Source organism: Parasteatoda tepidariorum, chromosome 8 (genome assembly GCF_982258835.1).
Source record: "Parasteatoda tepidariorum strain Cologne lab strain chromosome 8, Ptep-v5.0, whole genome shotgun sequence".
In the NCBI taxonomy this organism is placed as follows: domain Eukaryota; kingdom Metazoa; phylum Arthropoda; class Arachnida; order Araneae; family Theridiidae; genus Parasteatoda; species Parasteatoda tepidariorum.
Window position 1 is genome coordinate 108,913,397 of NC_141762.1, and position 72,089 is coordinate 108,985,485.

The 72,089-nt window shown below is 33.1% G+C and overlaps 1 long non-coding RNA gene across 1 annotated transcript; it reads left to right on the forward strand.

Annotated features, from left to right (window-relative positions):
* Nucleotides 1–32,954: 32,954 nt before the first annotated feature.
* On the forward strand, nucleotides 32,955–36,373 carry LOC147806676 (uncharacterized). Its single transcript, XR_015428571.1, has 2 exons — nucleotides 32,955–33,125; nucleotides 35,687–36,373. It is a non-coding gene; the product is annotated as an uncharacterized LOC147806676 (long non-coding RNA).
* Nucleotides 36,374–72,089: the final 35,716 nt, after the last annotated feature.

The window sequence follows — 72,089 nt, forward strand, 5'->3', positions numbered from 1 at the left end:
AGGATAGATGGATCAAGGGTTAGTATACCTCAGCCTTCGGGATAACGGTGAGATGTTTTCTTGGTTTTCCTCTCACTATAACGCAAATGCGAATTAGTTTCATCAAAAAGACCTCCGCGAAAGCTAGATTGTCCCAATGCTTGATTTACGAGTTCTCTTGTCTTCTGAGCTGGGTTCAAAATTACAAGGCAACGTAGTTGAACATAGATAGTCGTAAACTCAGAATTGCGTCAACTAATAAAAGAAAAATGTTATTAGGAAGACCTGCAATCCACCGCCTGATTTCATTTTAATTAGTACTACTAGGAGTGAAATATTTTTAAAAATCTAATCACATATACTTTATGAGTTAACAAAAAAAAGTATACTTGAGAACATCCCTTTGAATTATCACACAAAGAAAGAAAAAAACACATAAATTATACAAATAAACTATCTTACCAATACGTTCAAGAATTCTTTATAAAAAGTGTTAAAAACAAACAAATATTTGCACACTTTATTGTTTTCTAGTAACAAATTTCTAAATTTGAAAAATAGTCTATTTAATTAAGATAAAGAATAGATCGATCTTCCAAATTTTCCGAAAATCCATAATATCTCTTAATCACCCACAATCTTGTTAGGTCCCTGCAGAAGGGCTTCACCGCCAACTGCGATAATCCCTCCCCCTTGTCGGGAAACTATGACATAGAAAAAAAGAGAGGAATTGAAAGGCCATTATAAAAAGAAACAATACAATTTTTTCAACAATCTGACTGGTTTGGATGTTTTTCATCTTACCTTCAAAAATTAACAAAACCTATTTTGGCCCATTATGTGCCCCCTATAGATAATGGTTTAAAATTCCCTTTGGAACGATTGTTTGGTATAATAATCTCTAATTTTTAGCAGAGTTTGAAAATTATAAGTTAATATTAAAGGGAGTTACGGAGTGAGTCGTGTGTGTAGCTCCGGAGTAGAAATTTATATGTTTTTTGGCAAATATTCCCTCTTTCCCAAAAGAAAAATAGTTATTTTTATTTATAGAAGACTTTATTCATGCTGAAGTTTCGAAAAATAAATTTAAAAAAATAAAATAAATAGAAAAAAAAAATTAAAATTCTAACAGTGCCCAGGACCAAACCCCTCTCCATCGAGTCTACAATCTTCTTTACCCAAGGGGCTAACAACCACACCACGACTCACACGTTGCTTTCAAGAATATATAGCTTAAAGAACTTTTTTCCGGTTAATTAACAAAATCTATTTTGGCCCATTGTGTGCCCCCTAATTAGTGTATAAAAATTCTCTTTGGTACGATTGTTTAGTATATTAATCTCTAATTTCTGGCCGAGTTTGAAAATTATAAGTTAATATTGAAGGGAGTTACGGAATGAGTCGTGTGCATAGCTCCGGAGTCGAAATTTAGCCGTTTTTTGGCTATTATTCACTCTTTCCCAAAAGAAGAATAGTTATTTTGATTTATAGAAGACTTTATTCATGTTGAAGTGTCGAAAAATAAATTTAAAAAAATAAAATAAAATAAATAGAAAAAAAAATTCAAATTTAACCAGTGCCCAGGACCGAACCCCTCACCATCGAGTCTACAATCTTCTTTTCCCATGGCGCTAACAACCACACCACGACTCACACTGCCCTTTCACGAATATATAGCTTAAAGAACTTTTTTCCGGTTAATTAAGTCTACAATCTTCTTTACCCATGGCGCTAACAACCACACCACGACTCACACGGTCCTTTCACGAATATATAGCTTAAAGAACTTTTTTCCGGTTAATTAACAAAATCTATTTTGGCCCTATGGGTGCCCCCTAATTAGTGTATAAAAATTCTCTTTGGTACGATTGTTTAGTATAATAATCTCTAATTTCTGGCCGAGTTTGAAAATTATAAGTTAATATTGAAGGGAGTTACGGAGTGAGTCTTGTGCATAGCTCCCGAGTCGAAATTTAGCCGTTTTTTGGCTATTATTCGCTCTTTCCCAAAAGAAGAATAGTTATTTTGATTTATAGAAGACTTTATTCATGTTGAAGTGTCGAAAAATAAATTTAAAAAAATAAAATAAAATATATAAAAAAAAATTTTCAAATTTAACCAGTGCCCAGGACCGAATCCCTCACCATCGAGTCTACAATCTTCTTTACCCATGGCCCTTACAACCACACCACGACTCACACTGTCCTTTCACGAATATATAGCTTAAAGAACTCTTTTCCGGTTAATTAAGTCTACAATCTTCTTTACCCATGGCGCTAACAACCACACCACGACTCACACGGTCCTTTCACGAATATATAGCTTAAAGAACGTTTTTCCGGTTAATTAACAAAATCTATTTTGGCCCATTGGGTGCCCCCTAATTAGTGTATAAAAATTCTCTTTGGTACGATTGTTTAGTATAATAATCTCTAATTTCTGGCCGAGTTTGAAAATTATAAGTTAATATTGAAGGGAGTTACGGAGTGAGTCGTGTGCATAGCTCCGGAGTCGAAATTTAGCCGTTTTTTGGCTATTTTTTGCTCTTTCCCAAAAGAAGAATAGTTATTTTGATTTATAGAAGACTTTATTCATGTTGAAGTGTCGAAAAATAAATTTAAAAAAATAAAATATAATATATAAAAAATAATAAAATATATAAAAAAATTCAAATTTAACCTGTGCCCAGGACCGAACCCCTCACCATCGAGTCTACAATCTTCTTTACCCATGGCGCTAACAACCACACCACGACTCACCTGGTCCTTTCACGAATATATAGCTTAAAGAACTTTTTTCCGGTTAATTAACAAAATCTATTTTGGCCCATTGTGTGCCCCCTAATTAGTGTATAAAAATTCTCTTTGGTACGATTGTTTAGTATATTAATCTCTAATTTCTGGCCGAGTTTGAAAATTATAAGTTAATATTGAAGGGAGTTACGGAGTGAGTCGTGTGCATAGCTCCGGAGTCGAAATTTAGCCGTTTTTTGGCTATTATTCGCTCTTTCCCAAAAGAAGAATAGTTATTTTGATTTATAGAAGAATTTATTCATGTTGAAGTGTCGAAAAATAAATTTAAAAAAATAAAATAAAATAAATAGAAAAAAAAATTCAAATTTTACCAGTGCCCAGGACCGAACCCCTCACCATCGAGTCTACAATCTTCTTTACCCATGGCGCTAACAACCACACCACGACTCACCTGGGCCTTTCACGAATATATAGCTTAAAGAACTTTTTTCCGGTTAATTAACAAAATCTATTTTGGCCCATTGGGTGCCTCCTAATTAGTGTATAAAAATTCTCTTAGATACGATTGTTTAGTATAATAATCTCCAATTTCTGGCCGAGTTTGAAAATTATAAGTTAATATTGAAGGGAGTTACGGAGTGAGTCGTGTGCATAGCTAAGGAGTCGAAATTTAGCCGTTTTTGGCTATTATTTGCTGTTTCCCAAAAGAAGAATAGTTATTTTGATTTATAGAAGACTTTATTCATGTTGAAGTGTCGAAAAATAAATTTAAAAAAATAAAATAAAATATATAAAAAAAAAAATTTCAAATTTAACAGTGCAAAGGATCGAACCCCTCACCATCGAGTCTACAATCTTCTTTACCCATGGCGCTAACAACCACACCACGACTCACACGGTCCTTTCACGAATATATAGCTTAAAAAACTTTTTTCCGGTTAATTAAAAAAATCTATTTTGGCCCATTGTGTGCCCCCTAATTAGTGTATAAAAATTCTCTTTGGTACGATTGTTTAGTATATTAATCTCTAATTTCTGGCCGAGTTTGAAAATTAGAAGTTAATATTGAAGGGAGTTACGGAGTGAGTCGTGTGCATAGCTCCCGAGTCGAAATTTTGCCGTTTTTTGGCTATTATTCGCTCTTTCCCAAAAGAAGAATAGTTATTTTGATTTATAGAAGACTTTATTCATGTTGAAGTGTCGAAAAATAAATTTAAAAATATAAAATAAAATAAATAGAAAAAAAAATTCAAATTTAACCAGTGCCCAGGACCGAACCCCTCACCATCTAGTCTACAATCTTCTTTACCCATGGCGCTATCAACCACACCACGACACACACGGTCCTTTCACGAATATATAGCTTAAAGAACTTTTTTCCGGTTAATTAACAAAATCTATTTTGGCCCATTGTGTGCCCTCTAATTAGTGTATAAAACTTCTCTTTGGTACGATTGTTTAGTATATTAATCTCTAATTTCTGGCCGAGTTTGAAAATTATAAGTTAATATTGAAGGGAGTTACGGAGTGAGTCGTGTGCATAGTTCCCGAGTCGAAATTTAGCCGTTTTTTGGCTATTATTCGCTCTTTCCCAAAAGAAGAATAGTTATTTTGATTTATAGAAGACTTTATTCATGTTGAAGTGTCGAAAAATAAATTTAAAAAAATAAAATAAAATATATAAAAAAAAAATTTCAAATTTAACCAGTGCCCAGGACCGAATCCCTCACCATCGAGTATACAATCTTCTTTACCCATGGCCCTAACAACCACACCACGACTCACACTGTCCTTTCACGAATATATAGCTTAAAGAACTTTTTTCCGGTTAATTAAGTCTACAATCTTCTTTACCCATGGCGCTAACAACCACACCACGACTCACACGGTCCTTTCACGAATATATAGCTTAAAGAACTTTTTTCCGGTTAATTAACAAAATCTATTTTGGCCCATTGGGTGCCCCCTAATTAGTGTATAAAAATTCTCTTTGGTACGATTGTTTAGTATAATAATCTCTAATTTCTGGCCGAGTTTGAAAATTATAAGTTAATATTGAAGGGAGTTACGGAGTGAGTCGTGTGCATAGCTCCGGAGTCGAAATTTAGCCGTTTTTTGGCTATTATTCGCTCTTTCCCAAAAGAAGAATAGTTATTTTGATTTATAGAAGAATTTATTCATGTTGAAGTGTCGAAAAATAAATTTAAAAAAATAAAATAAAATAAATAGAAAAAAAAATTCAAATTTAACCAGTGCCCAGGACCGAACCCCTCACCATCGAGTCTACAATCTTCTTTACCCATGGCGCTAACAACCACACCACGACTCACCTGGTCCTTTCACGAATATATAGCTTAAAGAACTTTTTTCCGGTTAATTAACAAAATCTATTTTGGCCCATTGGGTGCCTCCTAATTAGTGTATAAAAATTCTCTTAGATACGATTGTTTAGTATAATAATCTCCAATTTCTGGCCGAGTTTGAAAATTATAAGTTAATATTGAAGGGAGTTACGGAGTGAGTCGTGTGCATAGCTCCGGAGTCGAAATTTAGCCGTTTTTTGGCTATTATTCGCTCTTTCCCTAAAGAAGAATAGTTATTTTGATTTATAGAAGCCTTTATTCATGATGAAGTGTCGAAAAATAAATTTAAAAAAATAAAATAAAATAAATAGAAAAAAATCTCAAATTTATCCAGTGCCCAGGACCGAACCCCTCACCATCGAGTCTACAATCTTCTTTACCCATGGCGCTAACAACCACACCACGACTCACACGGTCCTTTAACGAATATATAGCTTAAAGAACTTTTTTCCGGCTAACTAACAAAATCTATTTTGGCCCATTGTGTGTCCCCTAATTAGTGTATAAAAATTCTCTTTGGTAGGATTGTTTAGTATATTAATCTCTAATTTCTGGCCGAGTTTGAAAATTATAAGTTAATATTGAACGAAGTTACGGAGTGAGTCGTGTGCATAGCTCCCGAGTCGAAATTTAGCCGTTTTTTGGCTATTATTCGCTCTTTCCCAAAAGAAGAATAGTTATTTTGATTTATAGAAGACTTTATTCATGTTGAAGTGTCGAAAAATAAATTTAAAAATATAAAATAAAATAAATAGAAAAAAAATTTCAAATTTAACCAGTGCCCAGGACTGAACCCCTCACCATCTAGTCTACAATCGTCTGTACCCATGGCGCTAACAACCACATCACGACTCACACGGTCCTTTCACGAATATATAGCTTAAAGAACTTTTTTCCGGTTAATTAACAAAATCTATTTTGGCCCATTGTGTGCCCCCTAATTAGTGTATAAAAATTCTCTTTGGCACGATTGTTTAGTATATTAATCTCCAATTTCTGGCCGAGTTTGAAAATTATAAGTTAATATTGAAGGGAGTTACGGAGTGAGTCGTGTGCATAGCTCCGGAGTAAAAATTTAGCCGTTTTTTGGCTATTATTCGCTCTTTCCCAAAAGAAGAATAGTTATTTTGATTTATTGAAGCCTTTATTCATGTTGAAGTGTCGAAAAATAAATTTAAAAAAATAAAATAAATTAAATAGAAAAAAAAATCAAATTTAACCAGTGCCCAGGACCGAACCCCTCACCATCGAGTCTACAATCTTCTTTACCCATGCCACTAGCAACCACACCACGACTCACACGGTCCTTTCACGAATATATAGCTTAAAGAATTTTTTTCCGGTTAATTAACAAAATCTATTTTGGCCCATTGTGTGGGCCCCTAATTAGTGTATAAAAATTCTCTTTGGTACGATTGTTTAGTATATTAATCTCTAATTTCTGGCCGAGTTTGAAAATTATAAGTTAATATTGAAGGGAGTTACGGAGTTAGTCGTGTGCATAGCTCCCGAGTCGAAATTTAGCCGTTTTTTGGCGATTATTCGCTCTTTCCCAAAAGAAGAATAGTTATTTTGATTTATAGAAGACTTTATTCATGTTGAAGTGTCGAAAAATAAATTTAAAAATAGAAAATAAAATAAATAGAAAAAAAAATTCAAATTTAACCAGTGCCCAAGACCGGACCCCTCACCATCGAGTCTACAATCTTCTTTACCTATGGCGTTAACAACCACACCACGACTCACACGGTCCTTTCACGAATATATAGCTTAAAGAACTTTTTTCCTTCTAATTAACAAAATCTATTTTGGCCCATTGTGTGCCCCCTAATTAGTGTATAAAAATTCTCTTTGGTACGATTGTTTAGTATATGAATCTCTAATTTCTGGCCGAGTTTGAAAATTATAAGTTAATATTGAAGGGAGTTACGGAGTGAGTCGTGTGCTTAGCTCCGGAGTAAAAATATAGCCGTTTTTTGGCTATTATTCGCTCTTTCCCAAAAGAAGAATAGTTATTTTGATTTATAGAAGACTTTATTCATGATGAAGTGTCGAAAAATAAATTTAAAAAAATAAAATAAAATAAATAGAAAAAAAAACTCACATTTATCCAGTGCCCAGGACCGAACCCCTCACCATCGAGTCTACAATCTTCTTTATCCATGGCGCTAACAACCGCATCACGACTCACACGGTTCTTTCACGAATATATAGCTTAAAGAACTTTTTTCCGGCTAATTAACAAAATCTATTTTGGCCTATTGTGTGCCCCCTAATTAGTGTATAAAAATTCTCTTTGGAACGATTGTTTAGTATATTAATCTCTAATTTTTGGCCGAGTTTGAAAATTATAAAATATTTTGTAAAAGAGTTACTGAGTGAGTCGTGTGCATAGATCCCGAGTCGAAATTTAGCCGTTTTTGGCTATTATTCGCTCTCTCCCAAAAGAAGAATAGTTATTTTGATTTATAGAAGACTTTATTCATGTTGAAGTGTCGAATAATAAATTTAAAAATATAAAATAAAATAAATAGAAAAAAAAATTCAAATTTAACCAGTGCCCAAGACCGAACCCCTCACCATCGAGTCTACAATCTTCTTTACCCATGGCGCTAACAACCACACCACCACTCACACGGTCCTTTCACGAATATATAGCTTAAAGAACTTTTTTCCATTTAATTAACAAAATCTATTTTGGCCCATTGTGTGCCCCGTAATTAGTGTATAAAAATTCTCTTTGGTACGATTGTTTAGTATATTAATCTCTAATTTCTGGCCGAGTTTGAAAATCATAAGTTAATATTGAAGGAAGTTACGGAGTGAGTCGTGTGCATAGCACCCGAGTCGAAATTTAGCCGTTTTTTGGCTATTATTCGCTCTTTCCCAAAAGAAGAATAGTTATTTTGATTTATAGAAGACTTTATTCATGTTGAAGTGTCGAATAATAAATTTAAAAATATAAAATAAAATAAATAGAAAAAAAAATTCAAATTTAACCAGTGCCCAAGACCGAACCCCTCACCATCGAGTCTACAATCTTCTTTACCCATGGCGCTAACATCCACACCACGAATCACACGGTTCTTTCACGAATATATAGCTTAAAGAACTTTTTTCCGACTAATTAACAAAATCTATTTTGGCACATTGTGTGCCCCCTAATTAGTGTATAAAAATTCTCTTTGGTACGATTGTTTAGTATATTAATCTCTAATTTCTGGCCGAGTTTGAAAATTATAAGTTAATATTGAAGGAAGTTACGGAGTGAGTCGTGTGCATAGCTCCCGAGTCGAAATTTAGCCGTTTTTTGGCTATTATTCGCTCTTTCCCAAAAGAAGAATAGTTATTTTGATTTATAGAAGACTTTATTCATGTTGAAGTGTCGAAAAATAAATTTAAAAATATAAAATAAAATAAATAGAAAAAAAAACTCACATTTTTCCAGTGCCCAGGACCGAACCCCTCACCATCGAGTCTGCAATCTTCTTTACCCATGGCGCTAACAACCACACCACGACTCACACGGTCCTTTCACGAATATATAGCTTAAAGAACTTTTTTCCTTTTAATTAACAAAATCTATTCTGGCCCATTGTGTGCCCCCTAATTAGTGTATAAAAATTCTCTTTGGTACGATTGTTTAGTATATTAATCTCTAATTTCTGGCCGAGTTTGAAAATTATAAGTTAATATTGAAGGGAGTTACGGAGTGAGTCGTGTGCATAGCTCCCGAGTCGAAATTTTGCCGTTTTTTGGCTATTATTCGCTCTTTCCCAAAAGAAGAATAGTTATTTTGATTTATAGAAGACTTTATTCATGTTGAAGTGTCGAAAAATAAATTTAAAAATATAAAATAAAATAAATAGAAAAAAAAATTCAAATTTAACCAGTGCCCAAGACCGAACCCCTCACCATCGAGTCTACAATCTTCTTTACCCATGGCGCTAACAACCACACCACGACTCACACGGTCCTTTCACGAATATATAGCTTAAAGAATTTTTTTCCGGTGAATTAACAAAATCTATTTTGGCCCATTGTGTGCCCCCTAATTAGTGTATAAAAATTCTCTTTTGTACGATTGTTGAGTATATTAATCTCTAATTTCTGACCGAGTTTGAAAATTATAAGTTAATATAGAAGGGAGTTACGGAGTGAGTCGTGTGCACAGCTCCGGAGTCGAAATTTAGCCGTTTTTTGCCTATTATTCGCTCTTTCCCAAAAGAAGAATAGTTATTTTGATTTATAGAAGACTTTATTCATGATGAAGTGTCGAAAAATTAATTTAAAAAAATAAAATAAAATAAATAGAAAAAAAAACTCAAATTTTTCCAGTGCCCAGGACCGAACCCCTCACCATCGAGTCTACAATCTTCTTTACCCATGGCGCTAACAACCACACCACGACTCACACGGTCCTTTAACGAATATATAGCTTAAAGAACTTTTTTCCGGCTAATTAACAAAATCTATTTTGGCCCATTGTGTGCCCCCTAATTAGTGTATAAAAATTCTCTTTGGTACGATTGTTTAGTATATTAATCTCTAATTTCTGGCCGAGTTTGAAAATTATAAGTTAATATTGAAGGGAGTTACGGAGTGAGTCGTGTGCATAGCTCCGGAGTCGAAATTTAGCCGTTTTTTGGCTATTATTCGCTCTTTCCCAAAAGAAGAATAGTTATTTTGATTTATAGAAGACTTTATTCATGATGAAGTGTCGAAAAATAAATTTAAAAAAATAAAATAAAATAAATAGAAAAAAAAACTCAAATTTATCCAGTGCCCAGGACCGAACCCCTCACCATCGAGTCTACAATCTTCTTTACCCATGGCGCTAACAACCACACCACGACTCACACGTTCCTTTAACGAATATATAGCTTAAAGAACTTTTTTCCGGCTAATTAACAAAATCTATTTTGGCCCATTGTGTGCCCCCTAATTAGTGTATAAAAATTCTCTTTGGTACGATTGTTTAGTATATTAATCTCTAATTTCTGGCCGTGTTTGAAAATTATAAGTTAATATTGAAGGGAGTTACGGAGTGAGTCGGGTGCATAGCTCCCGAGTCGAAATTTAGCCGTTTTTTGGCTATTATTCGCTCTTTCCCAAAAGAAGAATAGTTATTTTGATTTATAGAAGACTTTATTCATGTTGAAGTGTCGAAAAATAAATTTAAAAATATAAAATAAAATAAATAGAAAAAAAAACTCAAATTTTTCCAGTGCCCAGGACCGAACCCCTCACCATCGAGTCTGCAATCTTCTTTACCCATGGCGCTAACAACCACACCACGACTCACACGGTCCTTTCACGAATATATAGCTTAAAGAACTTTTTTCCTTTTAATTAACAAAATCTATTCTGGCCCATTGTGTGCCCCCTAATTAGTGTATAAAAATTCTCTTTGGTACGATATTTTAGTATATTAATCTCTAATTTCTGGCCGAGTTTGAAAATTATAAGTTAATATTGAAGGGAGTTACGGATTGAGTCGTGTGCATAGCTCCGGAGTCGAAATTTAGCCGTTTTTTGGCTATTATTCGCTCTTTCCCAATAGAAGAAGAGTTATTTTGATTTATAGAAGACTTTATTCATGATGAAGTGTCGAAAAATAAATTTAAAAAAATAAAATAAATCAAACAGAAAAAAAAACTCAAATTTTTCCAGTGCCCAGGACCGAACCCCTCACCATCGAGTCTACTATCTTCTTTACCCATGGCGCTAACAACCACACCACGACTCACACGGTCCTTTAACGAATATATAGCTTAAAGAACTTTTTTCCGGCTAATTAACAAAATCTATTTTGGCCCATTGTGTGCCCCCTAATTAGTGTAAAAAAATTCTCTTTGGTACGATTGTTTAGTATATTAATCACTAATTTCTGGCCGAGTTTGAAAATTATAAGTTAATATTGAAGGGAGTTACGGAGTGAGTCGTGTGCATAGCTCCCGAGTCGAAATTTTGCCGTTTTTTGGCTATTATTCGCTCTTTCCCAAAAGAAGAATAGTTATTTTGATTTATAGAAGACTTTATTCATGTTGAAGTGTCGAAAAATAAATTTAAAAATATAAAATAAAATAAATAGAAAAAAAAATTCAAATTTAACCAGTGCCCAAGACCGAACCCCTCACCATCGAGTCTACAATCTTCTTTACCCATGGCGCTAACAACCACACCACGACTCACACGGTCCTTTCACGAATATATAGCTTAAAGAATTTTTTTCCGGTGAATTAACAAAATCTATTTTGGCCCATTGTGTGCCCCCTAATTAGTGTATAAAAATTCTCTTTTGTACGATTGTTTAGTATATTAATCTCTAATTTCTGACCGAGTTTGAAAATTATAAGTTAATATAGAAGGGAGTTACGGAGTGAGTCGTGTGCACAGCTCCGGAGTCGAAATTTAGCCGTTTTTTGCCTATTATTCGCTCTTTCCCAAAAGAAGAATAGTTATTTTGATTTATAGAAGACTTTATTCATGATGAAGTGTCGAAAAATTAATTTAAAAAAATAAAATAAAATAAATAGAAAAAAAAACTCAAATTTTTCCAGTGCCCAGGACCGAACCCCTCACCATCGAGTCTACAATCTTCTTTACCCATGGCGCTAACAACCACACCACGACTCACACGGTCCTTTAACGAATATATAGCTTAAAGAACTTTTTTCCGGCTAATTAACAAAATCTATTTTGGCCCATTGTGTGCCCCCTAATTAGTGTATAAAAATTCTCTTTGGTACGATTGTTTAGTATATTAATCTCTAATTTCTGGCCGAGTTTGAAAATTATAAGTTAATATTGAAGGGAGTTACGGAGTGAGTCGTGTGCATAGCTCCGGAGTCGAAATTTAGCCGTTTTTTGGCTATTATTCGCTCTTTCCCAAAAGAAGAATAGTTATTTTGATTTATAGAAGACTTTATTCATGATGAAGTGTCGAAAAATAAATTTAAAAAAATAAAATAAAATAAATAGAAAAAAAAACTCAAATTTATCCAGTGCCCAGGACCGAACCCCTCACCATCGAGTCTACAATCTTCTTTACCCATGGCGCTAACAACCACACCACGACTCACACGTTCCTTTAACGAATATATAGCTTAAAGAACTTTTTTCCGGCTAATTAACAAAATCTATTTTGGCCCATTGTGTGCCCCCTAATTAGTGTATAAAAATTCTCTTTGGTACGATTGTTTAGTATATTAATCTCCAATTTCTGGCCGAGTTTGAAAATTATAAGTTAATATTGAAGGGAGTTACGGAGTGAGTCGTGTGCATAGCTCCCGAGTCGAAATTTAGCCGTTTTTTGGCTATTATTCGCTCTTTCCCAAAAGAAGAATAGTTATTTTGATTTATAGAAGACTTTATTCATGTTGAAGTGTCGAATAATAAATTTAAAAATATAAAATAAAATAAATAGAAAAAAAAATTCAAATTTAACCAGTGCCCAAGACCGAACCCCTCACCATCGAGTCTACAATCTTCTTTATCCATGGCGCTAACATCCACACCACGAATCACATGGTTCTTTCACGAATATATAGCTTAAAGAACTTTTTTCCGACTAATTAACAAAATCTATTTTGGCGCATTGTGTGCCCCCTTATTAGTGTATAAAAATTCTCTTTGGTACGATTGTTTAGTATATTAATCTCTAATTTCTGGCCGAGTTTGAAAATTATAAGTTAATATTGAAGGAAGTTACGGAGTGAGTCGTGTGCATAGCTCCCGAGTCGAAATTTAGCCGTTTTTTGGCTATTATTCGCTCTTTCCCAAAAGAAGAATAGTTATTTTGATTTATAGAAGACTTTATTCATGTTGAAGTGTCGAATAATAAATTTAAAAATATAAAATAAAATAAATAGAAAAAAAAATTCAAATTTAACCAGTGCCCAAGACCGAACCCCTCACCATCGAGTCTACAATCTTCTTTACCCATGGCGCTAACATCCACACCACGAATCACACGGTTCTTTCACGAATATATAGCTTAAAGAACTTTTTTCCGACTAATTAACAAAATCTATTTTGGCCCATTGTGTGCCCCCTAATTAGTGTATAAAAATTCTCTTTGGTACGATTGTTTAGTATATTAATCTCTAATTTCTGGCCGTGTTTGAAAATTATAAGTTAATATTGAAGGGAGTTACGGAGTGAGTCGGGTGCATAGCTCCCGAGTCGAAATTTAGCCGTTTTTTGGCTATTATTCGCTCTTTCCCAAAAGAAGAATAGTTATTTTGATTTATAGAAGACTTTATTCATGTTGAAGTGTCATAAAATAAATTTAAAAATATAAAATAAAATAAATAGAAAAAAAATTCAAATTTAACCAGTGCCCAAGACCGAACTCTTCACCATCGAGTCTACAATCTGCTTTACCCATGGCGCTAACAACCGCATCACGACTCACACGGTTCTTTCACGAATATATAGCTTAAAGAACTTTTTTCCGACTAATTAACAAAATCTATTTTGGCCCATTGTGTGCCCCCTAATTAGTGTATAAAAATTCTCTTTGGTACGATTGTTTAGTATATTAATCTCTAATTTCTGGCCGTGTTTGAAAATTATAAGTTAATATTGAAGGGAGTTACGGAGTGAGTCGGGTGCATAGCTCCCGAGTCGAAATTTAGCCGTTTTTTGGCTATTATTCGCTCTTTCCCAAAAGAAGAATAGTTATTTTGATTTATAGAAGACTTTATTCATGTTGAAGTGTCATAAAATAAATTTAAAAATATAAAATAAAATAAATAGAAAAAAAATTCAAATTTAACCAGTGCCCAAGACCGAACTCTTCACCATCGAGTCTACAATCTGCTTTACCCATGGCGCTAACATCCACACCACGAATCACACGGTTCTTTCACGAATATATAGCTTAAAGAACTTTTTTCCGGCTAATTAACAAAATCTATTTTGGCCTATTGTGTGCCCCCTAATTAGTGTATAAAAATTCTCTTTGGAACGATTGTTTAGTATATTAATCTCTAATTTTTGGCCGAGTTTGAAAATTATAAGTTATTATTGAAAAGAGTTACTGAGTGAGTCGTGTGCATAGATCCCGAGTCGAAATTTAGCCGTTTTTTGGCTATTATTCGCTCTCTCCCAAAAGAAGAATTGTTATTTTGATTTATAGAAGACTTTATTCATGTTGAAGTGCCGAATAATAATTTTAAAAATATAAAATAAAATAAATAGAAAAAAAAATTCAAATTTAACCAGTGCCCAAGACCGAACCCCTCACCGTCGAGTCTACAATCTTCTTTACCCATGGCGCTAACAACCACACCACGACTCACACGGTCCTTTCACGAATATATAGCTTAAAGAACTTTTTTCCGGTTAATTAACAAAATCTATTTTGGCCCATTGTGTGCCCCGTAATTAGTGTATAAAAATTCTCTTTGGTACGATTGTTTAGTATATTAATCTCAAATTTCTGAACGAGTTTGAAAATAATAAGTTAATATTGAAGGGAGTTACGGAGTGAGTCGTGTGCATAGCTCCCGAGTCGAAATTTAGCCGTTTTTTGGCTATTATTCGCTCTTTCCCAAAAGAAAAATAGTTATTTTGATTCATAGAAGACTTTATTCATGTTGAAGTGTCGAATAATAAATTTAAAAATATAAAATAAAATAAATAGAAAAAAAAATTCAAATTTAACCAGTGCCCAAGACCGAACCCCTCACCATCGAGTCTACAATCTTCTTTACCCATGGCGCTAACATCCACACCACGAATCACACGGTTCTTTCACGAATATATAGCTCAAAGAACTTTTTTCCGACTAATTAACAAAATCTATTTTGGCCCATTGTGTGCCCCCTAATTAGTGTATAAAAATTCTCTTTGGTACGATTGTTTAGTATATTAATCTCTAATTTCTGGCCGAGTTTGAAAATTATAAGTTAATATTGAAGGAAGTTACGGAGTGATTCGTGTGCATAGCTCCCGAGTCGAAATTTAGTCGTTTTTTGGCTATTATTCGCTCTTTCCCAAAAGAAGAATAGTTATTTTGGTTTATAGAAGACTTTATTCATGTTAAAGTGTCGAAAAATAAATTTAAAAATATAAAATAAAATAAATAGAAAAAAAAATTCAAATTTAACCAGTGCCCAGGACCGAACCCCTCACCATCTAGTCTATAATCGTCTTTACCCATGGCGCTAACAACCACACCACGACTCACACGGTCCTTTCACGAATATATAGCTTAAAGAACTTTTTTCCGGTTAATTAACAAAATCTATTTTGGCCCATTGTGTGCCCCCTAATTAGTGTATAAAAATTCTCTTTGGTACGATTGTTTAGTATATTAATCTCTAATTTCTGGCCGAGTTTGAAAATTATAAGTTAATATTGAAGGGAGTTACTGAGTGAGTCGTGTGCATAGATCCCGAGTCGAAATTTAGCCGTTTTTTGGCTATTATTCGCTCTTTCCCAAAAGAAGAATAGTTATTTTGATTTATAGAAGACTTTATTCATGTTGAAGTGTCGAATAATAAATTTAAAAATATAAAATAAAATAAATAGAAAAAAAAATTCAAATTTAACCAGTGCCCAAGACCGAACCCCTCACCATCGAGTCTACAATCTTCTTTACCCATGCCGCTAACAACCACACCACGACTCACACGGTCCTTTCACGAATATATAGCTTAAAGAACTTTTTTCCGGTTAATTAACAAAATCTATTTTGGCCCATTGTGTGCCCCGTAATTAGTGTATAAAAATTCTCTTTGGTACGATTGTTTAGTATATTAATCTCTAATTTCTGGCAGAGTTTGAAAATTATAAGTTAATATTGAAGGAAGTTACGGAGTGAGTCGTGTGCATAGCTCCCGAGTCGAAATTTAGCCGTTTTTTGGCTATTATTCGCTCTTTCCCAAAAGAAGAATAGTTATTTTGATTTATAGAAGACTTTATTCATGTTGAAGTGTCGAAAAATAAATTTAAAAATATAAAATAAAATAAATAGAAAAAAAAATTCAAATTTAACCAGTGCCCAGGACCGAACCCCTAACCATCTAGTCTACAATCGTCTTTACCCATGGCGCTAACAACCACACCACGACTCACACGGTCCTTTCACGAATATATAGCTTAAAGAACTTTTTTCCGGTTAATTAACAAAATCTATTTTGGCCCATTGTGTGCCCCCTAATTAGTGTATAAAAATTCTCTTTGCTACGATTGTTTAGTATATTAATCTCTAATTTCTGTTCGAGTTTGAAAATTATAAGTTAATATTGAAGGGAGTTACGGAGTGAGTCGTGTGCATAGCTCCTGAGTCGAAATTTAGCCGTTTTTTGGCTATTATTCGCTCTTTCCCAAAAGAAGAATAGTTATTTTGATTTATAGAAGACTTTATTCATGTTGAAGTGTCGAAAAATAAATTTAAAAATATAAAATAAAATAAATAGAAAAAAAAATTCAAATTTAACCTGTGCCCAAGACCGATCCCCTCTCCATCGTGTCTACAATCTTCTTTACCCATGGCGCTAACAACCTCACCACGACACACACGGTCCATTCACGAATATATAGCTTAAAGAACTTTTTTCCGGTTAATTAACAAAATCTATTTTGGCCCATTGTGTGCCCCCTAATTAGTGTATAAAAATTCTCTTTGGTACGATTGTTTAGTATATTAATCTCTAATTTCTGGCCGAGTTTGAAAATTATAAGTTAATATTGAAGGGAGTTGCGGAGTGAGTCGTGTGCATAGCTCCCGAGTCGAAATTTTGCTGTTTTTTGGCTATTATTCGCACTTTCCCAAAAGAAGAATAGTTATTTTGATTCATAGAAGACTTTATTCATGTTGAAGTGTCGAAAAATAAATTTAAAATAATAAAATAAAATAAATAGAAACAAAAAATTAAAACTTATCCAGTGTCCAGGACCGAACCCCTCTCCATCGAGTCTACAATCTTCTATACCCATGGCGCTAACAACCACACCACGTTTCACACGTTGCTTTCACGAATATATAGCTTAAAGAAATTTTTCCCCGCTAATTAACAAAATCTATTTTGGCCCATTGTGTGCCCCCTAATTAGTGTATAAAAATTCTCTTTGGTACGATTGTTTAGTATATTAATCTCTAATTTCTGGCCGAGTTTGAAAATTATAAGTTAATATTGAAGGGAGTTACGGAGTGAGTCGTGTGCATAGCTCCCGAGTCGAAATTTAGCCGTTTTCTGGCTATTATTCGCTCTTTCCCAAAAGAAGAATAGTTATTTTGATTTATAGAAGACTTTATTCATGTTGAAGTGTCATAAAATAAATTAAAAAATATAAAATAAAATAAATAGAAAAAAAATTCAAATTTAACCAGTGCCCAAGACCGAACTCCTCACCATCGAGTCTACAATCTTCTTTACCCATGGCGCTAACAACCACATCACGACTCACACGGTTCTTTCACGAATATATAGCATAAAGAACTTTTTTCCGGCTAATTAACAAAATCTATTTTGGCCTATTGTGTGCCCCCTAATTAGTGTATAAAAATTCTCTTTGGTACGATTGTTTAGTATATTAATCTCTAATTTCTGGCCGTGTTTGAAAATTATAAGTTAATATTGAAGGGAGTTACGGAGTGAGTCGGGTGCATAGCTCCCGAGTCGAAATTTAGCCGTTTTTTGGCTATTATTCGCTCTTTCCCAAAAGAAGAATAGTTATTTTGATTTATAGAAGACTTTATTCATGTTGAAGTGTCATAAAATAAATTTAAAAATATAAAATAAAATAAATAGAAAAAAAATTCAAATTTAACCAGTGCCCAAGACCGAACTCTTCACCATCGAGTCTACAATCTGCTTTACCCATGGCGCTAACATCCACACCACGAATCACACGGTTCTTTCACGAATATATAGCTTAAAGAACTTTTTTCCGGCTAATTAACAAAATCTATTTTGGCCTATTGTGTGCCCCCTAATTAGTGTATAAAAATTCTCTTTGGAACGATTGTTTAGTATATTAATCTCTAATTTTTGGCCGAGTTTGAAAATTATAAGTTATTATTGAAAAGAGTTACTGAGTGAGTCGTGTGCATAGATCCCGAGTCGAAATTTAGCCGTTTTTTGGCTATTATTCGCTCTCTCCCAAAAGAAGAATTGTTATTTTGATTTATAGAAGACTTTATTCATGTTGAAGTGCCGAATAATAATTTTAAAAATATAAAATAAAATAAATAGAAAAAAAAATTCAAATTTAACCAGTGCCCAAGACCGAACCCCTCACCGTCGAGTCTACAATCTTCTTTACCCATGGCGCTAACAACCACACCACGACTCACACGGTCCTTTCACGAATATATAGCTTAAAGAACTTTTTTCCGGTTAATTAACAAAATCTATTTTGGCCCATTGTGTGCCCCGTAATTAGTGTATAAAAATTCTCTTTGGTACGATTGTTTAGTATATTAATCTCAAATTTCTGAACGAGTTTGAAAATAATAAGTTAATATTGAAGGGAGTTACGGAGTGAGTCGTGTGCATAGCTCCCGAGTCGAAATTTAGCCGTTTTTTGGCTATTATTCGCTCTTTCCCAAAAGAAAAATAGTTATTTTGATTCATAGAAGACTTTATTCATGTTGAAGTGTCGAATAATAAATTTAAAAATATAAAATAAAATAAATAGAAAAAAAAATTCAAATTTAACCAGTGCCCAAGACCGAACCCCTCACCATCGAGTCTACAATCTTCTTTACCCATGGCGCTAACATCCACACCACGAATCACACGGTTCTTTCACGAATATATAGCTCAAAGAACTTTTTTCCGACTAATTAACAAAATCTATTTTGGCCCATTGTGTGCCCCCTAATTAGTGTATAAAAATTCTCTTTGGTACGATTGTTTAGTATATTAATCTCTAATTTCTGGCCGAGTTTGAAAATTATAAGTTAATATTGAAGGAAGTTACGGAGTGATTCGTGTGCATAGCTCCCGAGTCGAAATTTAGTCGTTTTTTGGCTATTATTCGCTCTTTCCCAAAAGAAGAATAGTTATTTTGGTTTATAGAAGACTTTATTCATGTTAAAGTGTCGAAAAATAAATTTAAAAATATAAAATAAAATAAATAGAAAAAAAAATTCAAATTTAACCAGTGCCCAGGACCGAACCCCTCACCATCTAGTCTATAATCGTCTTTACCCATGGCGCTAACAACCACACCACGACTCACACGGTCCTTTCACGAATATATAGCTTAAAGAACTTTTTTCCGGTTAATTAACAAAATCTATTTTGGCCCATTGTGTGCCCCCTAATTAGTGTATAAAAATTCTCTTTGGTACGATTGTTTAGTATATTAATTTCTAATTTCTGGCCGAGTTTGAAAATTATAAGTTAATATTGAAGGGAGTTACTGAGTGAGTCGTGTGCATAGATCCCGAGTCGAAATTTAGCCGTTTTTTGGCTATTATTCGCTCTTTCCCAAAAGAAGAATAGTTATTTTGATTTATAGAAGACTTTATTCATGTTGAAGTGTCGAATAATAAATTTAAAAATATAAAATAAAATAAATAGAAAAAAAAATTCAAATTTAACCAGTGCCCAAGACCGAACCCCTCACCATCGAGTCTACAATCTTCTTTACCCATGCCGCTAACAACCACACCACGACTCACACGGTCCTTTCACGAATATATAGCTTAAAGAACTTTTTTCCGGTTAATTAACAAAATCTATTTTGGCCCATTGTGTGCCCCGTAATTAGTGTATAAAAATTCTCTTTGGTACGATTGTTTAGTATATTAATCTCTAATTTCTGGCAGAGTTTGAAAATTATAAGTTAATATTGAAGGAAGTTACGGAGTGAGTCGTGTGCATAGCTCCCGAGTCGAAATTTAGCCGTTTTTTGGCTATTATTCGCTCTTTCCCAAAAGAAGAATAGTTATTTTGATTTATAGAAGACTTTATTCATGTTGAAGTGTCGAAAAATAAATTTAAAAATATAAAATAAAATAAATAGAAAAAAAAATTCAAATTTAACCAGTGCCCAGGACCGAACCCCTAACCATCTAGTCTACAATCGTCTTTACCCATGGCGCTAACAACCACACCACGACTCACACGGTCCTTTCACGAATATATAGCTTAAAGAACTTTTTTCCGGTTAATTAACAAAATCTATTTTGGCCCATTGTGTGCCCCCTAATTAGTGTATAAAAATTCTCTTTGCTACGATTGTTTAGTATATTAATCTCTAATTTCTGTTCGAGTTTGAAAATTATAAGTTAATATTGAAGGGAGTTACGGAGTGAGTCGTGTGCATAGCTCCTGAGTCGAAATTTAGCCGTTTTTTGGCTATTATTCGCTCTTTCCCAAAAGAAGAATAGTTATTTTGATTTATAGAAGACTTTATTCATGTTGAAGTGTCGAAAAATAAATTTAAAAATATAAAATAAAATAAATAGAAAAAAAAATTCAAATTTAACCTGTGCCCAAGACCGATCCCCTCTCCATCGTGTCTACAATCTTCTTTACCCATGGCGCTAACAACCTCACCACGACACACACGGTCCATTCACGAATATATAGCTTAAAGAACTTTTTTCCGGTTAATTAACAAAATCTATTTTGGCCCATTGTGTGCCCCCTAATTAGTGTATAAAAATTCTCTTTGGTACGATTGTTTAGTATATTAATCTCTAATTTCTGGCCGAGTTTGAAAATTATAAGTTAATATTGAAGGGAGTTGCGGAGTGAGTCGTGTGCATAGCTCCCGAGTCGAAATTTTGCTGTTTTTTGGCTATTATTCGCACTTTCCCAAAAGAAGAATAGTTATTTTGATTCATAGAAGACTTTATTCATGTTGAAGTGTCGAAAAATAAATTTAAAATAATAAAATAAAATAAATAGAAACAAAAAATTAAAACTTATCCAGTGTCCAGGACCGAACCCCTCTCCATCGAGTCTACAATCTTCTATACCCATGGCGCTAACAACCACACCACGTTTCACACGTTGCTTTCACGAATATATAGCTTAAAGAAATTTTTCCCCGCTAATTAACAAAATCTATTTTGGCCCATTGTGTGCCCCCTAATTAGTGTATAAAAATTCTCTTTGGTACGATTGTTTAGTATATTAATCTCTAATTTCTGGCCGAGTTTGAAAATTATAAGTTAATATTGAAGGGAGTTACGGAGTGAGTCGTGTGCATAGCTCCCGAGTCGAAATTTAGCCGTTTTCTGGCTATTATTCGCTCTTTCCCAAAAGAAGAATAGTTATTTTGATTTATAGAAGACTTTATTCATGTTGAAGTGTCATAAAATAAATTAAAAAATATAAAATAAAATAAATAGAAAAAAAATTCAAATTTAACCAGTGCCCAAGACCGAACTCCTCACCATCGAGTCTACAATCTTCTTTACCCATGGCGCTAACAACCACATCACGACTCACACGGTTCTTTCACGAATATATAGCATAAAGAACTTTTTTCCGGCTAATTAACAAAATCTATTTTGGCCTATTGTGTGCCCCCTAATTAGTGTATAAAAATTCTCTTCGGAACGATTGTTTAGTATATTAATCTCTAATTTTTGGCCGAGTTTGAAAATTATAAGTTATTATTGAAAAGAGTTACTGAGTGAGTCGTGTGCATAGATCCCGAGTCGAAATTTAGCCGTTTTTTGGCTATTATTCGCTCTTTCCCAAAAGAAGAATAGTTATTTTGATTTATAGAAGACTTTATTCATGTTGAAGTGTCGAATAATAAATTTAAAAATATAAAATAAAATAAATAGAAAAAAAAATTCAAATTTAACCAGTGCCCAAGACCGAACCCCTCACCATCGAGTATACAGTCTTCTTTACCCTATGGCGCTAACAACCACACCACGGCTCACACGGTCCTTTCACGAATATATAGCTTAAAGAACTTTTTTCCGGTTAATTAACAAAATCTATTTTGGCCCATTGTGTGCCCCGTAATTAGTATATAAAAATTCTCTTTGGTACGATTGTTTAGTATATTAATCTCTAATTTCTGGCCGAGTTTGAAAATTATAAGTTAATATTGAAGGGAGTTACAGAGTGAGTCGTGTGCATAGCTCCCGAGTCGAAATTTAGCCGTTTTTAGGCTATTATTCGCTCTTTCCCAAAAGAAGAATAGTTATTTTGATTTATAGAAGACTTTATTCATGTTGAAGTGTCGAAAAATAAATTTAAAAATATAAAATAAAATAAATAGAAAAAAAAATTCAAATTTAGCCAGTGCCCAAGACCGAACCCCTCACCATCGAGTCTACAATCTTCTTTACCCATGGCGCTAACATCCACACCATGAATCACACGGTCCTTTCACGAATATATAGCTTAAAGAACTTTTTTCCGACTAATTAACAAAATCTATTTTGGCCCATTGTGTGCCCCCTAATTAGTGTATAAAAATTCTCTTTGGTACGATTGTTTAGTATATTAATCTCTAATTTCTGGCCGAGTTTGAAAATTATAAGTTAATATTGAAGGAAGTTACGGAGTGAGTCGTGTGCATAGCTCCCGAGTCGAAATTTAGCCGTTTTTTGGCTATTATTCGCTCTTTCCCAAAAGAAGAATAGTTATTTTGATTTATAGAAGACTTTATTCATGTTGAAGTGTCGAAAAATAAATTTAAAAATATAAAATAAAATAAATAGAAAAAAAAATTCAAATTTAACCAGTGCCCAGGACCGAACCCCTCACCATCTAGTCTACAATCGTCTTTACCCATGGCGCTAACAACCACACCACGACTCACACGGTCCTTTCACGAATATATAGCTTAAAGAACATTTTTCCGGTTAATTAACAAAATCTATTTTGGCCCATTGTGTGCCCCCTAATTAGTGTATAAAAATTCTCTTTGCTACGATTGTTTAGTATATTAATCTCTAATTTCTGTTCGAGTTTGAAAATTATAAGTTAATATTGAAGGGAGTTACGGAGTGAGTCGTGTGCATAGCTCCTGAGTCGAAATTTAGCCGTTTTTTGGCTATTATTCGCTCTTTCCCAAAAGAAGAATAGTTATTTTGATTTATAGAAGACTTTATTCATGTTGAAGTGTCGAAAAATAAATTTAAAAATATAAAATAAAATAAATGGAAAAAAAAATTCAAATTTAACCAGTGCCCAAGACCGAACCCCGCACCATCGAGTCTACAATCTTCTTTACCCATGGCGCTAACAACCACACCACGACTCACACGTTTCTTTCACGAATATATAGCTTAAAGAACTTTTTTCCGGCTAATTAACAAAATCTATTTTGGCCCATTGTGTGCCCCCTAATTAGTGTATAAAAATTCTCTTTGGTACGATTGTTTAGTATATTAATCTCTAATTTCGGGCCGAGTTTGAAAATTATAAGTTAATATTGAAGGGAGTTACGGAGTGAGTCGTGTGCCTAGCTCCCGAGTCGAAATTTAGCCGTTTTTTGGCTATTATTCGCTCTTTCCCAAAAGAAGAATAGTTATTTTGATTTATAGAAGACTTTATTCATGTTGAAGTGTCGAAAAATAAATTTAAAAATATAAAATAAAATAAATAGAAAAAAAAATTCAAATTTGACCAGTGCCCAGGCCCGAACCCCTCACCATCTAGTCTACAATCGTCTTTACCCACGGCGCTAACAACCACACCACGACTCACACGGTCCTTTCACGAATATATAGCTTAAAGAACTTTTTTCCGGCTAATTAACAAAATCTATTTTGGCCCATTGTGTGCCCCCTAATTAGTGTATAAAAATTCTCTTTGGTACGATTGTTTAGTATATTAATCTCTAATTTCTGGCCGAGTTTGAAAATTATAAGTTAATATTGAAGGGAGTTACGGAGTGAGTCGTGTGCATAGCCCCCGAGTCGATATTCAGCCGTTTTTTGGCTATTATTCGCTCTTTCCCAAAAGAAGAATAGTTATTTTGATTTATAGAAGACTTTATTCATGTTGAAGTGTCGAAAAATAAATTTAAAAATATAAAATAAAATAAATAGAAAAAAAAAATTCAAATTTAACCAGTGCCCAAGACCGATCCCCTCTCCATCGTGTCCACAATCTTCTTTACCCATGGCGCTACCAACCTCACCACGACACACACGGTCCATTCACGAATATATAACTTAAAGAACTTTTTTCCGGTTAATTAACAAAATCTATTTTGGCCCATTGTGTGCCCCCTAATTAGTGTATAAAAATTCTCTTTGGTACGATTGTTAAGTATATTAATCTCTAATTTCTGGCCGAGTTTGAAAATTATAAGTTAATATTGAAGGGAGTTGCGGAGTGAGTCGTGTGCATAGCTCCCGAGTCGAAATTTTGCTGTTTTTTGGCTATTATTCGCACTTTCCCAAAAGAAGAATAGTTATTTTGATTCATAGAAGACTTTATTCATGTTGAAGTGTCGAAAAATAAATTTAAAATAATAAAATAAAATAAATAGAAACAAAAAATTAAAACTTATCCAGTGTCCAGGACCGAACCCCTCTCCATCGAGTCTACAATCTTCTATACCCATGGCGCTAACAACCACACCACGTTTCACACGTTGCTTTCACGAATATATAGCTTAAAGAAATTTTTCCCCTGTAATTAACAAAATCTATTTTGGCCCATTGTGTGCCCCCTAATTAGTGTATAAAAATTCTCTTTGGTACGATTGTTTAGTATATTAATCTCTAATTTCTGGCCGAGTTTGAAAATTATAAGTTAATATTGAAGGGAGTTACGGAGTGAGTCGTGTGCATAGCTCCCGAGTCGAAATTTAGCCGTTTTCTGGCTATTATTCGCTCTTTCCCAAAAGAAGAATAGTTATTTTGATTTATAGAAGACTTTATTCATGTTGAAGTGTCATAAAATAAATTTAAAAATATAAAATAAAATAAATAGAAAAAAAATTCAAATTTAACCAGTGCCCAAGACCGAACTCCTCACCATCGAGTCTACAATCTTCTTTACCCATGGCGCTAACAACCACATCACGACTCACACGGTTCTTTCACGAATATATAGCATAAAGAACTTTTTTCCGGCTAATTAACAAAATCTATTTTGGCCTATTGTGTGCCCCCTAATTAGTGTATAAAAATTCTCTTCGGAACGATTGTTTAGTATATTAATCTCTAATTTTTGGCCGAGTTTGAAAATTATAAGTTATTATTGAAAAGAGTTACTGAGTGAGTCGTGTGCATAGATCCCGAGTCGAAATTTAGCCGTTTTTTGGCTATTATTCGCTCTTTCCCAAAAGAAGAATAGTTATTTTGATTTATAGAAGACTTTATTCATGTTGAAGTGTCGAATAATAAATTTAAAAATATAAAATAAAATAAATAGAAAAAAAAATTCAAATTTAACCAGTGCCCAAGACCGAACCCCTCACCATCGAGTATACAGTCTTCTTTACCCTATGGCGCTAACAACCACACCACGGCTCACACGGTCCTTTCACGAATATATAGCTTAAAGAACTTTTTTCCGGTTAATTAACAAAATCTATTTTGGCCCATTGTGTGCCCCGTAATTAGTGTATAAAAATTCTCTTTGGTACGATTGTTTAGTATATTAATCTCTAATTTCTGGCCGAGTTTGAAAATTATAAGTTAATATTGAAGGGAGTTACAGAGTGAGTCGTGTGCATAGCTCCCGAGTCGAAATTTAGCCGTTTTTAGGCTATTATTCGCTCTTTCCCAAAAGAAGAATAGTTATTTTGATTTATAGAAGACTTTATTCATGTTGAAGTGTCGAAAAATAAATTTAAAAATATAAAATAAAATAAATAGAAAAAAAAATTCAAATTTAACCCGTGCCCAAGACCGAACCCCTCACCATCGAGTCTACAATCTTCTTTACCCATGGCGCTAACATCCACACCATGAATCACACGGTCCTTTCACGAATATATAGCTTAAAGAACTTTTTTCCGACTAATTAACGAAATCTATTTTGGCCCATTGTGTGCCCCCTAATTAGTGTATAAAAATTCTCTTTGGTACGATTGTTTAGTATATTAATCTCTAATTTCTGGCCGAGTTTGAAAATTATAAGTTAATATTGAAGGAAGTTACGGAGTGAGTCGTGTGCATAGCTCCCGAGTCGAAATTTAGCCGTTTTTTGGCTATTATTCGCTCTTTCCCAAAAGAAGAATAGTTATTTTGATTTATAGAAGACTTTGTTCATGTTGAAGTGTCGAAAAATAAATTTAAAAATATAAAATAAAATAAATAGAAAAAAAAATTCAAATTTAACCAGTGCCCAGGACCGAACCCCTCACCATCTAGTCTACAATCGTCTTTACCCATGGCGCTAACAACCACACCACGACTCACACGGTCCTTTCACGAATATATAGCTTAAAGAACATTTTTCCGGTTAATTAACAAAATCTATTTTGGCCCATTGTGTGCCCCCCAATTAGTGTATAAAAATTCTCTTTGCTACGATTGTTTAGTATATTAATCTCTAATTTCTGTTCGAGTTTGAAAATTATAAGTTAATATTGAAGGGAGTTACGGAGTGAGTCGTGTGCATAGCTCCTGAGTCGAAATTTAGCCGTTTTTTGGCTATTATTCGCTCTTTCCCAAAAGAAGAATAGTTATTTTGATTTATAGAAGACTTTATTCATGTTGAAGTGTCGAAAAATAAATTTAAAAATATAAAATAAAATAAATGGAAAAAAAAATTCAAATTTAAGCAGTGCCCAAGACCGAACCCCGCACCATCGAGTCTACAATCTTCTTTACCCATGGCGCTAACAACCACACCACGACTCACACGTTTCTTTCACGAATATATAGCTTAAAGAACTTTTTTCCGGCTAATTAACAAAATCTATTTTGGCCCATTGTGTGCCCCCTAATTAGTGTATAAAAATTCTCTTTGGTACGATTGTTTAGTATATTAATCTCTAATTTCGGGCCGAGTTTGAAAATTATAAGTTAATATTGAAGGGAGTTACGGAGTGAGTCGTGTGCCTAGCTCCCGAGTCGAAATTTAGCCGTTTTTTGGCTATTATTCGCTCTTTCCCAAAAGAAGAATAGTTATTTTGATTTATAGAAGACTTTATTCATGTTGAAGTGTCGAAAAATAAATTTAAAAATATAAAATAAAATAAATAGAAAAAAAAATTCAAATTTGACCAGTGCCCAGGCCCGAACCCCTCACCATCTAGTCTACAATCGTCTTTACCCATGGCGCTAACAACCACACCACGACTCACACGGTCCTTTCACGAATATATAGCTTAAAGAACTTTTTTCCGGCTAATTAACAAAATCTATTTTGGCCCATTGTGTGCCCCCTAATTAGTGTATAAAAATTCTCTTTGGTACGATTGTTTAGTATATTAATCTCTAATTTCGGGCCGAGTTTGAAAATTATAAGTTAATATTGAAGGGAGTTACGGAGTGAGTCGTGTGCCTAGCTCCCGAGTCGAAATTTAGCCGTTTTTTGGCTATTATTCGCTCTTTCCCAAAAGAAGAATAGTTATTTTGATTTATAGAAGACTTTATTCATGTTGAAGTGTCGAAAAATAAATTTAAAAATATAAAATAAAATAAATAGAAAAAAAAATTCAAATTTGACCAGTGCCCAGGCCCGAACCCATCACCATCTAGTCTACAATCGTCTTTACCCATGGCGCTAACAACCACACCACGACTCACACGGTCCTTTCACGAATATATAGCTTAAAGAACTTTTTTCCGGTTAATTAACAAAATCTATTTTGGCCCATTGTGTGCCCCCTAATTAGTGTATAAAAATTCTCTTTGGTACGATTGTTTAGTATATTAATCTCTAATTTCTGGCCGAGTTTGAAAATTATAAGTTAATATTGAAGGGAGTTACGGAGTGAGTCGTGTGCATAGCTCCCGAGTCGATATTCAGCCGTTTTTTGGCTATTATTCGCTCTTTCCCAAAAGAAGAATAGTTATTTTGATTTATAGAAGACTTTATTCATGTTGAAGTGTCGAAAAATAAATTTAAAAATATAAAATAAAATAAATAGAAAAAAAAAATTCAAATTTAACCAGTGCCCAAGACCGATCCCCTCTCCATCGTGTCCACAATCTTCTTTACCCATGGCGCTACCAACCTCACCACGACACACACGGTCCATTCACGAATATATAACTTAAAGAACTTTTTTCCGGTTAATTAACAAAATCTATTTTGGCCCATTGTGTGCCCCCTAATTAGTGTATAAAAATTCTCTTTGGTACGATTGTTTAGTATATTAATCTCTAATTTCTGGCCGAGTTTGAAAATTATAAGTTAATATTGAAGGGAGTTGCGGAGTGAGTCGTGTGCATAGCTCCCGAGTCGAAATTTTGCTGTTTTTTGGCTATTATTTGCTCTTTCCCAAAAGAAGAATAGTTATTTTGATTCATAGAAGACTTTATTCATGTTGAAGTGTCGAAAACTAAATTTAAAATAATAAAATAAAATAAATAGAAACAAAAAATTAAAACTTATCCAGTGTCCAGGACCGAACCCCTCTCCATCGAGTCTACAATCTTCTTTACCCATGGCGCTAACAACCACATCACGACTCACACGGTTCTTTCACGAATATATAGCATAAAGAACTTTTTTCCGGCTAATTAACAAAATCTATTTTGGCCTATTGTGTGCCCCCTAATTAGTGTATAAAAATTCTCTTTGGAACGATTGTTTAGTATATTAATCTCTAATTTTTGGCCGAGTTTGAAAATTATAAGTTAATATTGAAGGAAGTTACGGAGTGAGTCGTGTGCATAGCTCCTGAGTCGAAATTTAGCCGTTTTTTGGCTATTATTCGCTCTTTCCCAAAAGAAGAATAGTTATTTTGATTTATAGAAGACTTTATTCATGTTGAAGTGTCGAATAATAAATTTAAGAATATAAAATAAAATAAATAGAAAAAAAAATTCAAATTTAACCAGTGCCCAAGACCGAACCCCTCACCATCGAGTATACAGTCTTCTTTACCCTATGGCGCTAACATCCACACCATGAATCACACGGTCCTTTCACGAATATATAGCTTAAAGAACTTTTTTCCGACTAATTAACAAAATCTATTTTGGCCCATTGTGTGCCCCCTAATTAGTGTATAAAAATTCTCTTTGGTACGATTGTTTAGTATATTAATCTCTAATTTCTGGCCGAGTTTGAAAATTATAAGTTAATATTGAAGGAAGTTACGGAGTGAGTCGTGTGCATAGCTCCCGAGTCGAAATTTAGCCGTTTTTTGGCTATTATTCGCTCTTTCCCAAAAGAAGAATAGTTATTTTGATTTATAGAAGACTTTATTCATGTTGAAGTGTCGAAAAATAAATTTAAAAATATAAAATAAAATAAATAGAAAAAAAAATTCAAATTTAACCAGTGCCCAGGACCGAACCCCTCACCATCTAGTCTACAATCGTCTTTACCCATGGCGCTAACAACCACACCACGACTCACACGGTCCTTTCACGAATATATAGCTTAAAGAACATTTTTCCGGTTAATTAACAAAATCTATTTTGGCCCATTGTGTGCCCCCTAATTAGTGTATAAAAATTCTCTTTGCTACGATTGTTTAGTATATTAATCTCTAATTTCTGGCCGAGTTTGAAAATTATAAGTTAATATTGAACGAAGTTACGGAGTGAGTCGTGTGCATAGCTCCCGAGTCGAAATTTAGCCGTTTTTTGGCTATTATTCGCTCTTTCCCAAAAGAAGAATAGTTATTTTGATTTAGGATGTTTCCCATACTCATTCCTCAGGGATGTTTCCCATACCGTCGCCCATAGCCCATTGTGCAACTCTATTGCGACGTAAATTAACAACAACAACAACTTCTACTTTTAAAAATCTTTACCCTATTGCAATTATTTGTAAATTTAAGCGTAACATTTAGCTACTTTTCTTCATACGAAAAGACCGAAGTCAAGCATCACAGGATGCGGTCAGTGTGCGGGTGGGTGACCACTTGGATCAGTCTGCGTAGGGACCGAGGGTGTGCGGTATGGGTTCTACCGTAAAGTGCTCGACTCGTTGTCGGGCTACCGAAGCGGGGGTGAAATCCCCTCCGCATAGGATCAAAATTGTGATGGCATGTTTTCGGATCATCCTCAGGGATGTTTCCCATACCGTCGCCCATAGCCCATTGTGCAACTCTATTGCGACGTAAATTAACAACAACAACAACTTCTACTTTTAAAAATCTTTACCCTATTGCAATTATTTGTAAATTTAAGCGTAACATTTAGCTACTTTTCTTCATACGAAAAGACCGAAGTCAAGCATCACAGGATGCGGTCAGTGTGCGGGTGGGTGACCACTTGGATCAGTCTGCGTAGGGACCGAGGGTGTGCGGTATGGGTTCTACCGTAAAGTGCTCGACTTCGCGTGCAGGTTGTCGGGCTACCGAAGCGGGGGTGAAATCCCCTCCGCATAGGATCAAAATTGTGATGGCATGTTTTCGGATCATCCTCAGGGATGTTTCCCATACCGTCGCCCATAGCCCATTGTGCAACTCTATTGCGACGTAAATTAACAACAACAACAACTTCTACTTTTAAAAATCTTTACCCTATTGCAATTATTTGTAAATTTAAGCGTAACATTTAGCTACTTTTCTTCATACGAAAAGACCGAAGTCAAGCATCACAGGATGCGGTCAGTGTGCGGGTGGGTGACCACTTGGATCAGTCTGCGTAGGGACCGAGGGTGTGCGGTATGGGTTCTACCGTAAAGTGCTCGACTTCGCGTGCAGGTTGTCGGGCTACCGAAGCGGGGGTGAAATCCCCTCCGCATAGGATCAAAATTGTGATGGCATGTTTTCGGATCATCCTCAGGGATGTTTCCCATACCGTCGCCCATAGCCCATTGTGCAACTCTATTGCGACGTAAATTAACAACAACAACAACTTCTACTTTTAAAAATCTTTACCCTATTGCAATTATTTGTAAATTTAAGCGTAACATTTAGCTAATTTTCTTCATACGAAAAGACCGAAGTCAAGCATCACAGGATGCGGTCAGTGTGCGGGTGGGTGACCACTTGGATCAGTCTGCGTAGGGACCGAGGGTGTGCGGTATGGGTTCTACCGTAAAGTGCTCGACTTCGCTTGCAGGTCGTCGGGCTACCGAAGCGGGGGTGAAATCCCCCCTGCAAAGGATCAGAATTGTGATGGTATGTCCTCGGATCATCCTCAGGGATGTTTCCCAGATCGTCGCCAATAGCCCACTGTGCAGCTCTAGTGCGACGTAAATGAACAGCATCAACATAAGAAAAGCTCACTCCAGGAATTACCAGGCGACATGGCATTCCGAGAGCTGAGATTCAATGGAACGGAGGACCAGTTGAACGGCACCATAGACACGGAAATCCATGGAACCTCGAGTAACGCCCGACAAAAGCATCACAAAACTCGTTGAAGGCAAAGAAGGGGGGGGGGAGCTCCGAGTGCGATACCCGCAGGTCGTAGGTACGCAGGTCAGCCAGGAGACGCAGGTCCGACAGCAGGGAGACAAGACCCATCCCACAATCAAGAGAGCAACACTCCAACTGGAAGATCCGAAACCATATGCTTTGTTAATAACAAAACTTTGTAATAAAAATTAGCAGAAGCAAAATGGTGACACAAAATCTATGTGACAACAAACAAAATTATAGTATTTGCTAAATACATAGGCGGAGCCAGGACTGCAAAGAACTTAAAGACATGAATGTCCCAGAAGCTAGTTCTTCTTTAGAGTCTGATGATTGCCCTATGATTGATAGGAGACGCAAGTTCTACTATGGACTCAGGGTCTTCTCAGTTCTCAGTGTTGAGCCAAACTTTACGTTTGTCTCCTAGCGATTAATACATTTCTTTTTTTCTCGTTACAATTGTTCGCAAAATGACCTGCGCCTCCGTCCGCAGGCTGCAGCAAGTTTCGTCCGATTGGTAGAACCTTAGCCTTGTGTCCTAGCCGGTAGGACTTGTAACACCTTAGAACCCTAAGGTATTCCTTGATTTGAGGTTCGTCTCCATTCAATGTTTACGCGCTCTTTCCCCATAATTCTTCTAAATGCTGTATTGTAAGGTTTGTAATCCCTTGTCAAGAAGGACAGATGGAACAATTCAGAGAATAACAACAAGCAGATTGCTGATGTAGTTGTTGTAGTTAATTTACGTCGCACTAGAGCTCCACGATGGACTATTGGCGACGGTCTGGGAAACATATGATCCGACGACATACCATCACAATTTTGATCCTCTGCAGAGGAGATGGCACCCCTGCTTCGGTAGCCCGACGACCTGCACGCGAAGTCGAGCACTTTACGGTTGAACCCATACCACACACCCTTGGTCTCTACGCAGGGTGCTCCAAGCGGTCACCCACCCGCACACTGACCGCATCCTGTGATGCTTGACTTCGGTGATCTGCTGGGAATCGTGTCTTAGCGATCAGTCCACTGCGGGACTTGTCAAGAAGGACAGATAGAACAATTCAGAGAATAACAACAGGCAGAGTTACTGCTGGATTCGAACCCGCCATCTCCAGGCTTCACACAGCGTTCGGCGGGTGATACCGCTCAGCCATGGAGGACCCCCTTGACGGCACAAACTTAATTTTTTTATTAGATTTACATACATTTGCAGTCTTGTGTGCTCAATTTAGGCTTATAAACCTTTGTCAAATACAAGGACAGATAGCACAATACAGAGAATTACAGCACGAAGATACATCCTGGGTAACAGCGGGATTCGAACCCGCTACCTCCACGCTTTGCACTAACTTAATATTTGTGAATTCGGATGTGAGCAAAAACCGGCATATCGAAGCGTTCTCATGAGTAGTTATCGTTCTATAAAAGTGCATCATTTTCTCGTCTCTTTTCCTCTTAACTTCGTTGATATTTAGGACCTCCTAGAATGCGAGAAAATAGATTCGATGAATCGGTTAGTGGCTCCAAACGCCGAGTTAACCCCAATATCCAGTTTTTTTTCTCTTCTCCAATTCTGTTGTCGGACGATGTCGGGAACTTGTATCGTGGTATAGGATATTATTTACTGGTAAGTCTACTTTCGCTTAGTCTCTTGGTTGCTGAGAATAGTCATAAATTTCTTTTAAAAAATGTCATATCTCTTTTATTGTTGAATTTTCGCTTGTGTCTGCTCTTTAAATTTTTGAATTAACTTTTATACAAGAGACATTTTAAAAATCTGTGAAATCTGTCTGTTAAAAATAGACGTTTTTTTAGAATGCTTAAACACTCGAAAATTCACTTATTATATCTTCATAGGTTGAATGTTAATTCATTTTCAAATATTATACACAAACCTGAAGATTTAATTGATGACGTTCGTTTGGTACGTTCCAACTTTTAAGTTTCAATGCTTTCTACTTGTTTGCGTTCATCGCGAAAAAAAGTTTACAATTAACAAATTAGTTTCATCTGTATAAACTATAATAATTTAATATAACTCTAGAATTTCTCAAATCTAAAAAGATGTGTTTATATTACTTTATTAAAATATTTTGAAACTTCGCGATTTTAATCTGAAAATTTAATCTTTTTTTGATAGTATGTTTGAGAATGAACCAGACTAAAAGCAATTTAAAAATCTGGGAAATGAATAAGTTCTGAAATGGTTGTTCGATTTTTTTCTTCTTCAAGTAATCATTCCAGACTAGTAAATTTCCGGGTTTTACTGATTACAGCGCGAGTAAATGTTATCATAATTTCAGGAGGAATTGATTATTTCGAAATAGGTATTGTAGTTTAATTGATTACTTTTAAAACATTGCATAAATTGTATATGTAAATGAATTGATTAGTTTACTATTATTTCGTTTATTAAATGAAAACTTTTAAACTTGTACGAAAATACGTGAATAAAATTATATTGTGATTACTTGTTATCAAAATACGAAACGATTAAGAGTGATTATGATTGAGTAATCAAAATATGATACATGCAATAGTGACATTTAAAATATACTATTACAAGTAATTAAGATTGTAAGCTAGTATATGCTTATTCAGTTTGTATGCATGTTTGCATGTGTTGACATATTTTTCTGTACATAGAATTAACGCTTGTGTATAAATACAAATTATTAATGTAGGTGCTGTATGTATGTAGACGTACATATTTATGTGTAGCATGCGTACAATCGCTCATACATAGATTTATTTTAAACTATTTTTACGTATTCATGTACATTTATGTAAGTAAGTAGGCATATAAGATCTATATATGAATGTACAGATTTCGATGCAGTATGTCTTTACAATTTATATACATTATGTGAATGTATGTCAAACTCTTTGCACATCTAGGTTATGTCTTTTCCTATAACTAGATGTCTTTGTCTATAGAGATGCAAAATATTGTTCGATCTTAAACGTCTTATTTTAGGAATTTAACCATAACAAGTGAATTAACCATAACATTTGAAACTAAAACAAGTATGAATGTTTATTTTTGTGTCATTCCAACTTACTCTAGATTAACATTATTGTTTTATAAGTTCTTGTATTTAGTAGTGCTTAAAAGTAGTTTATGACAGTTTAGTTACTTAAATTTATGTTAAAATTTTGTTCCATAAAACTCAATTTCCAATCTTTTTTTAAAGCAAACGATAATCTTATTTTAAATTCGCTTAAAAATCTTATTTTAAATTCGCTTAAAAATCTCATTTTAAATTCACTTATTTTCAGTTTAAAAATTAAAGGCTTTGTCATGAAAACATTACTCTGAACTATGCATTTTGTTATGCAAAAGTTAATTTCATATAAATACTATAATTCATAAAAATACTTAAAGGATTTTTTATTTAAATATTTTTAAATAGAACAATCAAAACTGAACATTGATTTTTAAATATCGTTAGAGTAATTTAAATTCCCTGAGTTGTTATTAGTGGTTGTAATAATTATAGTTTTGAAATTTAGATAGCTTACATAAGTTGCATACATTGTATTGTAATTATACTTAGCTTTACGTACATTGTAAATCTAGTCACTCATTGGACAAACCTGAACAATTATTCGTTAGATCATGATTGCTGATAAAAGTGACTGTTTATAATAGTACATATTGATTACCGTTTATTGTTTAAAATAAGATTTCAGTCACTTGTAACAATATGCCAGTTATAGCATCTTGTTGTGATTACAATTAATTATAATCACTTTTTATCTGAAATCGTTACTTGTAATTTATAAAATAATTACAACTAGTTTATTACCATGCATGTTTTAATTGCAGTTGTCTTAATCTTAGTCAATTAGAGTATTCCGTGCTCATTTTTGTTGAGCAGTGAAATTATTCAGTTATTCTTGACTAATGAATAAAGGATACTAAATAATGAATGATTTATTCTATATTCAAAATATTTCTGACTAATGAATAAATCTTTATTCCTGAATAAAGAAGATTTTGAATAATTATTAATCATTATTTATTCATTATTCTGAATGACAAATTCCCATCTCTGTTTTAAACTTTATTAATTATTCTTGGTTGATTTTCAGAAGAGTTTCCAAAATTGTAAACAGTGTATACGTATTTCATTTATTTTAAGTTTTCTATACTGAGAACATTATTAACATTATTTATTTCGACAGGATCCCTTCCCTGGAGGAATGACTAAATTTGGAGCAACCTAATCCCGTTCCGGTTAGAACTGATGGTACCGATTCAAAATGGAGCTTTGCTTAAATACAGGTCGTGTTTTACTTATTTATTAAACATTTCTTTTTATATTTAAATGTTTACGCTATATTGAACTATCCAAATGCAAATTGTCTATACAGAAATGCCTTTTTAAAATTTGGTCTATACAGAAGTGCCTTTCTAAAATTTGGTCTATACAGAAATGCCTTTTTAAAATTTGGTCTATACAGAAGTGCCTTTTTAAAATTTGGTCTATACAGAAGTGCCTTTTTAAAATTTGGTCTATACAGAAGTGCCTTTTTAAAATTTGGTCTATACAGAAGTGCCTTTTTAAAATTTGGTCTATACAGAAGTGCCTTTTTAAAATTTGGTCTATACAGAAGTGCCTTTTTAAAATTTGGTCTATACAGAAGTGCCTTTTTAAAATTTGGTCTATACAGAAGTGCCTTTTTAAAATTTGGTCTATACAGAAGTGCCTTTTTAAAATTTGGTCTATACAGAAGTGCCTTTTTAAAATTTGGTCTATACAGAAATGCCTTTTTAAAATTTGGTCTATACAGAAATGCCTTTTTAAAATTTGGTCTATACAGAAATGCCTTTTTAAAATTTGGTCTATACAGAAATGCCTTTTTAAAATTTGGTCTATACAGAAATGCCTTTTTAAAATTTGGTCTATACAGAAATGCCTTTTTAAAATTTGGTCTATACAGAAATGCCTTTTTAAAATTTGGTCTATACAGAAATGCCTTTTTAAAATTTGGTCTATACAGAAATGCCTTTTTAAAATTTGGTCTATACAGAAATGCCTTTTTAAAATTTGGTCTATACAGAAATGCCTTTTTAAAATTTGGTCTATACAGAAATGCCTTTTTAAAATTTGGTCTATACAGAAATGCCTTTTTAAAATTTGGTCTATACAGAAATGCCTTTTTAAAATTTGGTCTATACAGAAATGCCTTTTTAAAATTTGGTCTATACAGAAATGCCTTTTTAAAATTTGGTCTACACAGAAATGCCTTTTTAAAATTTGGTCTACACAGAAATGCCTTTTTAAAATTTGGTCTACACAGAAATGCCTTTTTAAAATTTGGTCTACACAGAAATGCCTTTTTAAAATTTGGTCTACACAGAAATGCCTTTTTAAAATTTGGTCTACACAGAAATGCCTTTTTAAAATTTGGTCTACACAGAAATGCCTTTTTAAAATTTGGTCTACACAGAAATGCCTTTTTAAAATTTGGTCTACACAGAAATGCCTTTTTAAAATTTGGTCTCTACAGAAATGCCTTTTTAAAATTTGGTCTACACAGAAATGCCTTTTTAAAATTTGGTCTCTACAGAAATGCCTTTTTAAAATTTGGTCTCTACAGAAATGCCTTTTTAAAATTTGGTCTCTACAGAAATGCCTTTTTAAAATTTGGTCTACACAGAAATGCCTTTTTAAAATTTGGTCTCTACAGAAATGCCTTTTTAAAATTTGGTCTCTACAGAAATGCCTTTTTAAAATTTGGTCTCTACAGAAATGCCTTTTTAAAATTTGGTCTCTACAGAAATGCCTTTTTAAAATTTGGTCTCTACAGAAATGCCTTTTTAAAATTTGGTCTCTACAGAAATGCCTTTTTAAAATTTGGTCTCTACAGAAATGCCTTTTTAAAATTTGGTCTCTACAGAAATGCCTTTTTAAAATTTGGTCTCTACAGAAATGCCTTTTTAAAATTTGGTCTCTACAGAAATGCCTTTTTAAAATTTGGTCTCTACAGAAATGCCTTTTTAAAATTTGGTCTCTACAGAAATGCCTTTTTAAAATTTGGTCTCTACAGAAATGCCTTTTTAAAATTTGGTCTCTACAGAAATGCCTTTTTAAAATTTGGTCTCTACAGAAATGCCTTTTTAAAATTTGGTCTCTACAGAAATGCCTTTTTAAAATTTGGTCTCTACAGAAATGCCTTTTTAAAATTTGGTCTCTACAGAAATGCCTTTTTAAAATTTGGTCTATACAGAAATGCCTTTTTAAAATTTGGTCTATACAGAAATGCCTTTTTAAAATTTGGTCTATACAGAAATGCCTTTTTAAAATTTGGTCTATACAGAAATGCCTTTTTAAAATTTGGTCTATACAGAAATGCCTTTTTAAAATTTGGTCTATACAGAAATGCCTTTTTAAAATTTGGTCTATACAGAAATGCCTTTTTAAAATTTGGTCTATACAGAAATGCCTTTTTAAAATTTGGTCTATACAGAAATGCCTTTTTAAAATTTGGTCTATACAGAAATGCCTTTTTAAAATTTGGTCTATACAGAAATGCCTTTTTAAAATTTGGTCTATACAGAAATGCCTTTTTAAAATTTGGTCTATACAGAAATGCCTTTTTAAAATTTGGTCTATACAGAAATGCCTTTTTAAAATTTGGTCTATACAGAAATGCCTTTTTAAAATTTGGTCTATACAGAAATGCCTTTTTAAAATTTGGTCTATACAGAAATGCCTTTTTAAAATTTGGTCTATACAGAAATGCCTTTTTAAAATTTGGTCTATACAGAAATGCCTTTTTAAAATTTGGTCTATACAGAAATGCCTTTTTAAAATTTGGTCTATACAGAAATGCCTTTTTAAAATTTGGTCTATACAGAAATGCCTTTTTAAAATTTGGTCTATACAGAAATGCCTTTTTAAAATTTGGTCTATACAGAAATGCCTTTTTAAAATTTGGTCTATACAGAAATGCCTTTTTAAAATTTGGTCTATACAGAAATGCCTTTTTAAAATTTGGTCTATACAGAAATGCCTTTTTAAAATTTGGTCTATACAGAAATGCCTTTTTAAAATTTGGTCTATACAGAAATGCCTTTTTAAAATTTGGTCTATACAGAAATGCCTTTTTAAAATTTGGTCTATACAGAAATGCCTTTTTAAAATTTGGTCTATACAGAAATGCCTTTTTAAAATTTGGTCTATACAGAAATGCCTTTTTAAAATTTGGTCTATACAGAAATGCCTTTTTAAAATTTGGTCTATACAGAAATGCCTTTTTAAAATTTGGTCTATACAGAAATGCCTTTTTAAAATTTGGTCTATACAGAAATGCCTCTTTAAAATTTGGTCTATACAGAAATGCCTCTTTAAAATTTGGTCTATACAGAAATGCCTCTTTAAAATTTGGTCTATACAGAAATGCCTCTTTAAAATTTGGTCTATACAGAAATGCCTCTTTAAAATTTGGTCTATACAGAAATGCCTCTTTAAAATTTGGTCTATACAGAAATGCCTCTTTAAAATTTGGTCTATACAGAAATGCCTCTTTAAAATTTGGTCTATACAGAAATGCCTCTTTAAAATTTGGTCTATACAGAAATGCCTCAATTTCTCGTTCGAATGGATCAAAATTAATAGTTGAAGAACGGGTAATTGGTTAATGCTAAACCAGTGAAATTAATTTTACATTCGATGTAATGCACACACTAAAAATTGCAGGTTGTATTTTTAAGAAGTAGGTTAATCTTTGTTAAGCGCAGAGCTGTACTTTAAGTTTGAACATTATAATCTTGCACTGATATTTTGATTTATGGAATTTTCTGATTGTCGACTTTTGTGGCAATGGATTAAGCTTACTCGACGCTAAAAAGCATTGTAAAAATTTCTCCTAATCTGCACGCATAATCAATTTTATAAAAATAAAAACAAGTTCGTAGTTAACTCTAAAAATTGCTGAACTACTTTTCTTTTAAAACTCTTCGTGTAAGAATGATGCGTGTCTAGACAATACTGTGAAAATAAAGTAAAAATGACATTACAAATAACTTAGTTGCTGTATATCTTTCGAGAGTTACATAATGGAAAGTCTTTGGATAAATCAAAGAAATGTATTAATAATATTTAAACAATGATGGAACAATTTATTGTCTTTTAAAATTACTCAAATTGCTGAAGCAGATTTATTTTACTTAGAAAATATGTGATACTCTTTGAGGTTAGGCGAAATTTAAGTTTAAAAAATTATATTTGCGCAACTGACTTTCATATATTAGTCAATTTTTTCTCCACCATAATGCCGATTTTGATTTATATTGAATAATAAAATTTTATGAAGAGGAAATCTCAAATACTTGATTTGTCTGCTAAGCGAGCGTATAGCTAATTTTGTCTTTTTGATTAGATTCTAATTTTTTTCACTACTGATGTTAGGTCTTTATAATCTAACGTTTTATATGGATTTTTTAAATAGTAATTTTATTAAATAATTTTACAAATTAAGATTAATTTATAACATTTAGCGTATTACTTAAATTATTTTGATTGTTAAACAATTTTCTGTGTGAAAGGTGTCCTGAAAAAATATTTACTGTGAAGAATTGACCTTAAACGTGAACTTCAATAATTATAAATATTTAAATTCTGTGTCCATGTACAAATAAACTAGATGGGTAAGATCCAAATGAACACGTAAATGGGTGTGGAATTGGCGATTTCTATTGGAGGGGTTTTCGAGAGTACATTTACCGATTGTTTTCATTGTTGTGCTAAAAATATCAGAAAATTGAAAAATTAAATGTTTTAGTTTATGTTTCGCGAGCAAAGGAACACCTGACCAATCAAAATGTCCTTTAAGTTCGTGTCTCCGCAATTCGCGTAAATTTTCATTTGATTTAATATCTATATTTTGCTCAATATGAGCTATTTTACTATATGTAAATGTAATTTGTTGTTTGAAATATTATTGACACCCAAAGAAATAGTTTTGTTTTTCTTCACGGTACATGTAGAACGATTCATTTCAATATTGTGTTGGGAATTAATGGATTGTACTAATACATTAGTCCCTGCAGAAATAGAATTGCTAATTTTTACTTCAACTATTGAAGAACTTTGGGGTGGAATTTTGATTTTTCCGAGAGAGTTTACCACAGTGATTTACAGTTTTATTATTAGTTACTTCATTTTGATATTTTATAATCAAGGTTTTGACTCCTAAAAGAGGTAGTCTGATCTTTAAAATTTATGGTGCAATTAAAAGATTTCTAAAAATCAAAACCCCGGATGAAGTCGTAATCTTGGCTAGGACTGCCCTGGGTTATCAAGACTTTGTTTTCTATTGAGAATGTCGTTGAACTTGTGTTAATCTCCTCACCAGATAGCTTTGAGATTTTCATGAATGGCTCAGACTGAGCTGTATCCATACGTTTAGATGAAATTTGTCGCGATGCTTGATGGCTCATTAATGAAATGCTGGCTCCGCTATCCACTAATGCTTGAAAAGTTTTATTTCCGATTGCAATTGATATTATTGGTAACTAATTTAGAAAACTAGTGTTAAAATGTGTGACCCCCGTTACTGTTTGCACCCTATCCGCTTGATTAGGGAACTCGCGGGATTTTAATGATTCCCTTATCGCTTTAAAGATCCTCTACCCCATAGATTTTCAATCTTTTTTACGTTGCCGCTCCCCTAAAGAACAGAAAAAATCTCAACGCCCCCCTTTGTGAAAATCCAGTTATTTAGAGCATGGGGAGGGAGGGCTGCGTGCTGAATTAAAAGAGACAAAATTTTTAAGTCAAGTAATTGCAATCTATTTGTTATAATCAAAATAATTACGGTAATGAAAAAATTGCACCTGAGAAACCTATGCTTAATAAGAGTCATTTATTCTTAAGATAGTTATAAAAACTTATTCTAAAAAGTAGTATCAACGAAACAATCAAGTAACTATGTCAGTGGGATGATTCAGGGCCAGTTACTTAACGTTCGGTTCAATATTTCCAATGAGGTGAAGACGCAAGTCCCCCTCTTTGCACGATTTTGAGTCAATTGTTTGACTAGATACGTCACATCACTGAATCTTGGTTCCACAAGGTAGAAGGAAAGGAAGGCTATTAAATACTACCTTGAAGCCAAAATTCTGAAAGCGATTACTATTTCAAAGCTTCATTACTTAAAAGTTCTACCAATTCTTTCTGAATCTGAACCTCTGCTGTTTCAATATTCACAAGGGTTCGTAACCCATTAAGGGACTTCCAGGGGCGAAACATCTTTAAAATGTCAGAAAATTCAATGTACAAAGACTCAAGGTGATTACAATATTCCTGTGTATCATCAGAGAATTTCACCATTCTTTATTCCGATAAGATTGGAAATTGGATAAACTTATTCCTTCAAAATTCTGCTTCCACAAAGAGTTTTTTTAGAAAGGCAGAAATAGCTGATTTTGTAGTGATCAAATTGAGCTCGACGCCTTGAAATTGCAAATTAGCACCATCAAATTTGACAAATAAATCCGTCATGTTTTCAAGAAACTCAAGCACAGGGTCCAGAACTCAGAAAATATTCCAAAACCTATTGAGACAGGCGTTTTTGGAAAGCTTTCGAATCTCAGTGTGTAGTAGCAAGCGATTAAATTTTTCATCGTTTTTCTTGCACAGCTCTCTGAATAATCAATGGTTGATGAGTATTACTGCGAATTTTCATTACAGCAGAGATCGACATATTGCAATGATTGATGCAAATGGTCTCTGAGATTTTTTCCAACTAAATGCTATCTGTGAATCACGCAGTGGACAACTAAAATATCTGGTACTTGGCCATCAATTATGGGAGGAGTTTTCTTGGTATCTTTGTCTTGGGAGGGGTACCTCCCTCTTCAAAATGGGGTTAAACCTACAATGTCAATCAACCATTGCAGTAGCTCCATCAGTGGCAGCAGACGCAATATTCGAAAGAGGATTGTTTTTCTCTTTAAAATAATCTTTGACAGTATTAAAAATAGATTTACCTTCGGGATCTTCAATCAGGTTTTTTGCAAAAACATCTCTTGAATAATTTTTCATTCCTTCATAAATCGGAAGTACGCCAACAGTAAAATCTCATTACTTGGCATGGTTGACTTCATCAACTTGAAGGGAAAATACGCTGGACATCAAAAGTTTGCATAAGGAAACTTCAATGTCTTCAGCCATCTCATCAATCCGTTGCAACACTGTATCGTTCCGAACTTCAAGTATGTGGCACTGTATTGACGACACTTTTTTTTCAGTAACCGACCTTGTAGGCAGCAGCAAAATACAAACGAGGAAAGAAAATAAACTATATCTTAAAATTAATAGATAGTTTACGCTGATTCGCGCAAGTATCTGGTCAAATAATCAATGAAATTGAATCAAAAGTGAGAAAAAAACTGAAAGGGAGCGAACGAAAACCATCATAAGAAACACGGATCAAATCAAACATTCATATTGAAAGCGCACGCACTTCAATTTTCGCCAAATGGCTTGAATAAGTCAGAAGCAAAAACAACTCACTCTGCGATAGTTCGGATAGGAGAATAGTTGTCACATGAGTTTGTTTTACTGCTGGTGCAAAAGATGCATCGGATAATTTTAATTTATTATATTAATTTAATTATTTTTCATTAATATTAATTTTTGATTTACTTTATTTATTAAATGAATTTTAATTTAATAATTTTATTTAGAAGTTCTAAAAATGAATTTGAATGCTCAACGCCCCCAACCGCCCAAAACATACCTACCGCCCTCCTACTGCCCAAAACAATTTCACTGCCCCTCAGCATATGTTCATCGCCCCCGTTGAGAATCAGTGCTGTACCCTCTGGAGTTGACATTTGCTTATCATAGTTTGCATTTCGACCCCTGAGATCATATGATGGAAATTCGTTTGCTTGACTTGTATTTTCGCTTACATTATGTCTAGTGTCGAATCACTCCTATTTACAAGCATTCGATTGGCGAGTATTTTGATAAATGCCAAAAGGGTTTTTGTTTTCGAATCGTCTTAATGTAAAAAATTGTGTGGAGAAATTTGTTTTTCTACAATGAGTGCAAGATTTGCGATGAACAACATGATTTCTAAATTATTTTTTTCTTTGGGTGGGGTGGGGGTTGAGTTTAAAGTTCATTTGATTACTTGATGCGCCAATCATTTCATTGGATATCATTTCACTTCAGTTATATTACACTAAAAAGATACATTACAAACATTTCTCTTTTTCATTTAAAGACTAAATTAAGGAGAAAATGAAAAGTGATTCGATGAATTTGTTTCTTAAATTCAATTTCTTTGATTTTGTTAACTTTATGCCGCACAATATATATTAAAACCATGAGTACAAACTTCAAAGTGGTACAGAAGTGGATCAAAGATTTAAGTTGAACATTAAAATGTTAAATACTTAAAGATTCGTATAACTTATTAATTTGAGAATTCTTTATTCATAAAACGAAATTGATTTAAAGCTTAGAGAATTAAATAGTGAAACATATCAATTTAACATCCATCATTTTCCACGAATTTGTTTTAAATTTCAAAATCCTTTTCATATGTCCTCTTCATATGTCTCCTTTTCATATCCTTTTCAATATCAATGCAGTTTTTCTTCCTCTTTCAAAAATAAAAGTTAAATCTCAGGTTTCATCGGATTTCGGGATTATTTTGAAATCAGTTGGAAATAAAATTCTAAGGATTACATATTTCTTGACAATAGTTCTTTTAAAGGTTTTTTTCTAAATTCTGAAATCAGAATTAGCTTCGATATAAGATAAATACTTCTAATGTTTTACCAGCTTTATAAGTGCAACTTTTATGCAGAACAAATTCACTTAAATTCGGAATTTTAATATAAAATTTAGCTGCAGTCTGTCGCATCTAATTAAACCTTAAATTTTTAAATGTTTCGAGAAATAAAAGCCTTCTGTATTCTTTATAACCGAAACTGGCCTCTAAGGTAACGCAATCAGTTCTACTCTCCGTTACCATTGTTTCGGCAAATATACTATTCCCACGGCTATATATTTAAATTTCCTGCTGAAAAGTATAGCCGAAGCAAGAAAGCGAAATTTCCAAAAAGACACACTATGAGCATTCAGCGGCACGTTTTCATCAGTTATAAAGAAATTCTCCAAAAACAATTTTAGGAATAAGAGTATCTCGACAATTAGAGGTACAGGCGTGAAATTGAAAGTTCCAGAATGGTTGGGCGTGCCCGAACTGGTAGCGGTAGACGGCCGTTCTGCTCCCTTTTCGAACTCGTCCAATCTTTCTGAAAATTTTCGTATTTCACGTTGATGTAGAATAAGGCAGTAAGGGCTAGAGTTACTTTTAGACTGGGTGGACCTGGACTGCGACGTTAGGTCGCATGTTCGTGACCTGAAGTCTCTGAAGAAATCTAGCTCTTACAGATTAACATGTGTTTTCTTCAAATTAGCTAAGAATTCTATAAATAACATATTTAAATTAATAACATTTTTAAAGGGCTGGAGGGGTCTAGAGTAAGGTCCTGGACTGTGACTTGTTCACAAGTGCGTGCCCTGAAAAAGACCCTAGTGCTTTAAGTGTTTTTGTGCAACTTGAACGTTCATAGTGTTTAGAGCGTTACATTTAGATATCGATACTATTTTTAAAGCTATTAAATTTTAAAGTAATGTATTTCGTTTAAAAAGAGTATCAAAGGTTTGTTTAATCGAAATTGAGGGCTTTTATTCAGTTTTAAATGTTCAAAATATTTATAGTTGAATAGTTTATTTGTATTCCACAAATTAGAATGAGAAAGTTTTAAAAATTATAAAGTATTCAAGATGAAAAGCTGTAGAAATATATATCAAAAGCAGAAATTTTAAATTTAAATTGCAAAAGTTTTATTTTAAGAAATAGTACTTTAACAGAGATAGTACTTTTCAGATACTATTAAGATTGTCTAGGATAATTTGTTCTTAACGGACATTCAGTTATACTGATTGAAGTTTATGAACCTATGTACTTCAATTTCAAGAAAATTAAATTTTTACTGCAGGATAAACTTGTAATATTAATCAAATATGCGTTAATGCTGTAAATAAATGTTTCGGCTCTGTGTAAAACTAAATTCTAGTCAACTTTTAATTAGAAATTGGAATAACTAATACGTATTGACTTCATCTTTTGTAACATAACACATTGAACATGCACATCTCGCAATCAAATGTAAACTGATTCGCCATTACAAAGCCAATGTGACTGATCCACTACACACGCGCACCATAGATTCATTTGATTAGCCACTAGAAAATAGACGAGGAGCCACGCAGTTGGCTGTAGGGTTATTGATATGGGTGAAAAAATATCTGTGGCCAACTAATCGATAGTAACTTTTTTTGTCCCCAATACCGTTAGCCTTTCGTGTTCTGAAACCCTGATGGATGCTACAGCAGGATTAACAAACTAGATTAACCATTACAGCAATTTTGTCCAATAGCCCTTCAATATTGGCCCAAAATTAATCAATAAAATCAATTTCTTTAAACTTTTCCTAAAACTAGAAAGCCGCGGTCACCAGGGGCAGCAACCAGACGATAAGTTAGGGACTGAAATATTTTTAATGCAGTGACCGCCTCCGAATCTCCAAGTAAGAGCTGAAAGAATTAACCAATGAGTGTTGGATCTTTCTATAGGGAGTGGGTCAGTTTTCTAAGTCTTCGTATTTCCCAGCGAAAAACGAAACTACGTCTCGTATTTTTTCCCGACCTCCCATTTTTTAACAATGCTCTTTTAAAAATTTTTTAAGTTTCTGTACTGGTTGGGGGACTTGAAAGACTGTGGAACTCTAGTTCTAATCTCAACAAAATCAGTGGTACCTTAATTTCATTTCCAGCACTAGCTCAAACGACTAATATCAAGCTTAATTACTTTCCTTCATTAAAAAGCTTAATCTAACTAATATCAAGCTTAATTACTTTCCTTCATTAAAAAGCTTAATCTAACTAATATCAAGCTTAATTACTTTCCTTCATTAAAAAGCTTAATCTAACTAATATCAAGCTTAATTACTTTCCTGCATTAATAAGTCACTTTAATGAGTTTACAACTTACCTTGATATAGTCTTAATTCAACATCTTTTAATTTAACTTTTATATTGTGTGTCTACTAGTTCATTCCCTTTGAGCTAGTCTGGACAGTCTTCAGTGGGTCTGTAGGATTGGGCATTGGACGCACAGGGAATACCCTCTTCAGGTTGGTTCCCCTGCCTGGGATTGTTTGTTGCGTAGGATACATCAAAAAGCTGTTAAAGCCGTATTTATCAAAAGCTTGCCGTGACCCGCTTAGAGGGTCGACTATTATGTTTTTACAATTAAATCCTTTAAGAAAAATTGCGACATATTAATACGCATATATGGCAGTACTTTTACTTTCGTTACTTGTACCGCCGGTACAAGTAAAAAGTACATACTTTTACTTGTACTTCGTTACTTTTTAAATTTAGTACTTTTATTTGTACTTTCGTTACTTTTTTAGGGAAAAAGTACAAGTATTTGTAAAGGAAATATTGAATGAAATCGTTACTTTTTTCTAAAACTCGGTAAGCTTTCTAAAAAAAAAAGAAATTAAATTTAAAAATAAATGCTTATGTTTTTTTAATTTATAAAATTAATGTGCAATATATATGCATTCACGGCTAACTTTGTGTTTAAATACTTTCTGTTTCAACTTATACTGCACATTCAATTATTTTTAACTAGCTCAAAGATCACAAAGCTATCTGAAACACCGTGTTTGCTTTGCTTATGTTTGTGCTTTTAAAACGCGTTTCTAAAGAGTAAAATAATTTTAAATCAATGGTAATTTAAATAAATAAGAATAATAAATTAAAATTAAAATCAATAGATGAAATTTCTTTTTCGTGCAAATCCATAAAAAGTTTGATACTAAAATTATATTTGTTTTTAAAATTATATTATACGATTATATTATAAAATTATATTATATTCTTTCGAATTTAAAAATAAATTCCTGTCCATAACTTCCAAAATTAAAAATAATTAAATAAATAACAACAATTTCGCAAAAACATTAAAGAACATAAGAATATTATTCAATAAAATTTTAGGTTACTTTGAATTTTCGATTTCCTAGAAATGTACTTTTAAGTCGTTACTTTTTTTGTTTAGTACTTGTACTTTTACTTGTACTTTTTACTCGTTACTTTTTAAAATAAGAACTTTTTACTTTTTACTCGTTACTTTTTTTAAAAATACTTGTACTTTTACTCGTTACTTATTAAAAGTAACGTTGCCATATATGTTAATACGTAAACATTTAATTGCATATTTAGGTTTGAAACTTGTAACTAAATTTAATAATTTTATAACGTTTGAATAAAATTCATTATAACGAAACGTATGGAACGTAGAATAATAATTGTAAAGAAACATAACTGTGCCAACTGAATTAAACTAAAATTATCGACATAAACATTGCTGAAAGATATTAAATTCTTATTACCTCTTTTTACTATAGACTTTTCATTTTTTGTATTTGTTTCAAATCTTCAAGTGGGCATTGTAAACATTAAATCGGAAATTATTTTCCCTAGATACTATTGTTTGCACAAACAATAACGAAGATGCAACAAAGTGTTTAAAATTATCAATGTTTTCTTGCTAGTCAAAATGTAGAAGCTTTAGATTCTATTCAAAGTTCACGAAAATAATTGCAACCTTCTCTCAAACTGGTTCCTAAAACATTTCTTAAGACAAACTTTGAACATTCAAAATGGTTAAAATAGAAGAAATTATTACAGGAATATCAATCACTCGCAGCAATTTTACATTACGCTGGCTTTTAGGACACTAGAATCTTACAAATCACAATTTTAATTCTGTTAAAGCACTGATATCTATAGTTCCATAACAGATGACGATGCAATTAAGTTTCTTTATCTAATATGAATCGTCCTAATCTTTAATCTTAAATTTAAGATAATCTTTAATTTGCATTTTTACTAAGTTTCTAAAATAGCTAGAGTACAGGAATTAACTACATCACATCTCGCTGGATGACAAAAGTTTCAAAAGGACTACTATAATCAAAATTGTCAGTGTTTGTCACTGAATTATCGTCCATTTTTAGCTTTGACTACATTGCGAACACCTATAGTGTTCAAATTTCAACTGGAGCTCTGTGTCTTAAAAAAAATCTGACCCCTCCTTAAATAAAAGCTTTCTAAGTGAGCATCTGGAAACTCGTACCTTAAATTTTCCTAAAAGTTAATTCAGTTTAATAATCTCTTCGAATCTAAAACTAATGAAAATAATTTTGTTCATCTGCAATTAAAGTTCAGGGAGGCTCACCGGCGAACGCCAGATCTAGAATTCTGCTGTATTTAATTTTCATCATTTTTACAGGATAATTTTGGGGTAAGCGCACTAAGATTAACTCTGCTTCATTTTTGACAATTTATAACCAGAGCCTTGGTGGCTTAGGGGATAGCACGGCCGCCTCCTAATGAGGTGACCCGGGTTCGATCCCAACGATAGCTGGCTGCCGAGATTCGCACCCAGTTTGCACCGACCCAGGACTGACGTAACATATCTTCAGAGATAGACGGATCATGGGTTAGTTCTCCTTCCGTAAGGCTAACCATGGAAGGATTTAATGGTCTTCCTCTCCGTGTAACTCAAATGTTGGTTACTTCCATGAAAGTCCTGCAGGAAGGCAAATTTCTCCCAATACTTGATCCAGATGTTCCCTTGTCTTCCGGATTGGGTTTGAAGTGAAAAGTCAATGGAGCTGAACAATAGTAGCCGTAAATCCGAAAGTGGATCTGCCATTCAATGACTATATTATTTATACCCATTGAAATGAACAATCACTTGCCTCCTTCTATTAGTAATTTAGTGAAATTAAATCAGTTAAATGTAAATGAATGTTTGAGCTTGCAAATTTTATTCCTTATTGGTTCCTTTCAGTAGTGCATGCATCTTTCTTTGTTCTCCGATACAGAAAGAAAATATACTGTGGTTTAGAGTGAAAAGTTTTAATTGCCTAAAATCTTGGTTTAGAAGCTATTAAATGTCTCCTTTAAAAAATAAAAAAACTTAATGAGCTATTAATGAGCTTGATAGCATGGGCCGCTTTAACACCACTTTATATAACATCTGTATTTTTGCTACTGAAAACAAATTTTGGAATATTGAAAATATTTCCTGTCTATTATTTGCAATAGAGTATGATCTGTTTTTTTTTCTTTGCTGCGAAACTTCTACGAAAACAAATTTATTTCTTTAAAAATGTAATTTTAGTTGCTTAATAGGTATAATATCAATTTTCAAACCTGTCAATTGTATATATTTGTATAATATCTGTTAGCTGCTATCCTGTTAAGTAAAATTCTAATTTTTTGATGTGTACTATTTTGTACGCTTTATAAAACTTTTCATTTTAGGAATTGTGATTATGTATTCACAAATGTTCAAATTGTACAGTACAGTTAAGTTTATTGATTTTGTGTATCATAGCTATTATGAATCTCTGTTACTGAACTGACTAGCTGGTGTGATCTACTTTAGATCAAAAGCAGTGGTAAAGGAACATTTTTAGTGTTTCACTGTAGCTTTTTGTAATACACTAAAAATATTTTAAAATGGTTAAAAATGTATGTCATGAGGTATTTCTCTCAATTTTCTTTGAGAAAACTATACATATGTCCAAGTGATGGAATAGCTAATCAAAAAATTTGATTACTTTAATCTCTTGGAATAGCAAAACTATTCAGATTAGCTCTTAGATCTCTCTCTCAGAGATTAGATTAGATCAAAGATCTGAAACAGTTTGCTTCAGATCTTTGAAGTATTAGTTAAGGGTTATGCCTTATAGGAATTTGAACATTTTTGTATTTCTGTGTTATTAACCTGTCAACACGTGTAACTAGTCATCTATGATGAAGTTATAAAATAATTTCAATATTCGTAAATGGTTAAATAGTTTTTTCTGTACTTGATTATAAAGTTGCAAAACAGTGGGGCGATTTTATAATTTGGTACTTGCACTTCGAAAAGATCAAACATTCCCACTCATGTGATGACAGCGCCATCATATCGTCAATAAGTAAAATGGCGTTTCAAAGTTTAGCTAAATTTTCCACATAAGTAAAAATGTTAAGTAACGTCAGCTTAATTGAATACAGCGCTGTATCGCACATTGCACTTGATTGATAATACTTAGATTTATCATTTGTTTATGTATTTTATTGTAACAAGTGACAAATATTTGGAAATTTTATTCACCTGCATTCACATAAGGTTCAGAAACCTGGGCAATGTTAAAATTGCTTGACAATATAATGGTTATTTTTTGGGGGGTTGTTTTGATAATTCTAGGTGCAATCTATATTAATGGTACAAGGAAAAACATACAATGAGCTGTACATGCTCTGTAGAACTATATTCTACTGAGCTATATTCATATAAATATAACTATTTGATTCGTCGATTAAAATAAGTCTAGAATGCTTTTATTTGTTATGTATGAAAACTATAATCGAATAGTCTAGATCTAAAGGTTATTTCTATTCTCCATGAACTGAGCGATTTAATTAACATTGTTTTATTGCAAAGTTATGTTATTTTACTTCTGAAGTTTTGAGCTACGTATAGTATAATTGTTCTTAAAATACGATTAAGCTCACTTTACTGACTGATTTCTGAATAACCACTAATATACACTTACAAGTTTCATTTATTCAATTTTATAGTTTGGAATTTAGTCTTCTCTTCGAAAGAGGACATAAGTGAAATTCGGCAAAATTCATTATTTCATGACTCAGTAGTCCTTTCAGAGTGTGGACATTTAGAATCTTTCATTTTATACTACCCTCTTCCTAGCCACGATGTCCCATATGTTAACTTTTACTTTTTCAGAACCTCCATTAATGCAGTCAATCTGGATCTGCCCCAGGTTCTAGTTTGTTTAAAATGCGAGTCTGGATAGTAGGAAGGATAGGTCAGCAAATTTGCTTTAGTTTACTTTAATGCGGCTCTTCCTCCAATTTTTGCTCCCCTGTACAACTCAGTTTCCCAGTTACCGTTTATTCACAGAGCTCACAAAATCCTTCTCAAAACTTTTCTCTCTAAGACGGTTATTCTTTTTTCATGGGATCATGACAAAGCTCAGGTTTCTGAGCCGCGTGTAAGCGCAGGTCTTTTTTATATTTAAATTTGCTTCTTTTTACTCATTTTTATCATATAGAACTTCTAAATTCATTAAGACAACTATTCGAAACAACGCCTCGTTTTATCGCTATTTTTTTCACTGAAAAAAATCTTATTAATCACATTGGCAGTAAATAGATTAAGATTCTGCCTAGATCTGTTTATTAAATAACGGAAAGGATCATTAATAACGACGTGAAAAGGACAAAATTTATCTTTTAATCATTGAGGGTGTTTAGCATTATGAACGTCTGCAAGGAAATTTCACTCATACGCTTCCGTTGGATATTTACGAAAAGAAATCCTGAATTGTGGCAAATATGTTGCCATTGTAATAGAGAAACGTATTCTGAAACGAAAAATTTTAACGAACTGGTCTGAACAAGTGTGAAGTCCGAATTGGGGCAGAACGGCCGTTTAGCACTCTCCTCTTCGAGCTTCACACTTGTTAGACGTTTCGGAACTTTTCCGTTTTTCAGACTACGGTGCCGTAAGAGCCGGGGTTCCATAAGAACTGGGGGGTCCTGGAGTGTGATGATAGCTCACATATCCGTGACCTGAACTCTCTGAAGTACCCTTGCTCTTACAGCGAAATCTAACGGTTAAATTAGCTACTACATTTTTCTCGCTCTAGTTAAATTGACATTTAAAGGCGGAGGTGGTCTAGAGTAAGGGCTTGGACTGTATCTAAAGGTTGCAGTTCCGTACCCTGAAAAACGACCCAGCGCTTTACTAGCATTGTAACTTAGTACAGACGTTCATATTGAATTCACAAATTTTAATTTTTACGATATTTTCCAGATAGATAAATTCGGGTTAAGATTTGTTAAGGAATAAAATGGGACAGTTTTGAGCATTTTAATTGGTGTCGTTGAAAGTCAATTAAACTTTAATTACAATTAACAATTTTGGATACCAAAAGTTGACTTGAAAATTTAGCTTAATATTAGAATGAAATGCTTGGGTCAAACATTGGGAAATTTTATTCACCTGCGTTCACATAAGGTTCAGAAATCTGGGCAATGTTAAAATTGCTTGACAATATAATGGCTATCTTTGTGAATTGTTTTGATAATTCTAGGTGCAATCTATATAAATGGTACAATGAAAAACATACAATGAGCTGTACATGTTATATGAAACTATATTCTACTGCATAAAATTTTCTGGAGACAGTTGCCGATTTGGCCAATAGTCCTTAGCATTCAAAATCTTGAAGCAGATTAGAACTGTAAAAAGGAGTAGGCTTAAATTAAGATGTGTACACTGTACTGAGGTTTGCAGTACTGAACAAACTTTTACTAACTATTCACGTTAAACTAAAGCTCTTAATTTTCGCTGAGAAGTTCAATTATTTGTTTGAATGAAAAATTTTAGTTTGCTTCAAATTCCCATAAATTGCTCTTATTACTTTATCTGAGCCTTTAAAAGTCCCTTTTATATGACCAAAATGTGTGAAATTTTTGTTAGCATATGACTAATTTGTAAAATTTAATTTTTAATGTTAACCCATAACCATTAACCTATAGTCCTTCAGTCATAAAAATCGTTCAGTTCTGTGAGAAAAAGAAATTAAGTAAGACACGCATAACCTAATCTTCATTTTAACATTAGTAAAGGTAGGAAAACACTGTAGAAATATATTACTAATTTTGAAATTACTTACATCTTTAATATGCTAGAAGCAATTTGCTTGTAATGATATTAATCGAAGTGTTACAAATTTTCTAGCTTTTAACTAAATGTACTTCCTAATACTCTCTGTATCATCTTTAATTTTAGTAGATTTTACGAATTTATTTCAGCACCTTTTTTTAAAATGATCTAAACAATTTGAATAATCAGTTATCAGTTTTTCTCGCTTTACAATAAAATGTGTTTTATCTATCTTGAATACTGTTAACATCGAAAGCACCTGAATCAGGTATAAAATTCAAACCTTTAACATTAAATAAATTTTGAAAATAAAATATTTATCTTTACAGTTACAGTATATTTGGCAGCTTTTAATATATGAAGAGTAAAAAAAAATGTTTGAACATTTGTAACTGTACGAACTCTAATCTTTAATGTGTAACATTGAATTGGTATTGATATACTGTGGTATGAAAGTATAAACGTATTACAGCAAGTATACTCTTATTGTTCAAGAACATACTGTTGCTGTTGTTGACGTATGCCATTAAGGCAGAGGGGATGTGATTGTTCTTGTTTTCCAGTACTATATTTCAAATTGTTTTCATATACTTGTTTTTTTCGAATTTACTGGATTGTTTAATTTATCCCTTGTTTAGTGCCTAGGTACTGTTTTTGTCTTTTGTATTTTTCAGGATTGTCTGTATTCTTGATTTGCGGCAGATGTGCAAGTTTTGAGGTGCCATGGCTACAACATAGGATGAAAAGTTTTGAGGAAGAATCAAATGATTTGATGGATGGAAAAACGTTTCCAGCGCAAAGAACTTGTCAATTGTTTTGCTAGACTAGTTGGTGAGACGATGAACTTTGATTTTTCTCTTTGTTCCTCGACGCTCTTTTTTAATGAGCAATTGAAAGTCCAGCACTCACTGAATGCTCTCTAGATTATATGCTGTCTACGTCCAAATAAAACAGAGTCCTGCTGTGAATAAGACTAAGTAACACTTACCTCCCAATGAGTCGGCTCAATTTCTCAGTGATAGACGGAGTGTGAGCATACCGTCGAGCTAACCGTGGGAGGTTTTCCTGGTTTTCCTTTCCATGTAACGCAAATGCGGGTTAGTTTAATACAAGTCCTCCAGGAAGGCAAGAAATATGAAAGCTTTAAGATCACGTCAGTTCTAATATGTAACGATGAAGTTATGTATAATTATCTGAGAACTTTAGAAATTTAGACTAGTAATAAACCCAGAAATGTCTTTTGTTTAACTCTGGTTCAACCGCTTTACGATGTAATCTATTTTGTATATTGTTGTCATACTGACTAAAGCTAATTCTTGTTAGAGGAACATAATTCAACGGAGAATTAAAAAGAGTCACTCTAAATACAATCTGAAATATTTCAAATTTTTGCATAGACAGGGCCAAGTTAATTTTTAAAGAGAAATATATTTAAATTAAAGAATAGCAATAATTTTTATTGCTGTAAGAATTGAAGACTGGAACAGTAAAAGGCTACGGCGGCAGACAGACTAGCGGTCGAAGTTTAAAAAAGTGGTGTTTGTTTAGTAAGAAATTGCAGAATTAGGAAGAAATAAAACCGCGTGAGTTTTTTACTAGTAAACTAGCTAACCCACATTGTAAGAAATGTTTGCGTTCTTATATTTACAAGGAGCTTTGAAAAATATTTATATAGGGCTATTTCAGAATTTAATTATTTTGAAAAGGGGTCAACTTCACTTTGGATCCATTGGAGAAAACCTCTTTTCAAAATAATTTAATTTTTGAAATTTTATAATTAAATGCGTCATGTAATATTAAAATAAACTTTATTCAAAACTTTTTAAATGAAAAATTTAAATTTTCACTGAATTTCAAGTAATTAATAAATATGTTGGTTTTTCTTATCTAGGCTTAATTTTCTTATGATGAAAATTCTATTTCCAAAAGTTTTTGCGTTTCGTTAGTTTTATTTAATTTTCTTGTATTAAATTTATTTGGGTATGAACTGCTTATAGGGGATAAAATTTTCAACATCTATTCGGAATGATAGACCTCTAATTTCATCAAGGTTTTTACTTCAATATGTTTCTTTAAATATATTTAACTATTTCATGGAAATCCTAACTTGTGAGAAAATATGAAATTCTAAATTAAATTATACTCTTCGATTAGTTCGTAGAAACTGTAGGCCATAAAATTTCTATTTTGCAATAGAACTTCAAATCATAAATATTAGTTTTATTAATAGTACACATATCTGAGAGTTAAAACTTTTTACATCGCCTTCGTTTAAATTTCGTTATAGATATACCAGCTAATCTAATTGTTTTCTCGCTGAATTTGTTTTAAATGACATATTTATATAATTGTTCATCTGCAAGTTCTACAGAAAAATATTTTGTGCCCCTCTTAAGTTTGAGTGAATTCTAAAATGTTATATTATTCCCACACTTAGAATTGTAAGGACATGTCGAAGTTAAATCTGGTATTATATGAAACTAATAAACAAAATAGAACTACTAGCGTCACCAAAGCTTTTAACTGTTCCAGTCTTTTGTTTTATGTAAAGAATTTTTTCAAGTTTGAATTTTATTTACTGTAACATATTGGTCAATTTTCTTCAAATTTTAATATTAACTACCTTTAAATTTTACACTTGTATGAAACTAGAACTAATGCGACTCTTATTTTGATCCTAATTATGTTGAAAAGTGGAAAAGTTGTAGTAGCAAAAATGTGTTTCTTTTTATAGTTTATTTCAAGTTTTTCCATTCAGTTTGAAGCTAATTGAGGCTGCATTTAGATATATATGATTGTGTTAAATTTTCGATAGATTATTTGTGTATGTACGAGATGTTTTATAAAATACATGAAATTTAAATTTTATTTGTTTTTGTAATATATTAGATCTAAATAAATGTGTTGTAATTTTAATTTTTGGTCTTTTTTTGCGTTTTTCTCTCTTAGATTATGTTGGAAAAATTTAATACCCTTAATTAAACTTCGACAATTTTAGTTTTTAAGATTGAAATGGTTTTCATGTTGACAAGACTTCAAAACTAGCTTTCGTATCTAAAATCTTTCTGCAATATCGAAGAAGTACTGTTGTACGATATCAACCTTTTTAAGTAACTCTTGTTTCAATGATCAGAATTTTAATTTTTCAAAAGAGTGACCTCAACTATTGTTAGCTTTTTGTCATAATTGATTTAAATGATCGGCACCTAGTTAGTGAAACTCTGATCATTAGAACAACTTATTCAGGGCTACATCTTTATTTTGCTCTCTGCTTACACCTTTCTTTTCTTCCTTGTGGAGAAATTGACCAATTGATAGCTTTCATCAACTACCTTTTTAATTAGAGATGAGCAACAACGCAATTAAGCCCAATTTAAATTTCCAAAAGTATTTATTCCAATGTTATCTCTTGTGGACTAAAAACTGATTAGTGAGGTATTTGTTGTTGTTGTTGTTTCTTGTCCTCTAATTGTCTGACGAAGTCGGACAAGATCCAGTAGGTTGACCCTCAAAAAGTCAATTACAAGAAGTGGAGAAGCATATAAGTCCTCCTTGGAAAGGTCCAAGCAGTAGAGGATATGTTCGGCTGAGGCCAGCTGGGCTTCACATTTGCATAAGTCTTTCTTCCTTTAAAGTACGAGAGACTATTCGTGTGTCCACTTGTCAATCTGGAAATAGCTGTTTGAGATGCTCTATCTCTTATATGAACAAGTGAAGAGCCTGATTTATTGGCCGCATACCAATGATGATCATCCACTTTTTGATAGATGGCTTTTGATTTTGGACTGATACTCTGAAAAGGACGAATATGTTAAATGATTACAACCACCCTTGGCCAAGCGATCCGTTTGCTCATTTCCAAAGACCCAGTGAGGTATGTATATTCTCTAAGTTTGGTTTTGATAATCTTTCATTAATAATGTAGTTTAATTTTTCCTCGTAATTTAAAGTTTTTATAATCGGAAATTCTTAAAGCAAAAGTTTTGACAAAAACATCTTGCGTGAAGGTGCCCAGCAAGTAGTTTATATCCATAATTTGTTCTCCAAAGTCTTTATTTTAAGCAAGTTTCAGAGTTCAATTTATTACCAAATTATAGGTGAATTATATTTATCACGCGCCGTTTATGCCTTAAGATTCTTCTTACTCTGAATTTCAGGTTAAAATGTTTTATTTTTGAACTATCAATGTTCTTAAAGTGCCCATGTTTCGATTTCATTCAGAAAGCATAAGGGTATATTTTTAGTATATCAGTATGAGGGCCTGGTTTAGTAATTCGATTAAGTTCTTTGGAGCTGTAACGAGAACTTCGCAACAATAAGTGACAACAGTAAAATATGAATGATTTGTAGGGTATTTACCAGTGTGGCACGTCCCCAAAGACAAGCCTTTGAGAATGTGCAGACGTCTTTTAATCACATTTTCAATATGCAAGTTTCCAGCTTAACTTATTGTCGAAGACCACTCCTAAATAAGTAAATTTATCCGCATGTAACAATTCTTGTAAATCAGCTTTGGTTGCATATTCTGGTGCATCAATGAAAAATCTTGCACAGCAGACTTACTTAGGTTCACCGTCATGTTATTCTCTTTAAATAAGGGCTCAGTTTAAAAGTTTTTCCGTATCTTGTTTAGCATTTTGTTTTAAAAGTTGGATACCAGGTTATGCGTAAACAAGACATTCCATTCAGACTGCCAGCAAGGCCAGAATCAGATCGTTTATATAAACACTAGGAGGCTTCGCCCCCTGCTCGCTGGCGCTCACCAACCCCCGGAACTGCTTTCGCAGTTCATTTCGGATTGCTTCGCAATCCAATGCTCGCTCTGCTCGCTCGTTGGATACGTTCTTAACGTCTAGCTTTTGTATACTTTTTTGAACACTGAAGTTCCGAAAACTTTTAACTATAGAAAATTCTAAACCTGTGCATTTCAATATTAATTTGAAATTGCAAACAGTTCTCATATTTTTCTTAATCACACTATTCTAAATTTCAGTTGTTGAGAAAAGTAACTGTTGTAAGTTTTGTTTTAAAGTCTTTCCCACCAGAGGGCTAAAACCATGTGTTGTAAAACAATATGAAACAGTACTGAACGTCGGATGTAAAGCATCGGCTTCGATGAAGATAATTTTGTGAGAATGTTTTTGATAATTCGGTGAGAATTCATCCGATTAGACATATGATGCTCACTACGTGCTCTTGCGCGCCGAAGCCTATCATTTAAAAATGACAACTGTTGCGAGCGCGAGAAAAGAAATATCATCGGTTTTATTGATACATACGTACGTATTAGCGTTTTATATAATATAGATTAAAGAAGGAACAGCTGCTCACTGCTCCTTGGGGCAATCCATTCTGAAGGGTATATTGCTCTTGGAGATTGATCGCCCGTAACGGACTTTGCAACTTCTCTGGCTTAAGAATGAAGAAAACCAGTTCATCATCTTGCCCTGCTTTCCTGGAGTTTTTGGATAATTTTTTCTCGCCACACGGAGTCGTATGCTGATCAATGTAGATTGCTTTCATTACCTTTCTTCTATCAAGGGAATCTTTAACCATTTGACTCAGATGAGCCACCTGATCGGCAGTGGATCTGTTCTTATGGAAGTCAGCTGATTCATATCTAAGCAGGTCATTGGTTTCAAGAAACCAATTCAATCTGTTGTCAGCCATACGCTCCATTAATTTGGCTGGTTAGGGAAATCGGCGCGTAACTTTCTTTACTCGAGGCATCTTTTTTTTTCAGGATAAAAGCAATTGTAGTTCCTCTCCAAATAGCAGGTACCATTCCCGAGATACAGTTAAAAACCTCAAGAAGAGCAGACTTTGCGTTTGTTTGAGAACTTCGGCATGAATTTTGGTCCTGTTCTGGAGATTTTTTGATTTTTGAAATATTCAGGCAAACAGGTGAGTTCTTCTTCAGAGAAGGGTAAATCAAAAATGTTCTCTGCATCTGTCAGACCATTGGTCTGAGGTACAGGAGGTTTGCAGATGTTGCAGATTTTTTTTTGCTAGTTATTAATTGTTAGCTTGTTTTCTATAGTTATTAACTTTTAGTTTTTTTGCGATTTCTTATTAACTAGTTTTTTTGCTAATTATTAGTTAGCTTAATTTTTGTTAGTTATCCTTTGTTAATTTGTTTTTATATATTTGTTTTTTTTAGTTATCTATTGTTAATTTGTTCATTAATTGCATAGCTTACTTTAATGATTAGCTCTTACAACAGTTTTTAAAATTGTGTGTCATATACAATTTAAACTCTTCCATCTTATTTTAAGATTGTCAGAGACAATACAATTGCCGACAAAGATGTTCACGCGGTTAAAGCGTGGAAAAATTAGAAAAAGTATATATATACACTTTTCTTTAATTTAACCTTTACTCATAATAAAAAAAGCATTATAATTTTTATTGCATCATTTCTAATGTTTGGCGGCACATTTTAAGAATTTGGCGGCACACAAAAGTGCCGCGTCACAGTGATTGAGAATCACTGTTCTAGATATAAAGACTCGGAGTTAAGAAAATGAGTGTAGCTATTTAAGAAAGATCGTTTGATTCAATTTTAAAAACTTCACTTATAACAATTTTTTTCCATTTAACTAATGGATCCAAATTATCATTGCGTCGCACCCTTCTGCTTGCATCAGTATTTTTCTTTAAATTAGGGGTTTTTTGAAAAAATTAAGTAAAAATTTTTCAAAAGGTTGCCATGGGTGATAAATTAATAGCAGTATATATTGATAATAGTTTAGCATTGTATATTTAGTCACTTTATCTTTTAGAATTTCGAATGACATCACCAGGGAAGTTGCATCTTCCAATCACCTATACCATCCCTAAGTCCGGAACCCCGTGATTACGCTTAGTGTTTAAAAAAGTGAGTATGTATTTCTCGTTTAACACTAAACATACCAATACTTAATACATACATATTTCTACCATAGCCGGTGAAATTACCAGACTTTATGTTTCTTGATTGATATATGGATATTAGGAAGGATATAAACTGAAAAAAAAAACTTTATAATAATTGAACAAAATTGCATATTGCCAATTTTTATGCATTATAAAACACAAAGAATAAGAAATCAATGCTCAACGAATTTTTTAGATAAAAAGGGTGTTTAAATTGTGCATTTTCCGCAAACATATTTCTTATTATTATTATTTCTACAATTCTTATTATAATTCGAAATATAATTCGTATAATTATTCTTATAATTAATATTTCTTCTTAGAACTTGTACTGGTCACGCAGTGGACTGATCGTTAAGACACGGTTCGCAGCAGATCACCGAAGTCAAGCATCACTGGCTGCGGTCAGTGTGCGGGTGGGTGACCACTTGGATCAGTCTGTGTAGGGACCGAGGGTGTGCGGTATGGGTCCTCGTTAAACTGTTCTACCGTAAAGTGCTCGAATTCGCGTGCAGGTCGTCGGGCTACCGAAGCGGGGGTGCCATCCCCTCCGCATAGGATCAAAATTGTGATGGCATGTCTTCGGATCATCCGTCGCCAATAGCCCATTGTGCAGCTCTAGTGCGACGTAAATGAGCAACAACAAATAGAACTTGTGCTGTCTTGTTTCGACATTTTTCTGGGTAAAAACTAACAGTTAATTAAAAAAAGAAGTAAAGCTATCAAAATAAAACTTAAGCTTGAGGGAGATTATTTTTAGACTATGCCAACCTTCATCTATCAAAAGGTACCTTCTGATAGAATCAAGTTAACATGTCTTATATACTAGTGATTTGGTATTTAATATTTGTAGTGGTAGTTACGCCACAAGCTACTTACCAAAACATTTAGTTTTTTTTTCCCTCTCAAAAATTTTAGGTACCTTCTTAAAATTTGAATTGAGTTATTCTGATTGAACTAACTACTGCAAGTCTTTTGCAGAAATGTGTAACTAATGTAATGCAATGAGCTGAACACGCATTGCGTCGTCATTATTTGATCCGATCACCTTATTAAGCAATAAATTGTTCTCCGATGGCCGGTTGGGGTAGAAATAGTTATACGACTAGTATTGTTCGAAACAAAATATGTATTTATAAGAGATTATTAACTGGATATAACAGTTAGAACAGTCAAATGTGCGAAAACGATAAGATGTTAAGCGCATTTTCGATGACAAAGTTCTTAAACTGTCTTCTGACCGGTTAGGGCTGCAGGTCTGTCGCGGCGCGAATTTCCGCGGAAATTGTCATCTTTTTCCTAAAATCGGCGAATTTCTCAATATGTCTTGACTTGAGCGAAAATTGCTTAAAATGTGATTTTTTTTTCATTTTTTATTTATTTTTATTAAACAGAATTTATTATTTTCCTGAACCTTAAATTGAACATGTAAAATTGATTAGATATTTAGGGGAGTGAATTAATAGCAAAATGACATGAAATTAGTTCAGAGATAAGAGATAATCAATATCTTGTCAAGGAAGGTGGTCTTTCTACACTTAGGGAGGGTAATTACTTTCCTGAAGTCAGTAAGAGTACAAAAGAAATTGGAATCACAAATGGAGGAAAATATTATAAATCAAATCTTAGACAGAAAAATTGTTATACATGCTATTGCACTGGGCAATGAAATTTCTACTGCCTTTCTACATATCGAGTTAATTTTTCCTAGGCGGCTTCTTGTGATTTCTTAAATATGGATCAGTTTCTTAGATGAAGGGGGGGGGGACTAGTAGTTAGTAGGGACTTTTAACTAGTAGTTTGAATGTAGAATGTTTGAGTTTTCACAGCAATTACTTCTTACAAAGCAACGGTCAAGGAATTGCGCGTTGATGAACGAAAATTGATCGAGTTTTGGAAATCAAAGACCGAACGCTCCAAAATTGGCAAAAGTGGCAATTCGAAGTTTGTTGGTGCCTAAAAGCAGCGTTGACGCAGAAAAATCGTTTTCTAAGTTTAAAAATGTATTAAGTGATGAAAGACGAAGCATAAATGAGAGTAATCTGACAATGTACAATACTTTTGTATCAAAATTCTGTTCATTTAAATAAAAATATTAATATTGCTTGAAATTCAAAGAAATACTTTTGTTGTGTATTTTTACGCTTTTTTTTTTAATATTTGCGCAATTTCTGTCTTTTGCATCATTTATATAATAAATTTCTTTGTTTAGAATTTGCTTAATTTTCAAACTTTCCCGCGATTTTTTCAGCGAATTTGGGGTCTTTTTTCCCTCGACAAATTTGCAGCCCTAACTATGGTACGTTTTGTGTTAATTGTTAAATTTCAACACTGAAAAATAAACTTGAGCTGCTCTCCTTTTTCTTACATTTGAGCTGTCCATTATAAAAGCTAGACATTTAAAATTCTGTTCACGGCACCATCTCTGCTGATCTTAATGGAAAACTGCCTGAATGTGAATAACCCCCGTTTGACTATGTTTTAATCTCTGCTGATCTTTATGGAAAACTGCTTGAATGTGAATAACCCCCGTTTGACTATGTTTTAGTTTCACAGCCACTCATTTGTTTTAAAACTAGGGGAAAAGCATTATCTTCAGACCAAAATATTTCTTAAACAAGAACAGCTGTAACGAGAAGAGATTTGAACAGTCCTACACAGGATCTATCTCTCCACTCCTTACAGGATTTTTTCGGGAAATTTCCTTCCTCCAGGTTAATTTATTAAATTGTGGGTCGCGACCCCAATGGAGGGTGCCAAACATTTTAGAAATTTTTATGCTCAGCATAACTTTATCAAATACTTTTACAAAATATATTTGATTTGAAGCTAACTAATTTTAATTGTGTAATGTTAAGTTTGTTACTCATATTTAAATTTTCGCATTAGTTTAGGTCTTAAAGCTAAAAATCCTAAAATTGTAGTATGGGTTTAAATTTTGGTGTCCCCACACCACAAATTTAAGATACCCTGCTCTAAATAAAACTCATGGTCATAAGATTATCAAAGTGCTAAACATTAACCCTTTGTATCACCGCGTTACATATCTGCAACATACATTGAAAATTCAATCCTATAATGAGGTGGATTTACCTGTAAAATCGAACTAAATTTAGGTAAAGAAAATATTGCAAACTCGGGGGAACCAAATCTTTGTGCAGCTACCAATATTATAATGCGTTTAGCAAGAATTGTTCCACGACATAATTGCAGGATATACAATTTTTTTTTACAAGAATCCCCTTGATTGTATATTTGGCTAAGGAGGGATTGAAAAATGTGGTGTGAGACGTTGTTACCATGAAAACAATAATTTCAAAATTTTTCACCAGAAGTTTTAAATATATTGGAATTTTTGTGCTATTTTTCACGGTATTGGAGATGTTCAAAAAATGCTTTTTATCAATAAATTTTTAATTTCAAGGTCTTAATTTTTTCATTATTTTTTACACTCTTAATATGATGTATTCTAGCATCCGCGTGGTTCCGCAGTGGACTGATCGTTAAGACACGGTTCCCATCAGATCACCGAAGTCAAGCATCACTGGCTGCTGTCAGTGTGCGGGTGGGTGACCACTTGGATCAGTCTGCGTAGGGACCGAGGGTGTGCGGTATGGGTCCTCGTTAAACTGTGCTACCGTAAAGTGCTCTGCTTCGCGTGCAGGTCGTCGGGCTACCGAAGCGGGGATGCCATCCCCTCTGCAAAGGATCAAAATTGTGATGGCATGTCTTCGGATCATCCTCCGGTATGTTTCCCAGACCGTCGCCAATAGCCCATTGTGCAGCTCTAGTGCGACGTAAATGAACAACAACAACAGCATCCGCGTAAATATTTCTTAAATCAGAGTTGTTGAATTACAAAGGGTTAAGGTGATGTTCATAAAAGGTGTTAATTCTACTTAGAAAACTGAAATTTATTTAATTTAGCAATATATTTGTTCCTAATATTTTTTAAATTTTATTTCAGGTATTAAAAAGTATCAACGTTGTCCGAGTAGAACGGTCAGTCTCAAGATGACCCTAGTGCCGTCACCATCCTCTCCCGATTGGGCGGGTAATCATACTTAAAGGAACATTTCTTAGATTCGTGAAAGTTCAGTTTTTGAAAGATTTCCTCTCATTTTTTTAATTTAATCTTGGCTCTGTGTAAGTTTTATTTAATAACCGACAAACAGCCAAATTCTGGGTTTCCACTCCGTAGTCTTGCAATTTTTAACCCAACCCAGAAGATGAGGGAACTCCAGGATTAAGCATTAGGACGAACTAGCCTTTGTGAAAGGAATTTTTGATGGAACTAATCCACATTTGCGTCACAAGGAGAGGAAAAGCCTTCTACGGTTAGCCCGACGGTAAAGGAATTCTAACCAATGATCAGTCAGTCTGCAATTGAAGATATTTGCACTGTGGTTGGTGATGCTAATAATAATCTGCTTTTAGACTAAAATATTCAGCTATGAGTAGAGCCCGGATTTTGATGACCTAAAAAATATCAACTAATGCCCTTAAAAAGTGCAAAAAATGCCCTTAAAAAGTGCAAAAAATGCCCTTAAAAAGTGCAAAAAATGCCCTTAAAAAGGGCAAAAAATGCCCTTAAAAAGGGCAAAAAATGCCCTTAAAAAGGGCAAAAAATGCCCTTGAAAATTCAAAAATTGCGCAAAAAATGCCTTAAATAAAGTAAAAATATTGAATTAAAAAAATGTTTTGCTCTTTAAAATTATTATGAGTCATTTAAAAAATATAAAACAATGCAATACTTGTTCTACGCTCATTAAAGTTTGAAAAATATGTTTTATATCCTAAAATAACAAAAAAAGGAAAATATATTGACACCAAAATATTTTTATTTTGTATAGAAACTTTAATGGATATAACAACTTCCATCTCATAATATTACTAAATATCAGAATTACATGGGATTATTAAATGTTTTTCGATAATTTGAAATGTAAACGAGCGTCTCTTGTCTGAAAGTAAATTTTCATTCCTGCAGAAGCTTCTTTCAACGTCTACTGATGTTATTGGTGCGTACTTGAAAAAGACGGTCTCACTTACTGACAATTCTTCTTCAATTTGAAAAGATGTTGTTTCACCTGTTAATATCCTAGAGATTTTCTTCATTGTTTGGAAGCCAGTGTAATAATGAAAATTGATAAAAAATAATAAAAATTGGAAAAATTAACAAAAAACTTTAAAAAATGCATTAAAATGCAAAATACGCCAAAAAATTTAAAGAAAAATGCCCTATAAATCTAAAAAAATGTTCTAAAAGACAAAAAATGGCTAAAAATGCAAAAAAATGAAAATATCATCAAAATCCGGGCGGGCCTTAGTTATGAGCTTAAAACATCGAAAATTCTAAAGATCTGGTTTTAACGATTCCTGGTTAGTCAGACTTCTTTTAAATAAGTATTAAAATACTGAAATTTCTAGAATGTGCGTTACTAGAACAATGAAATCCTTTAAAACCTGTGTCATCGCAATTTAGGGCACTCTTTTTAAGCCGGTAACATAGTTTTTTAAGCCGCTTACACGTTCGAATCATGTTGCGAGAAGAGATTCACCGGAAGCTGCTTGCGAAGTATGCAAGAAGCTGCACGGTATCGGACCTTAATATTGACCTATAATATTTAAGTTGGACCCCATATTATATTACAGGGTAATAGTGTACCCTACCACGGGAAATAATTATAGGTGAATTAGGGGGTACACTATGTATATTTTAAATAGTGCATTAAAACAATGAAATTCGAAGACACTTTTCAATGTTAACTAACGGCACGGTATCGGACCTTAATATTGACCTATAATATTTAAGTTGGACCCCATATTATATTACAGGGTAATAGTGTACCCTACCACGGGATATAATTATAGGTGAATTAGGGGGTACACTATGTATATTTTAAATAGTCCATTAAAACAATGAAATTCGAAGACACTTTTCAATGTTAACAAACGGCACGGTATCGGACCTTAATATTGACCTATAATATTTCAGTTGGACCAGGTATTATATTTAAAGGTAATAGTTTACCCTACCACAGGAAATAATTATAGGTCAATCAGGATGTTCACAGCGTGACCCTAAAGATTACTATGTATGCCTATGTGAAATAAAGTGTTCTGAGAAACTTAAAATGAAGAAATAAGACTTCTAAAATGCTTTAAAAATTCGTTTGTTTAAACAAATTATTGGAATTCCACAAGGTAATTCCTTTTGTGGGGCTTTTGCCAACATTTTTTTGCACTTTTTTGAGGCTAAATTTCTTGAACATAAAGTACTTAATGCTTTCCGATACATTGATGATTTGATTTTGTTTAATTGTGACGATTATAATTTTATTTATACTATTTATCCTGGTGATTTGGTCCTGAAAAAAACTAATGAAAATTGCTTTAATATTGAATATTTAGATTTTAAAATTGATATTGTTAACAATTTCATTAAAATTGGTGTGTTTGATAAAAGAAAAGCCTTTAATTTTAATGTTATTTTTTTCTGCAACTTTAAAACTAATTTGTGTAGTAAAATATTCAAAAATCTTGTTTTTTCGCAATTAGTTAGGATCAAGAAAATTTGCAATAATGTTGAAAGTTTTCGGGAAGCTGTGGATAATTTTTTAAATAATTTAAGTAAAAATGATTTTCCTTTTAATTTTTGTAATGTTAATTTTTTAATTAAAAAAATGATTGATGGTTTTTAAGTTTTTATATAATTTTTTCTTTTAACAGGGCGCAATTCTAGTCTTAACTGAGCAGCCCCAGTTAAACATTCTATTAATTTATCTACGTATCTCCTTCTCCTGACCTTTTCCATTTCATTTTTAAACTTCTACTACGCATTATTATAGGGGGCGTTGGTTTTTCAGTTTTTAGTGTTTTCTTTTCCTCCACTTGCTTTTGAAGTTGATTCTTGACCTGTGACTGTGAGTTTTTAATTTTCTGATGATTTTGATTGATTTTCTTTTCGTAATTTGTTTATTCTTTCGAATGTATCTTGTTTTTCCTGGACCTCTATACAAAACCATCGGGGTACTGAGGGAGATATTTTAAGCTTTTGCTTCTCCCTCAAATAGAAATGGTTTTGTTTTTAATGGCTACCGAGGCCGGTACCCCCTGAAGACGTCGGCTTCGGTGGTCATATTTTTATTTTATTTCATTTGTTTCTTGTATATAACATAAAGAAGTTACTGGCACATGCGACGCAAACTTTCTAGACTAGTAAAGTGCCAATCGATTCTTTTAAATGAATAGATTATTTTTCTTTTGTATCGATTCACTAAAATGAACGGATTTATAAATCGATTCTTTTTTTAAAATGCTCTTTATAATGGAAGAGTCGTTGTCAGAGGAGAGTTTAGACTGTTTAAGTGTTTGAATTAGTTGATCTTGGTTAGCGGTTACCAATATTTTTCGCCTACCGAATCCTAAATAATTAACCTTATTTCGGCGGGGGGAAAAAACCGATTCTTTTTTTAAAAGACCTTGATGAATCGATTCACAAAAAAGAGTTGATTAAAATATAGAATCGTTCGTTTTCCGCATCTACTCTACAGTACCTGGTCAAATTATTCAACGCACTATACGATTCCATGTAAAATCTTAATTATCAGGTGGTATTATAGAGCATTATGGTTTTCACTTGTTTATGTTCGCGTATCAATTAATACAAAATAAATACAAATAGGAAGTATAAAAAAAATATCCCGAATGAAAACCCATCACATGTATGTTTAAATATGAAAATATTGCGTATAAACTCGTAAAAAGCATGTCATTATTGAAACACTACAGCGCGTCCTATAATTTGGTCTAATTATTATAATATAGGGGAGTGTCGGGTACCCCTGCCAACTGTCAATTTCATATGTATAGAATATTTTTTCAAGTCAATGGGCCATCGGACAGTAATTGTTACATTAAAAAAAATTATTTTCAAAGTTTCAAGTATTTATGCAGCTGGTAACATGGTAAACAATAGTTTTGAAAATATGTTGAATACAGTAGTCATGAAATTAAGGAAAATGGGTTGAATGTTTCGATTAAACTTCATTTTAATACAAAAAAATAATTTTTTCTATACATACAGCATTAAAGTATGTAGTCTTAAGTTTCATTTGCACAATGAAAGAAGTTCATGTGTGAAAAATTGTTCGAGTCATTACAAATTTACAAAAAAATTGGATTTCGGGTAGACTCGCTCATATGAATGTCGGGTATCACCACCCAATTTTATTTCGTCGATAAATATACGGTTGCAAAGATTATTATTTTATTGCTTCAAATTTGAATGTTATATGGGGCCGTTCAAAAAGTACGTACATCCCGAAGGGGGGGGGGAGGGGATTTGCTATTATGTACGGTTTTGTACGATGGGGAGGGGGGGAGGTATTATACAAAGTACGTACTTTATAAACATACACCAAATTTAAATTTGACTTTATCCTACACACTCCTTAAGTAAATATTTAATTTTATTTAAAACATAATTATTTTAATTTTTATGAAAAAGGGGGGTAGACTAATAAAATGTACGAAGGGGGGGGGGAGTAAGACCTTATGTACGAAGGGGGGAGGGGTTTAAAATTTTTCCATTTTTGTGTACGTACTTTTTGAACGGCCCCTATGCATTTTTAACAACAAATATTGTTGTTATTAAATGATAGAATTCACTAAAAGTATATAAATATGTAATAAATAAAATTATTTTGTGATAAAAATGAAAAAATGAGGTTTATCTATTGTCAATACATTGGTCATCTTCATTTACACCTGAAAAAACAGTCAAGAAACATAATTTTTGTAACTGGGCGGGGCTACCCGACACATTTCGAAAAGAACTGAAAAACATGTCTCTCTAAATTTCTATTTTTTTAAGTTAAACTATTCTTTTTTTGGTTTATTCTTTTTGCATTATTTAATGAGATGATAGAACAATCGAAACATACAAAAATATTGATTATTATTCAATATTATACAGAAATATAAGCAATGTTCCTTAAGCAGGCGGGGCTACCCGACTCTCCCCTACTTATAATATATATTCTCTAATTAATATCATAAATATTCTAATTAATATTCTAACTCTAATTAATATCATATCATAAATATTCTAATTAATATTCTAACTCTAATTAATATCATATCATAAATATTCTAATTAATATTCTAACTCTAATTAATATCATATCATAAATATTCTAATTAATATTCTAACTCTAATTAATATCATATCATAAATATTCTAACTCTAATTAATATCATATCATAAATATTCTAACTCTAATTAATATCATATCATAAATATTTCTCTAATTATATAATATATCGTCTCATGTAACCAATCGTCTAATTTAACCCATTGACACACGGACGTAAACAAGTGCAAACCGGTTTCAGTCGCCTAGAAACAATAAAGCTGTATATAATATCACGTGATAATTAAGAATTTGCATAGAATCTTATAGTGCGTCTAATAATTGGGCCAGGAGCCATGTGTGATGATATCTCATTACAGCACACGACTCTATAAGCTTTACAGCATTTTCTGATTCACCATCCACTTTCTTTTCCAACCAATCCCATCTCCACGGATTTTTTTATACTTTGCGCACATTTATTTTATCAGAACGAGAATTTATTTCCGTTCTAACAGACACCATTGCGACCCATTTTAATAGTCGAATCCCGATTTAACGAACCCCTATATACCGAATTTTGCGGTTTATCGAATTATATGAAGCAGATTTATAGGAAATAATTAATGACTCAGAAGTCGATGATATTGAATCTCCAGTGAAAACTGTTATTACTTTTTCTGATGTTTTGCACAGTTTGAGAACAGTGAAAACTTACCTAATGCAGAAAGATGTAAATGTAGGAGTATTTTCTTGACGTCGAAAAAGAAATTTTTAAAGTAACAAATATGCAAACCTTACTCACGAAATGCTTTAAAATTTCGGGGTTCGACTGTATATTAAAAACTCAATTTAAATATCAGATTAACATACATACATTAAAAAAATTTTAAAAATTGAATAATAAATATATATGTATTTTTTTAAAACTTTGGCCAGCGGGGTTCGAACCCACGAACTTGGGTCCAACGCCCTACCAACCAGGCTATCCCGGCCCAACAATCCTATTATTTTGTTAATATTTAGTTTCAGGGGGTAGACTCAGGGGATAGAACGCTCGCCTTCCAATGAGGCGAACCGGGTTCGAATCCCAGTCGATACGAATTCTCATCCGGCTGGCACCGACCACAATGCTGACGTGAAATATCCTCAGTGGTAGACGGATCATGGGTTAGAGTCCCCTTGCCGTCAGGCTAACCGTGGGAGGTTCTTGGGGTCTTCCTCTCCATGTAATTCAAATACCGGTTAGCTCCATCAAAAAGTCCTCCACAAAGCCAAATTTCTCCCAATACTCGATCCAAGAGTTCCCTTGTCTTCTGAATTAGGTTCAAAATTACAAGGCTACGGAGTTGAACATAAGTAGACGTAAACCCATAAAATTGGGTCGGTTGTTCAAAAAAAAGATAAGTTGAATTTACGAGTAAGGAACCGGCATGTTTTTAACTTAATGCTACTGCATAAGTTGAGGGGAGTCATCCCCTCAAAATTGCGAATCTTCGGATCATCATATTCAGGGATGTTTCCCAGACTGTCGCCAATAGCCCATTGTGCAGCTCTAGTGCGGCGTAAATAAAGTACCTACCTACCTTACTTAGAAGCTTGATAACAATAACAGATTCAAGCTTAAACCCTGACTTTTAGTTTAAAACATCGCTAACATAATTCAAACCAATCTGCTAACATTAATTATTTCAAAGAATTTTATAATAAACTTCTGTTTTTGTAATGCGTGTCAGCGTAAAGAAATTCTGAAATGTAAAGAAAATCTGACAACAAAAAAATATTTATTATTCGAAAATGAATTTTATTTTTGTTTATTATCTAGTATATTCAAACAAACAAAGGTTCAAATACTCAAAACAAAACTTAGTTTCTTTTTTCGTGAATTTACTTCCAGTTTCTTCTGTTTGCGTGCGGAAAAAATGACTAACTCCATATCTAAAAATAATTTTAAAGTGTTTCGGGAAAGATAGCGAACTTAAGTTTAAACTTACTTAACTTGTTCTTGATGAAGCCACATTTGGTAATCTGAAATCGGCGTTTGTAAGAGTAAAATTTTCTGTTTTTTTTCCCCCTCTTGATAAACATGAAGCTAATAGTAATTCTATCGATTTTTTTATTTACTTCGTCGTTTGATAGCAGTGAAATAACTGTCTTACATAATCGGTAGTGAGGTTTTTTTCTTCTTTTTTTAATGATAATTACATTTGCTGTTAAATTTTGCTGAAGTGAGCAAAAAACTGTTCTTTTCAGTTTTTCATTCAATTTGTTTTTCAACAATGATAAATATATGAATTTGTTATTTAAATAACTACTGTACGAATTTGAGGATTTATGTTTTTATAAATTTGTTGAAAATAACGATGATTAAGACATATTAAAATGCTTCGCAATTTTCATTCATCGCCGTTTTATTTTAAGACATTAAATTATTTTTTAGCTTGCAATATAAGCGAATTTATAAAATTCAATATATGCTTTATAAAGTAGAAAAAAAAAACAGCTTTTAGCTCATTAATTTAAATGATAGAAGTTTAATTTAATGTTTTTTCTCCATAAATTTAGATCTAAATTGAGATTTATTTGTTGCTTAACTTTATTTTATAACCATCGTTGAACTGCCGACCCAATTTATTTGGCTTTACGACTACTGACGTTCAATTTCGTTACGTCAG